This window comes from Mesitornis unicolor, unplaced genomic scaffold (assembly GCF_000695765.1).
Source record: "Mesitornis unicolor isolate BGI_N332 unplaced genomic scaffold, ASM69576v1 scaffold20151, whole genome shotgun sequence".
Lineage (NCBI taxonomy): Eukaryota > Metazoa > Chordata > Aves > Mesitornithiformes > Mesitornithidae > Mesitornis > Mesitornis unicolor.
This window is the reverse complement of record NW_010163426.1, coordinates 8,826-75,567: the sequence shown is the minus strand read 5'-3', so window position 1 is coordinate 75,567 and position 66,742 is coordinate 8,826. Positions and strand designations below refer to the sequence as shown.

The following is a 66,742-nucleotide window of genomic DNA, read 5'->3' as shown; positions in this document are numbered from 1 at the left end:
CTTCCCTTCCCGGCTGGGCGGCAGCGCAGGGGGTTAAACCGGGCCCGGAACCGAGGGGGCACACCTGTCCCCTCAGGATCTCTGTCTCTAGTGAGGTTTTTGTCTTTTTCTGTCCATTCCTTTTTTTTTTTCCTTTTCCCCCTTTCCCCCCCGTTCTCCGCGTGTAAAAAGACCAGTGGAATTATGTAATTGCCGTTAACGGTCGAGAGCGTGCTGCTCGGCGAGCGCCGAACTTGCTGCCGCTTACTTTGCCGGTCGCGAGAACAATGGACAGGCGTTTTTCAAAAGCTGATAACTGTCGGTGTTTTTCACCCCCCCGTCTGATCCAGCACCATCCCCGCCTACGAAAAGGCCCCCGCATCAAACGCTCCTTTTATTTTAAAGACGTGCAGACTAATGAGATTAAATCTGAAATACTTCTCATTTGCAACGTATGAAATTAGAGCACACCTAAATCTTTTTCGTGTTGAGACTTGTTTTTTCTTACTCAAATACACTTCACCTAATAAAAGAAGTTGGATTAGTTAACTTTGGAGAGTAATGCCTTGCTGTTACCTGGATGATACACTCTGGGGAGGATGGGGGGTGTTTAATATTTTGTTGGAAGTTTTGTAAGGAGTGTTTTCATTCTAGGGCATATAAGAACCTAAGGAGCAAGAGCTGACAGCCTCCTGTTTCCTTAGGAATTAAGTCCCCCTCCCCCAGCTTCCAATATTTTGAAAGCTGCTTTTCTGGTTACAATTATTATTATTATCACATAATTAGATGACTCTCGTGTATTTGACACTACACTCAAATGCATTTCAGGTACTTGTAGTTTTGCTAGAATTTCAGAATGAAAAGTATCCTTTTAAAACTTCTTTCTGCTCCCAGAGGGTTTGGTGAATATTTTAAGTGCTCTGACAGGCTTATTTACACTGCAAGGATGTTGTCACTAAGAAAAAGTATGGAAGACCAAATTCCATATTTAACCGAAGTTCATGAATTAAGGGATAAATTTAGACTTGTGTTCACACAGGCGATCCCTAGAAATATCAGTGGGTGGTTAGCTCAGAGGTCAGGGCATAGAATATGGTATTTGGGAAAACTCTGCAGGAAACTGCCGTGCTTGGTTTTTTGTGTATATGGGGTGGGTTTTTTTGGGGGGGTGTTGTTTGTTTTTTAATTATCTTCTGATTTTTTTTTTGGGTAAAATTGGTGCTTTGGATTGAAAAGTTTAGTATTTTTAGATTAATATTAGTTGTTTGTGGCATAATATACTGGAGAACATGGGGTCATCTTTCAGCAAGTTCTGAAGATGCTGAACCTTGTCTGCTGGTTGCAAAGTGTTGCTTCAAATAGCTAATGTCTTCTGAAAACAACATTTCCCATTTCTTTGGCTAAGCAAGAGCAATTAGATTAATAGGGATAGGGAGGGCCAACTTTTTAAAAATTGTATTAGCTGTTTCATGAAAGAAAACCATTGTCTAAATCGGGCTCTTCTCAATCTACTTTTGCCATACCAACTTCATTTTTTGAGGGGAAAATTTTAAAACTGTAGAGTCTGACTAGATCAAGTGGGCTACATAGATACATATGGTAACCTGAATTAATCCCCTTCCTCAACTATACGAATGTTTTTAATTGCTACAAACGATTAAGTTTTAAGTTATTTTCTTTTTTTTTTGGTTGTTGTGGTTTGTGGTTATTTTTTCTTATACAGAACAAACTTAGTGTTGAAAAGCTTCTTTCATGCCCATGGCAGCTTTAGTAGAGATGAATACAGATCATACATTAGTATTACTCTCCTCTGTATAGGAAATCATTATGCAAATTTAGGGAGAATTTGGCAAGACTAGTATTTTGTAAAGTGACTTTACTGTTAAGACTGTATTTCCTTTTTAATCTGAAATAACATCACATAATTTTGTAACCCTTTAAAAGGCAGTGCAGTGAGGTGGCAGTGTTCAATTGTATTTATCAGGAGTAACAGGACCTAAGGGAAGCTGATGTTCCAGAGTCTCTAGAGCCATAGTAGTAGCTGGAAAAGCAAGTACGGGTGTGCATGAGAATCACATTAAACCGGTGGGATGTTACCCACTGCCTGTGAAAGCTAATAGCTGATGGAGATGTGTGGTGAAAGCTGCTATTGAAGTTTGGGAAGTCTTGCTTGTGAAGACAGCCTGAAAAGGAAAATGATGAGTAGTATAGAGATAGTGGTAGCAGTGTTCCTCATTCTAAAACATGCGGGGAAAAGAGCAGTTTTGCATCTTCAAAAGTGACTGAAAGTTCTTCATAGCCTGGCTGTGGAACTCTTGGTTACAGCAAAAAGAGATCTGTTCAAAAGGCTTTTTAAAGCGTCCTTAGTTAAATTGGGTGGATTTTTCTGTTTTGTTGAAGAGAAACTCATAACTTGAAATATATTCCTTAATGCATAATTGACCTGAATAAATGTTGCTTCTTCAGGTTTTTGTTTGTTTCTTTTGTGCATTAGTTTGTAATATTTATTACTGACCTCTTCTAGAGACAAGGCAGAGTACAAGAATGCTTCTGTGATCCAGAATGGCAGAGTTGGTCTTCTGTGATTACCTTCTTACCATAGGCTAAATAGATTGTATGTTAGAGGGTCATAGGGGCTTCAGGATTAAAACCAACAATTATTACAAATTAGCCATTCCATAGGGATTTTTTCCTGCTTTTTGCTCTCTTAAACATCACTTACTTAATGTTACTTTCTCATATTTTACATTCTCTGACATGTCATTCTTCTGTTTAAAAAAATCCTCCAAACAACAAAACACCCCTCCAACTTGTTTTTAAATATATGCTAAGAAAATGAATGGAAGTAAATAGATTGAAACAAAGATGTTCTTGAAACACACCAAAAGTACAGTAGATCTTTGACTCAGTGGAAATACTTGGTTAGTTAAAGCAAAAGGCATCTGTCGTTTCTAGGCTGGATTTTTAGATCCATTGCAAGTGCAGTCAGCACAGAGGTTGCAAGTAATTTATTTCTAGCTTCTGTTCACAAGCTGCCTCCTATCAAATACCTACCACGGAGCAGTATTAAACTACTTCTCAAGAATTTGCTGATAATTTTGCTGCATACCTTACCTTGCATAGAAAAATAACTATAATGTAATTGAAAAAAGACATCCAGCTGAGAAGTCAGCACTAATTACTGCTACAAAGACAACTCAGTTTTTAGCCCCTGCTCCTCAAGCAGTTGAGCTGATGTGGACACCTTCACCAGGGCGCTGCAGGCCTGTTTGGGTCCTCACAGGCAGATGGGACCATGCAAGTGGGGTGTGTGGATGTGTTTTGTGTGAACTTGCTCTTCCACGTTAAGAAGAGTTGTCAAGAGTTACAGAGCTCTTGAACCAGTGAGGAAGCCCCAGTACTGTAATACCCTAGGTAAAGATGTAGGTAAGGCTTCAGATGTGATGTAGCAGCAGATGCAATTGCTGTTGTGAATTTAAACTGAATGTATAATGTGATCAAGTGTGTTAATACACTTGAAGTAAAGAGAAAGGATATCGCTGCTGCTGCTACTGTTCTCTTGGTTCGGTAGCTGTTGTGTTCGCTCTTTGTAAATCTTTTTGTGACTACTGACATGCACCAGAGTCAGGGACAGCAAGAGTACTACAAATAACATCTACTGCTGTATGGTGGGATTTTGTTTTCTCTCAAACCAAGTTAAAGTGAGATCATTAAAGCATTGCAGTAAAAAGCTGCATTAACAGACTAAGCCACAGATGGTTTTTGATGTGCTATAGGTAATGAATAGCTAAAGACAAATAATGCTTTCAAAAGCAAATGTAAATTTTTTTGCACTTTTTTTTTTTCTTCCCTGTAAGTTCATGGGGGAAAAATCCACACGCAAGAAAAGAGGAAATGAGGGAGAATGAAACTAGAGACACAAACTACTCTTGTATGCAAATGGAAAAATATTTTCCTCAAACGTGTTTCAGTTAAAGTAATCTTAGAATTTTAGATTTGTGATCACCATGGATTAAAAATTTTTCAAGAGGTGGGGTTTTTTTTGGTTTTGTGTCCCCCTGTCCTCCCCCCTCCAAGTTCAGTCCTGTTGCTTTAAATAGCACGGCTGCCTGGTGTCCCCTCACGAAGAATAACAGCAGCTCTTAAAGGGACACTGTCAGTGTCAACCTCGGTATCTTCCTCTCTGCTCTCTCTCTCCCTCCTTTTTTTTTTTCCTTTTTACTTTCATAATTATGTTTTGGTACATTTTTAAATAACTCTTAAGGTGGTTTTCTTTTTCCTGGCTAAAGATAATTATCAAAAACCTCTTTGGTGAGATGCAAAAATATATGTAGAGACAGAGCTGCATGAAGCTTTGAGTAGATGTTTCTTTATCCTTTGAAGTCAGTAAGACTACTAAAAATTATTGTGAATCTAATACAGAAGTATTGAGATATAGGGCAAGAGGAGACCTGAAGAGGTGACATCCTCTGTATTCCATCACATTAAAATAAATAAAATATTTTTGTCTAACCTGAGCTTTAAAGCGTTTAAGTAACTATTCTATGCCTTAAAGATACTGCCTTGCTATGGTTCACGGTGAAGAAAGACTATTCTGTCCTATGCACAAAGAATGACTGACAGCCATCCGTTCTTCATAGATTGAAGAATAATCCCTCTCATTCTCTTTCCTTTGTTCTTCTGCCTTTTTTAATTTAGAGTCAGCAAACCCAAATTTTTCCTTTTTGGTTACAAGTGTTAGACCCATGTACTGTCTATTATGTGATATGAAAACCTGAATTTTGTAGGTATTAAATATTACTCAGATAATACATCTCTTCTTATTTTGTCCTCTTCTTCTTCTTGCAGCTGATGTTCTTCCTATAGCATCTTTCTCTCACTCAGAGGAATCCTGTGCTCATACAGAAAGGATTATCTGAGCCAGGACCCTCCATTGTCCTCAATCTGGAATTTCCATTTTAATTTACAAAATGTTATGGTTCATCTGTCCATCTGCAGCAAACATCATCATCTGCACATTTGCCAGCTTGAGTTTGCAGGGACCCTGCAAGAAACACTCAAAGTGAGAACTGTCCAGTTCTCTAACCCCATTACTAGAAATGGTTTGAACAGTTCTGTCCTTTTAAAAATTGGAACGCTGCACAGCATATTTTTTTTTGAAAGGAGTGAAACTTCAATATAAGTATCTGGTGTAGTTGCAGTGTTCTGAAAGTACAGTGTGTCTGTCTTCAAATAGCCATATTAACTGATACAAGGCAAAACAAAACTCAGTTTGCCATTTGTGTTGCATACTTATCAGTACTAGTCCATTAACATTTTTAAAGGAAGGCAAATTAAAATCTTAGTCTGAACTGGGGCATATTGAAAGATTTTTCTTTTTACCATGGTTTTGTGAATAGCTACCTCATCTGCTTCATGTAGAAAGTGTTTTAACAAACTGCTCTTTTTCTGATACCTGTCAAAAATTGACAGATGCTGACTAATGAAAGCTCTTCTCGATTCCAGCATCGTAAACTAGTAAGCAAGCAATAATAACAATATAATTTTAGCATTAATTGGAAGTACAGGGAAGGAGGAGAATCAATATTTGCTAATGGAACAAGGGAGGAGAAGAATCCGTAGGAAAAAAATAGTTTAATGCTTTTTCGAAGAGCAGTGCAAACAGTGAAGGAATAAAAACTATTTAGAGAACTCCTTGACATTAATTTTTTACCTCTCCCATCTTTTCATTTGTGAGCGAGGGCACTCAAAATCTGAAACTTACTCCAGTTTCAACATGTTTCTGTGATCTTAAGGTTAGTTTATGTTTGTATGGTTTCAGACCCTCCTCTTGCAAATATTTGTGGAAATCTGGGGGATGTGAGGAGGATATGAAGTGTATTAAACTCAGTGTGATTATTGTTGTGAATATTTGGGGCATTTTTAAGTCTTGGTGCTGTTACTGTAGTCTGTAGTGAGAGGAGGCTTTGTTTTTACAATAGCGATTAGCCATGCCATGACTAAAAAGTGGTAAATAACCCTTGATTATCTACAACCTGTCCAGGAGTAGAGCTGCATTTGCATTTCAGGCTTGTCAAAGAAAAGTGCTGCTGTGTTAATTGTGAGCAAATGGAAAATGTTAGAACTCAACCGTCTTCTTTCTCTCTCCCCTCTTCTTCTCTTTTCAGTGACTTTTTTGAACGCACCATTCTGTGCAACAGCCTTGTGTGGAGCTGTGCTGTCACGGGTAAACCAGGACTCACGTATCAGGAAGCACTAGAATCGGAGAAGAAAGCCAGACTTAATCTTGAGAGTTTTCCAGAAGCACTCATCATTCCAGTTCTCTACTTGACCACTCTTACCCATCGATCCCGACTTCATGAGACCTGCGATGAAATCTTCGCATATGTCAAGGATCGATATTTTGTTGGTGAAACACTGGAAGTAGTTAGAAATAATGACGCAAAGTAAGTGTGTTTAAAAATAAATATATGTTTATTTTTGTTTTATGTGGGTGGCTTTTGTGTGGGCTTTTTTTAAAGCCAAAAATCAGGATCATAAACTCCATCAAACATGTGGAAGTGTGATGCTTAAGCTAGCAATACTGTTACTGCTTCTCCGTACTTTAATTAAGAGTAGGATTGTATTGCTGGGCTTGCTATCTCTTTCCTGAGTGTAGAAGCAGCTGTGGAGGGCAGGACATCTCTTTCTGGTCTTGACACGGGAGTTTTTTGGTGCATGTGGTGGATTTGCAAAGGAGTGTCAGTCCCCTGGTGTGAGAAAGGTGGGGTGTTTGTAGAATGAGAGATAGTGAGAAACCAGGGGAAGCTATGAATTAAAAATAATATTGATGAATCATCCAGCATGTAAATTCATCCCATGGTATTTTGTGTATGCAGAATGGCTGAACTGTTGAAAGCTCAAAGAATTGATGAAAGTTGGGGTTTTGATTTTTTTTCAGGTAGTGGCGAAAATTGAGACAGCATTCACAGAGAAATTGGGAATTAATTGTAAAGTGTTTTTAATAGGTGATTATCTGCAATTTAGTGTGATAGGTTTGGGGTGTTTTCCCCGCTCAAACTTAATGTTAAGCTTTTCTCTTATGTATATGTTGCCAAGCATGTTTATTGTTGTCTTAGACTGATTAAAAACTTGGAAGAATTTTGAGCTTCATATGCTTGCTTTCTCATATGATGGGTACTTATGCTTTGTAGTATAAATTGTTTTAAATCATGTAGCTAACTTGAGTCTTTCTTTAAAGCAGCTTCTGGGAGTGGACTAGAAAACGTCCGTGTTTTGCCTAAATGAGTTTGCAGTTTCGATCTAACTGTGGTTTAAAATGGGAAGGACTTAACCGTGCTGAACTTGGGAATACCTGCAGAATGTGTGCTGAAACCTTAGTGGGTTCAGCTGTTGGTGGGTTTTTTGTTGTTTGTTTTTGGGGTTGTTTTGCTTTGCTTTTTTTCAGCAAGAATGTGCCAGCTTACACTCAGAGTAAATGGGGCTTCTGTGAACAGGCTGTGGTCTTGGTGTGTAATCTGGTGTACGCTGGGTGATTGGAGTGGGCTGGTTTAAAATGGTCGTTGGAGAATGTAGTTTTTCTGTATGGGTTTTTTTCTAGTGGCTGATCCAGATCTTATGTAAAGCAAATTTTATACTGCACAAGGAAGAGAAATCTGTTGATGCACTGCAGGAGAGAAGTTGTAAGGAAACTTGCATGTGTGTAAGGTCAATGCTTTAATAGCAAAGTTTCCCATCTCCTCTCCGCTCTCTTCCTTCCAACCAGCGAAATCCCAGTCTGCAAAGCCAGGACGGAAACAACTTCAGTAGAGTTGCTGCTTTCTGTACAGAAAACCTGTATCCAAAGTTTGTTGCCAACTTTCTCACTTTTATACTTGTCTAATGACTAGTCTGAGGTTACTGCTAGTATTACAGTCATTTTGCATAGAGAATAGGGTTGGGCTTTTAAAACTAGAAACCTGGATATTCTGAACTGTCAGTGGAGTTCAGGTGTCAGATTCTCAATTGCTCAATGAAATGCCAATGTTTTCAATCTTTGAAAATGCTGTCAGTTTCCAAACTAAGAGCAAAAAGAATGCTTTAGAAGGTCAAACATTTTTTTCCCCAAGAACAACCCTCCTGTCTTTCTATTACTTTTCTAAACTCTTTGCTAAAACAATTGTGTGTGCATAAAAAAAACCAAAACAACTTTAAATAAAAAAGCTTAAATAAAAAGGTAGGCTTGGTTTTTTTTCCTTCTGAAATTCAGAATCCTTTTCACTTTTTTTTTTTTTTTGGACCATCATGAATCAGTTTTTAAGTTGTGTTATAATTCTTTCTCATGAAGATGGTGCTATCATTTTTTACCAGCCTTTAATTCAGTCTTCTTAGTTATTCGAAGTTGTATTGAGATATATATCTAACAATTTTGTGTTCCACTTTCACAGATCAGTATATTAATAGGATACAAGAGAAATTTCTTAAGCTTTTGGGGTTGGCTAGATACCATTCAAAATACCAAATATTCAGATAAAATCTGTTTCCATTGAAAAATAACCAGCTAAAGATTGTATGTTTGAAACTACATAAGTACAGATTTGTGTCTGGTAAAATGAAGCATGAAAAATTTGCCTTAGCTGATTGTATGCCACTGATATTCTAGACAAATGTATGGCAGAAAGCTGGTTCAGACCTTTAATACTAAATCTAGGAAACAGTGCAAATACCATGGTAGTGCAGAGGGATTTTTGTGCTTAGAGATATATAATTAACAGATACAAAGTGGGAGGAGGTGCAGCATAGTTATTCTTCTGCCCAATGAACAGTTGACTTTGACCTATATTTTGAAGTGCTGCATTGGGGATTAAGTACACCAGTTCATGTTAGTTGTAAATAACACAGTTCAACAGAGTGATTGGTGCATGTTTGTTGTGCGCAGCTACGCTTTTGTGATTTTTTTCTAGCAAAAATGAACACAGTCCACCTAGATAGTAATAGCATCCTATGAGACCAACAGAATTTGGCAGATTGTGAAAACCCAGTTGTGTTGGCATGTGTGAACTCTTCCACTGCTTTTCTGTATGAAGTTTTTTGCACTTGTGATGTTTGCAGCATTGTTTGTTATCTGAGCTCCGTGCATCATTTAAAGTGAAGTCTACAACATAATGCACGTGTAACCAGCAGGTTTGGTCAAGCAATTGAAGTACTGAGATTTTATAACTCTTAACTTTGCACATGTACTATTCCTGTAGGATAGTTTGCTTTGATGCAGCTTTCTAGATTTTGAACAAAGTAAATGGGAGGGAATCCAAACACGAGAAGGGTTAGAATTCTGGCTTAATGTGAGTGTATTTATCTTGAGCTTATGAAGTAGTCTGTAGTACTGTAAGCAATGGGCAGGTGATCTGGAAAGAGTAAGAGGACGACTGCTTTGTGCAGAAGATGATGTTTGTTGAGCCCTTGTATCCAGTCTGTGTGTGCTGGTTGGTGCAGAATCTGGTGCCCCGTTGCTGTTTCTGGCTTTATGTCCCTCTCAGGCTCTTCTGGTTTCTAACACTTTGTTGTGCTGCTCAGTTTTGAATTTGGCTGCTTCTGCCTTGTTGCTGAGGTCTGGTAGGAGGAACTCAGAGTTTGGGAGACATCCTGTCTTCCTGTTGTTTTGTTATGTCTGGTGTCTTAACAGCCCGTATCAACCAGAATGAAATGGCAGAGGAAGCCCCTGTCCTATGATGTAGCTTGTTCAGGCAGCCTCTGAAAATGATGCATGCAATTTGGTAATTAGTTGAAGCATCAAGGAGATTATTCTGCTTGCTCTTTAACTCTTTCAGATGATACATAGATTAAACATGGGCAGTTTTTTTGGTTTGTATGCATCCAGCTTTTCTGGCCGCAGTGGGGCTGACTTTTCTCCAAAGTGGCAGCTGTGCTGTGCTTTTAAACATGGGGTACTTGGATTCAGTTAAAGAACTGGAGGAGTTTTTCTAGTACTGCCTTCACAAAATACAAAATTCTTATTTGAAATATCAGTCCAAAACATCACATAATATAGGCAAAAACTTATCCCAAGTTTTAAGTTTGTCTGAATTGACAAGGAATTGAAAACAGCTGACACTCTAAATACTGTTACTTAGAGTGCCAAATTGCTGTTTATGGAAAGTAATTTATTGAAAAAGGCATAGAAATTATTTGAGATTTTGTAGAGGGGAAAAAATTAGAACAATATTTTGTGTTAACCATGCTCAGTTAAGATGTAAAATAAGCATCTAATGTTTTGGCTCACAGTTTACTGAAGCAGAAGGAAAATGTTGACCATATCACTGGAATTGCTTCCTGTATTTGGACTTCAGAACTGAAAGTTTAAGCCCCGTAATGTACTTCTTGGCCTTTTGTTGTCAAAGGAATGGCATCTCTTGCAGTAACCTGTCCATTTGTTGCTGTCTTAGTACTGCATTGTATTTTTGGTTCTTGAAGATCGTGTAATCGATTTTCAACATCTTGGCATCGGAAGTCAGTTACCTGAAGGTGGGACCGGACCTATGTGGTGTGGAAGGCCTACCTGAAATAACCTCAGTGAATACCTCAGACACACCAAATAAAACCTTTAGCAGCCTCACTCACTCACCTGTAGGACCTGTTCTTTCCTGCTTGAGGTCAGCAGTGTGCTTTTTAAAAAAATAAATTAATTTGTTGGATGAAAAACTAGCTTTAAAGCACGTGTGAACAACCAATTGGGATTTATCATCAGTGTTCTGAGTCTGGGTGTTATCACAAGGAAATAATGGCTGTCTTTATTAGGGTATGCAAGTGAGCAGTGCAATAATTAGTTAATTAATCTATAAGCTTGCATTCTGCCTTGAGCAGTGATGAGATCTGAGGTTTTAGGAGAACTGTACAAGCTCTTCAGCTCCCCCTCCCCTGCCCTTAAAAATAGCTGATGTGACGATGCTTTCCCTTCCCGCTGAAGTTGGAGGACAACCAATTGTTGTCTGTCAGTTAGTATGGAACTTAACTAGGAAGTCAAACCACCTGCAGACTGAAATTGTTTACTTAAAGGATGTTTATAAGATGGAAGAAATCATACAGAATGTAGCAGGTATAAAAAATGAATACTTTTTTCAATGTGTTTGACCACTAGATGACACCACTGCAGAATAATATTGTGTAATGTCTGTGAGCAAGCAACACCAGAATGCTTCAAGAGAACGCAGTGTTTTTAAAATGAACCTACTTACAGAAGTAGTAGACCAAGTTCTGTGTTAGGAAGATTGCTGCATCTGTTCATACATAAAATATAGGTTAACATCCTTTCTCTGCTCTGAATGATCAGATGTTGACCATTGCCAAGCTGCAGGAAACGTAGATAATCACAGAGCAACCTTGTCTGTAAGTGAAACTTCTTTTTTTAACTCATCAATCGTTTGGCCACTGTCCCAGTGCTTTAGGGCTGTTCATACTGGATTAACCACTGCATTAGGCCAATTAAAAGATTTGCATACTGTTTTCATCTCTGTAAGTCTTAACTGGGGCACAGGAAGCGTGTTGCTGGTCATGACTGTGCCTGGCTGATATGGAGTTAGGATGGTAGAAGATAATCCTTGCAAGTGATAAGGTTATAGCTAATTTTCCAACTTTTTCATTCAAACTGGCAGCAAGGTGCTACTTGCTTATATATGTAGTTGTCTTTTGAGCACTAGGGTAAGTTAATATGAGACCACTATGTAGTAAAAGGCAAAGTGTCTTCTGTGTTTAGACTTTAATGAGTTACAGTGAATTTAAATTATTCTCCCTGCCTCTCCTCCTTTTCTTATTTTCCCAACAAATTCTCCCTTTTGACGTGTAGGCTTCAAAGCTGACGGATGCAAAGGCACTGGAGCTAACACATACAGAATGAGAAAGTTACAGTGTGTCTTTGTAGTGGTAAGGCTTAAGTAGAAGTTCCTGCATACAAAGGAAGTTTCCTACTTTATTTCAGAAGGTGAATTTGAATTCCAGTACCAACGTCAGTGTGGTGCTTGTGAAACAGCACAGCCGATGGCCCTAGAGAGCAGCTTACCTATTCTTAGAGCAAGTACAGCTTGTGTTCTTCCAGCCGTCTGAGGATCAGTCGACTCTTTCCACTGCCCTCAAGTCCTTTGGGATATAAATATGTTTGTATTTGTTGACTAATAAATATATTTGCATTTGACTAATGGAAGCTATGAGATGATGATATCTGGGAGAGAACCTGCAACTCCTTTCTTACAGATTGTTGAACAGCTGTTACAACTATTTTTGGGTGCTGCCAATCTCTGTTAGCTCCCATTTCTGTGCACACTCACTACCTTTATAACTATAAATTTAAAGATGCAGGTTTTGATTTGTTTGTTTTATGATTACTTTTTATTTAATCAGTGCAATACTATGAACCAAAGTCTTGAGCAGTCAAAACAATGCATGTACTGGTGTTACTGTTAGCGCTGTCCTAATTGCACAGGAGACAGCTGATGCAGCTATGGTGTATGTAGGATTCTCTTGCCCTTAGCAAAAACATGCTCCTGACTAGTTTCTTTGAAGCATGCAATCTTACTTGTAACATGACAGAAAAGATGCTAAAACTCAAACCCAGGAGCTCTTACTGTACTTCAGGAAGCCATTATGTGCATAGCATTTGTCGTCTTGTTGTGTGCTTTTGTTTTGTGTGTGCATTAAACTGTAGCAGTTAGCTTAGCAGAAGATGTCACTTACTCCTTCAGATCTTGTCTTGCTTTTGTCGCTCTAATTACTTTCAAGTGCATGAGAACCGTTAGGACAAGGATATCAGTTACTGTACTTATCTGTCATTTACTTCTTAAAAACTTACTAAAAGCTGGCAAAACAGAATGAGGTTATAGCTTTTTGGTACTTCTTGGTACTTGATACTATAGCTTCTTGTATTACTCTTTTGGGGTTTTCTGTATTCAACTAACTTTACATGCTATTAGAAAAGCTGTGCTCTTTTAAATTTTGGCATTTAAAAACCTTTGCTTTCATTTGTATGTCTTGTTTTAAAAAGTGATTTTCCATTTGCTTCTGACTCACTGATTATTGTTTTCTTGACGTTAAAAGTTGACCTCAAAGTATTGCAATATTCCCTCACCACTCATTTCAAACAGCCTTCTGCATGCAAGGGTTGTTTTTTGTCTGCTTCTTGTAAAGCACACAGAGGCACTTTGATAACTCATCTGGGCCTTAAAGGGATCTTGTTTTTTGGCTTGGAATGAGGACATAGCAAAGTGCCAGACTATTGCTTCTATCACAGTAGTTAATGCCTGCCAGATCAGGTTCAGGACCATCTAAAGAACCTGAAGGTGCACAAGCACAAGTCCATGGGACCCGACGACATCCATCGTAGGTCCTGAGGGAACCAGTGGGTGAAGTTGCCAAACCATTATCCATCCTATTTGAAAGGTCGTGGCAGTCTGGTGAAGTCCTGGCTGACTGGAAAAGGGGAAACATAACCTCCATTTTCAAAAAGGGAAAAAGGAAGATCCCTGGGAATGTCGGCCAGTCAGTCTCACCTCTGTGCCTGGCAAGATCGTGGAGCAGATCCTCCTGAAGGCTCTCCTAAGGCACAGGGAGAGTGAAGATGTGGTGATCGGTGGTAACCAACACGGCTTTGCTGTGGGCAAATCGTGCCTCACCAATGTGGTGACCTTTTATGATGGAGTTACGGCTTCGGTGGAAAAGGGAAGAGCAACTGATGTCATCTGCCTAGACTTGTGCAAACCTTTCGACACTGTCCCGCATGACACACTGGTCACAAAACTGGAGAACTGTGGATTTGATGGATGGACCACCCGCTGCATAAGGAATTGGCTGGATGGTCGCACTCAGAGTTGCAGTCAATGGCTCAATGTCTAAATAGAGACCAGTGACGAGTGGTGTGCCCCAGGGATCAGTACTGGGACCAATGCTGTTCAACATCTTTGTCAATGACATGGACAGTGGGACCAAGTGCACCCTCAGCAAGTTTGCAGATGATACCGATCTGGGTGGTGCAGTTGACACGCTGGAAGGAAGGGATCCATCCAGAGGGACCTGGGCAGGCTGGAGAGGTGGGCCCATGCCAACCTCATGAAGTTCAACAAGGCCAAGTGCAAGGTCCTGCACCTGGGTAGGAGCAATCCCAAGCACAAATACAGAATGGGCAGAGAATGGCTCAGGAGCAGCCCTGAGGAGAAGGACTTGGGGGTGTTGGTCAATGAAAATCTCAACATGAGCTGGCAATGTGCGCTTGCAGCCCAGAAGGCCAACGCATCCTGGGCTGCATCAAAAGAAGTGTGAGCAGCAGGGTGAGGGAGGTGATTCTGCCCCTCTGCTCTGGTGAGACCCCACCTGCAGTATTGTATCCAGTTTTGGAGCCCCCAGTATAAGAAGGACATGGAGCTGTCGGAGTGGGTCCAGAGGAGGCCATGAAGATGAGCAGAGGCTGGAGCACCTCCCCTACGAGGACCGACTGAGACAGTTGGGGCTGTCCAGCCTGGAGAAGAGAAGGCTCTGGGGGGACCTTATTGCGGCCTTCCAGTTGCTGAAGGGGTCCTACAGGAAAGCTGGGGAGGGACTTTTTACAAGGGCAGGTAGCGATAGAATGAGTGGGAATGGTTTTAAACTGGAAGAGGGGAGATTTAGACTAAATACTAGGAGGAAATTCTTTACTGTAAGGGTGGTGAGACACTGGCACAGCTTGCCCAGGGAAGCTGTGGATGCCCCCTCCCTGGCAGTGTTCAAGGCCAGGTTGGACAGGGCTTTGAGCAGCCTGGGCTGGTGGGAGGTGTCCCTGCCCATGGCAGGGGTTGGACTGGATGAGCTTTAAAGTCCCTTCCAACCCAAACCATTCTGTGATCAAAAACTGTTGTACAGAATGCTCAATGATGGGCAACGAGAAGTGATCTCCTCTCACAGGTTGTAACTCCAGCCCTGGTTGGATGTAAAGGCCAAGTCAGCATTTGGGAAGAACTTCTCTGAGTAAGTGAACGTGCTGATAACTGCAGGGCTAAGGTTTCCACTTTACATTCTGTGTTGGCTGGTTTTGGCCCATTACATGGTGGAGTGTAGCTGCTCTTTCTCTTCAAATTGTGGTGTTCCCCTGCTTCAGCAGAGGTACATGGAGATACTTGCTTGTCCTGCAACTTGTAATAGCTTGTGTACGTGCCTTTGAGTTGCTGAGCTGAATAAAGAGAAATTTGGCTAGTAGGTTATGCTTTGGGTTTTCCTGAATCACTCTCATCTTGGACTGCTGGTGAGTTTGAAGCATGTACCATGTCTTGCCCACCTCCTTTTTTAGGTGTGTGGTTTCCCTGGAACAGACTTTCCTTGTATCCCAGTGTTCACTTGCCTAGATGTCAGTTTTCACTTAAGAACGATAAACTCCTGAAGTCACTGAGCTACTCTGAAAGATGCTAAGAAATTATAGTGTCTTGAGCCTTTACATGGGGGTGGTCTTACTACTGCTTCCTCTTCTGCTTCTGTCTGTGGCCAGTATTTGCCTCTTGCACATGCTCTAGTTCCCATCAGATCCTTCTGTGAGACCACTGAAGTAGCTGATATGACACAGACTTACCTGGCTCTTCACACTGGATTAGTTTTGTGTGGTGGTAGGTTTTTTTTTTTTGGTCAGGTAGTTGAAGTCACTGTAATGACAATCCATAACTGATACTGAGTGCTAGAGCTACAAAAAGCAAGCACTGCACTAAATGTATGGCTGGAGGGAGGAATGGCAAAGAAAGATTTACCCCCTTTGGCAGCGTTGAACTGTTCAGTCACCTCTGCATCTTGTGGAGCAGCAGCCTGAGGCTGTTTGCTTTTGTGTACCTTCCTTACCTTTCTTCAAGGAGCAACAAGGTTCAGTCCAACCTTAAAGTTTTCTGCTAGGTGTGTTAAGCAGCTCTTCAAAGCACAGCCCAGGATCATTCTTTTAGAGAGAAACTGTTGGAGTTAAGTTTCTGGATAAACTACGTTCTGTGGCACATTTTCCACTCAATGTCTCTTGCCATTAGATTGCTGGAGCCAGTTATGTTTTTTCACCTGAGCAGCTCACAAACCCTCCCCAAAATTCATGGAAATCAATAGAAGAGCTCAGTTTTTTTCAACTGAGAGAGAGAAGGAGATGTGCACTGGTATTAAAAAGAAAAATGACATTGGTGATATCTCCTGGCTTTGTGTTTAAAACTTTTGGGCTCCTGTGGTGGTGTTTTCTTTCTTCAGAAACGCACCATTTTTAACCATATAGGCCAAGCACTTTTAACCTTTCCTGCAACATAAGAGACCTCAAAGAGCTTGATTTCTGAGTGTAGCAAAAAATAAAGCTATGAGCATAAAGGCCACCTGTGGGACAGGTCAGAGGACCTGTACCCTGTTGTTGATAGCAGCCTGTAGTGCAGAAAGAGGTATAGCAAACGTGTGTAAGCATAGGAAATCCTTCTGCCCTGGCTTGTGGCTGTCGGTGTCTGAGCTGGAGTTGCTGGGACTGTAGTGAAAAGTTCACGATGGCTCTATTCTCAATTTATCTGATCCCTTTCTGAATGCCTGTGGGATTCACTTAGTGTGGCTGTAAGCTTTTTCACAATACTTATTGCTATTTGAAGAAAGTCCTTCCTGACTGAGGGAGGTATTAAGGCACACATTTATTTACTTGAATGCCGCTGTCTTTTTAGGTTGAGATGCCCCCGGTTTTTATGGGAGATAGTGAGTGAGCATAGCTTGACTTTAACATGAGCTCTGTAAAGATCTTAAGGTATCCTTTTCAGAAAGTATTTGAAGTGTAGTGTGCTTCATTTGAGTGTCTTGCTTTGGTTTTCAGCTCTGCTGTTTTATGTGCCTTATGATAAAAAAAAGAGTTGTAATAAGTGAATTCAGGAACAGGTAGGTTATTGAGATGAGCAGACATTCGTTCTCACTAGAAGCAGCGTGTCTTTGCCTCTCTCAGCCCAGGGAACTGACTGCTACTGGCCATGACTTGGCTGTAGGAACGCTAAAAAAAGACTTAATTTGTAGGCTACGATTTCTTTAATGGCAGAAGGGACAGTTGCATCACTTTCTTTAATCTCCTGTCTATTAGAAACCGTTACATTTCATTGGATTAGGCTTTTATTGAGCCAGGTGATGTGTGCTTCACTTGATTGCTTCCCCAAAGATTTCTGGTAATGATTTGAATGAAGGCATGGGGGATGGAGAATCGCTTGCTTTCTGCGATAGCTTATGCCATTAGTCATTCTCCCAGTTTAATAAGAAAATAAAATTCTAAAAAGCAGCTGTATTGGGGCTTTTGCTAGTTAGTAAATTGAGTGTATAGAAAGTATAATTTCAGTTCTTACAGAAGGAGATGTGATATCCTGTAAATTACAGGGCTGTCTGATGGATAAGCAGGTAAATTAAGTGTTTGGTAAAATACTCGGAAAGTAAATATTAGAGTAATTTTGTCCAGGAGGATTGACTCATGTCTGTGTGTTTCAGCGTCTTTGTCCTTTCATGGCATTGGGTAGCATTTCATGTGGTGGTTTTACAGTGACTGCACATTTCGTGTGTGTGTGCTCCCTCCAGTGGTCTTCCCGTAGTGAACAACTTAGAAAAAGTGTCAGTAGCCTTAAACATTGGTGCTTTTGTTTGTTTTCCATTAGTAATACATTTTAAAGTGTTTTTTAAATTGAATTGAACTCTCTAGGAAAGATATTTTATAATCTGAAAAAAAGAAGTGTTTTTTTAGCAGGTGATATTTTTTTGATTTAAAAAAGCAGTATAATAATACGCATTCTGCAATACAGTCAACCCCATCTTATTTAGTATGAAGGGAAAGCTGTGATGTTCCAAGTATTGGACAACCAGGATACTGCAATAATAGACTTTTCTCTTAGGACTCAGCTGGGGTCTGGTGCTGGGCCAGCCCTTAATAAACCTCCTTGGACTCGAACCTACTTTGTGCACACCCACTAGGCTCTGTCTCCATGACATGTTTTGGTGCTCCCAGTTCTTTCCACGGGGTCTATTTAGCTTTGCACAGTTGATGAGCTGGGGCTCCATGCACCAGGAAAAGGCATCTCCCAGTCCCAGGCAGCCAGCTTGGAAACGGGACCGGCTCCATTGAACCGGCAGCGTGCCTGGCCTCAGCGAGTCCAGCGGGCTCGGGCAGCTCTGCTGGCCCCGGGGACAGTTAAACACGGGTCATGTTGTTGTCTTTAGGAATATATACAGATGTTAATAGGTTGGATTGGGGTTTTTATTTATTTATTTTAAATTAACATATCCCATTGGGTATACTGGATCTCTCCTTGGAGAGGGCAGGACAGCTGCAGGCACTGTTCCTGGTCCTAGCTAAGTACACAAGTGAATACAACCTAGGATATTTTAATGTTTTCAGCTTCTCTCCTGCTGTCCTCCCCCATGTGCAGATTTTGGATAGGACTGTCTGCAGAAAAAGATGTTTATGAAATATTTTGACATTGTTTCCTCTTTGCCAGTGTTCAGCTCAGACAGAAAAACACTTAGAATTTGTCTCACAGATTTGTTGTGCGGGTTGGTTTGTTTGTTTGTTTTTAACGTGGGCAGGATGCCAGGCTGATTCAAGCCCTGTGCTGCATGTTTTCTCCGTTTTCTTCACTTCAAGTGACAGTGTTTGGTACCCAGAGAAGAGAGTTATTATGTGTTCTTTCTCCCCCCAGCCTTTGAGCTTTTGGTGGTAGTATGTGACAGCATCCATTGACTGCAATAGTTAATTTTTGTGAAGCAGACAAGGCTTTAGGAGATTAAACTAAAAAAATATGAACCATGGAATTCCAGAAAGGGGTGAAAGTTGGTGGTTAAGAACCAGCTATAATACAGTTACCCAGCATGAAGTGTCAATTAATTACACTTTTAATATGTAGTTAATTCTACCTTTTATAACTAACATTCAGGATGGCAAAGGAATAGACTTGTTTTGTCAATTGTGTGCATGCCAGATGGAGCCTTAATATGTGTCAGCAGATAAATGGGCCATTATTAAGATTAGATGCATAATGATCATTTCAGCCTTGTTTATTTAGGTCATCGACAGCAGTAGAAGATGATCTCTTAGAAGTAAAAATACTTCGGGATCTGAAAGTCTTTGCTTTTCTTAGACTTTTATAAAAATAAACGTAAATGGTTTGCCTAGTTTTAAAGTAGCACAGTAAGTTAACTTCTAGTTTACTTAAGAAAAAAAAAGCCATAAATAATTCTACCAGTGACTTGATTTGTTGTTATTGTTGAGCAGTGAAGCTGATAGCTTTGTAAACAGATGTATGTGTTAGTTTATTAGATGGAGCTAATGAAATTAATGTTTTACCTAGTGTTTCAGTGCAAGGCTCTTAATATTTACTTATTTAGTAGACAATACGATGCTCAGTTATATATGTGTTCTTAAAATAACATCTGCTACAACTGTGGACTCCTTGCACTAGTGAAAGACCTTGATGGTAATGAGTGTCTGTGTTTTATTTCAGGTTGCAATGTAAGATTTTGGAAGTCATAGCGCCAGCCCATCACAATGGAATGGCGAACGGCCACGCCAGCAGCACCGATGGAGACACAATTGTCATCAGCGACAGTGATGAGTCTGAAACACACAGCAGCTCTGCACAAAATGGGTAAATTATACTTTCACAGTATGCAGCATTTGGGCTGGGTGGAAAAGAGACTAAAGCAGCTGTGGCAGGGTCTGACTGAAACAAATTTCTTTCTGTATGGATCGTGAGTATTGAGCCAGCTGAAGGTGACAAGCTGGAGATTCACAGGTGCCAGTTATGCTATGTATAATCCAGAGCTGTGTGTTGTGAGAAATGGAGTCTCCACAAAATAATTGTTGTTAATCTGTTTGGAATGACGGTGTTTTGTTGGGATATGATGGAAGAGCCATATATGCCTATCACTATATCACCAGTCCTCCCTGCTGCAGAACCTGTGCTGTAACTTGGAAAATGCAGTCATGTTCTGCATGTCTACAGTCTGGCACTGTAGCTGATGTAGATGAAACTAGCACGATGTTTTACTTCGTTTCCATCATGGAGCTCAGAGCTGAGGTTACCTTGTAGTAAGAGCGCGTACTCCTACTGGAACTTTCTGAAAAGTCCTTTGAGAATTAGTATGTGTGTTTTGAGAAATATAAAAATGCACAAGGCTTTCTTCGTTGTGCGTGTGTCCATATAAATACATACCATTGTATTTCATGGATTTGATTTTGATTTTTAGTGCAGTGAAACTGTGTGTCTTAAGGAGCTGCCTATAGGCTGGAGTAGCTTAATAACATTGAGTAAGAGAGCTTCTTGGCTATCATTGTGGTGTTTAATTGGGAATATCTCTTTGTAATTGAGCTTATATATACAGCTTATCCTAGCAATATAATGAGAAAAAGTATTTCTGTGCTTCACAGGCACAACGTTGATGAAAGAAGAAGGGTTTTTGAAGTGGGCCTAGATGTTGTATCTAGCAACATACAGGATTTGTGTAAACTGTCATTGGCTTTGAGGTGTCACATAGATGTAGAAGTTATTCTCATTGATTGCTGCATGAGGACTTCCATGTCCTGACATGCCTTGAGTAACTAGGATGGAGCTCCTCACTTGGCTAAGAAAGTAATGTGAGATAAATAACTTTTAAAATTCTCTCTTCTCTCTTGAAGACAGTGTCCAAGTGGTTCATAAAGAGGCCCTGTATCTTTGAGAAAATAAATGCATTTTCTGTGTTCCGCAAGGCATATGGCATTTGAAAGGAGGTTATTCTTGGGATAATGCAGGCATGCACAGAGCTGACTGCGAGATTGATCCCTTTATATTGCTGTCACTTCCATGCAGGTGGAGTTGGTAGCAAGACTGAGTCTTACACTCCCAGTCAGTCCAGCTCATTACTTATTTTGACCATGTAGAGAACAGAGAGAAAATAATTTCTTTCTCTTAGAGAAATTTTCTGAGAATATACAGTTCTTTGAAGCATTTTTCTATGACATACCTAACTAACACGTATGCTACAAGCTTAAATTGCAAACCTCTTACAGCTTTAAAGTGCTTACTGGAAGTTTTAAGTGAATATTTTTATTACAAATGCTAGAGTGTAATAACACTCCAGTTAGTTTTTGGATATGTTCTGGGTATATGCAGACTCAGAAAGGACTATTTGCTATGCCTGTAAAACGCATCTGAAAGTAGAACATTGTCGGTTTTGTACATTGACATCTAAGGTTCTTTACACCCTTTACACCCAACTAGCCTCACTGAATTGACTGACAGCGTTTTGCAGCCCTGATCCTTCAGGGGCTATATGGAGTGTATCGATGTTACTCACCTTGGGACCAGTGTCAAGTTGGTATGTGCAGTACCACAGTTCTGCCTCCGTCTGCACGCAGATCTCCAGGTTTTGAGCCCAGCCTTGGTGCAGGGCTACAGCTCTGTTAAACAATGGTACAGCAGATGCTCAGTGTGCTTGTGAGAGAGGGGGAGGGGAGCACAGCGCAGATTGGTGGGCCATCTGCAAATATTTTTCCTAAAGAATCTGTAAGGCTAGAGAATCCCAACTGAAAATAGATGTCATTAGAGATCCCAACCGTTTTCTGACCCTGCTTCTGTCTGCATGGGGCAGAAATAGCCACGCACTCTGTACAAGTGTTCCTGCTGACCTTTTTCATTGTGCTCCACAGCGAAAGCTGAGGTTGTACAGGGAGAAAGAGGCCAGGATGCTCTAACTCCTGCACTCCCTCAGAAAAACAGGCTGCCTTGTAAGGCCTGGGTTGTGAAGCAAAAAGTAGCAGTCTTCTTGGATCTTAAACTGCTGATGCTGTGTCCTGGGACTCTCTGGTACCATAGGATAGTGGTCACTGTAGAATAGCAGTACTCATACCTTAAACTGCGATATTTAGGAATAAGGTTGAACTCTTCCATTCACTGTAGTACTCAGCAGTGGACTAGAGACTGAGGGACTTGTACCACCAAGTACGTACAGCACTAGCTGCAACTTAATTCGTGGCATTCCTTCTGCTGTGGCTATGGGTAATATGAACCAACAACTACATCAGAAATACTAGAAGAAACATTTGTTCTTGGCTTGCTGGCTGGTTCATGGCAGTAATTTCTGGTGTTTATTCAGATTGAAGTGAAGTATCATCTTTATTTTGGGGAAGGGTTAATTGTTTATGCAAATTTTGAGATGCAAGCAGACATAATAACAAAGTTTTTGGAAATAATGCTAGTGGAACCTTACCATCCAGATTTTTACCACCTTCAACCTAATTTTCTGCCCATATTTGGAGAGGAAATTATGAACAGGGTATTTCAAAAAGGGCAGTCATATCTTGTCATTAAAGCTATACAATGTCTTCAGTAGAACAAATCTTTCCTTATTTTTAATTGTTATCTTTACTCTTTCCTTTATTCCTCTCTTATCTCTCTATCCCCTGAGTCTAAATAATGGTGGTTGGTCTTAGTCCACTTTGTATTGTAAGGAAAGACCAAAGTACTGCATCAAAGGCAGCTTAAAATCTTCATCAATAGCTTCAAAGTCAGGATTTTGTTGCACAGTGGTGGTGTCCTGTCCCTAGAGCAGAATGACCAGCATGATGTTATCAGTCTTCAGGTTGGTGTATTTCCATGTTGAAGTTTTGGTCAGCTTACCAGTATTTTCATGTGCAGTTTTTCTAGCCACAGGATATAGGTAGGTCCAGCAAGACTCAGACCAGGTAATACAGATAGTCATGTCCTGGACAAGGTAACTCAGAAGTACAAGGTCTCGGAAGTTGCTTGGTAAAGCTATGTTAAGACGATGCTGTGTGAATATAATACAGCAGGACTGTAAGCAGTATTTTATATTCGGGACATGTGGTCACCGTGCCACATGTAACTGAAGGGCTGGTGAGATTGTTCTCTCTTATCTCTTCAGAATAACCTCGTTCAAAACCTGCAAGACTCTGCCAAGTGCTAGGCATGTTTATTTGAGTGCAGTAGAGACTCATATAATATGGGTCAGTCAGTTCTGGTTTTCACCTACCCAGTTACCCAATCTTCTGTGTTCTTTTGTCTGAATCTGGTGGTCTGAGAGCTGTCCCATGGAGACCTGCTGTAGGAGACCTCTGCTGCGAAATGGGTCTAACCTTTGCTAACTCTTACGTGCTTTATATAATGCTTTATAAATGAAATATAACAGAAAATAATGTCGTGACTTCTATGCCAAAGTGACGAGATAATCTATATAACTTTATAGCTTTCTACATGTACTGAATGACCTTTGTGCACTAAGCAAAATTTTAAATTTGTATTTATGGAGGAGGATGTCAGGAACATGTTAGCATTTTCAGATAATAATTGGAAACTCAGAAACTAAGTTGAGACAGTTAGTGTGTTTGGAAATTAGTTTGGGACTATTATATATGATCCACTGAAGGTGAAAGAAAGATTTACTCAAACTAAAAAGTAGAGGTTAACGGTGCAGGAGTTAACCATTTGATTATTTGGGCCCTGCTTTCAATTACAGACAGTATCGGAGCTGAAAATCTATTAAAAACATAAATCAGTTAATATACTTTTGGCATAACATTGTCACTTTGAATTTTATTTTGTAGCCGAACATTCTGTTTGGATCCTTTAGCTTATTAGACTAGAGGGCTGGAAACACAGAGGGGTATGGTGAGGGAACAAGTCTGTATTTGGTAGTATCCAGAAATGCCATGTGACAGCCTTCATTACTTCAGCTTTGCTATTCTGAGACTGAAGATGATCATGGAAGAGCGAGTCATGATACAACCAAAGTGTGAAGCCTCTTTTAGCAAAAATGATGAGCAGACACATTGAAATATTTACAGTGGACGTAATGAATTATTTTCTTTATACAGTTTCAGTTTTACTAACGTGACTAGCTGAGTGGGGGGTTTAAGTAGTTTTTCTTAAATTGGAGCTGGTCTGAGTGACTCAACTCAAGGCGTAACTTAGATAGCATCATGCAAGGCAGACAGCGTATATCCTAGTGCTTACCTGTACGTCCAGTAGGCGCGTTGCTGTTTCCAAGTCTAAAACTTTTCTTCATTTGTCCCTTCATTTGTTGTTAACTGTGTTAATAATTTAATCAATCATAAACTACTTTTCTCCAAAAAATTACATATCACGCTATCTGTGGATAAGTGTTGTTTCTATTACACTTCATTTATATGAATTAATGTATTTATTATTAGACATCTTAATGTTGCATTTCTTTAAACTTCTCTTTCACAGAGTTAGTGGGGAAAAATAAGAACAAATTGGAACAGATTTCATATCTGACAACCTTGCAAAGTACAGTTCACTAGATCCTGTGTGTGTTCCTCATAGAGTGTACAGAATATCAAGTGGTTTATTGATTTATTTTGTTTTATCAGACTCCACCTTCAAGCATTTTGTAAATGCCAGAAGGACTGACAGTGATAAGGAAATGCATAGCTGTAAAGTTCTTACTTCATCCACGGCTTCTCCACCTTCCCTTACTGAGGAAGTGGCAGTTGAATTCTTCCAGATAAAGCAATACTAGTTCTGATTACGAATTACTACCTTAGGAGAAGTTAGTTCTGTTGTTTAATAGCAAAATGCAACATTATTTAAAGAAAATGTCAGTAGTTTAACTCTTGATGAAGCCTGTCCATAAATGTACCACACTATTTAAAGTATATTGCCTGTGGTGAAAACCTTCTCTCTGTTTTTTGAAGGAGTGAAGTTTGATTTGATAGCACATCAGACCTGGGTGGTTATTCCTAGGACGAGATGTAAGAGAACAGTTACTGTTATGAAAAATATTTCTTCAGTTTTAACATGAGTAAAAAAATCTCGTTCTCTGTAGCTGATATCTGCACTTGGGGAAGAACACATATAACTCAATCAGCATTTTTTTTTTTTTGAAGTGTAGGTGCATTGTCTTACAATTCCTGGTATTTTCATATATATGTTATTGGTGAGGGTGTTTTTTCTGAAGTGATATTTCAGAAATATATTGTACCTGTTTTTTAATCATTTTGAGATGTCATCTGTAGCTCTATGGGTACTGTTTTTATTATTTTTATTGAACTCTTGTCTTTTGGACTCCTTCCTCATCATTTTTTCTCCTTTTTCCTGCCTTCCTGTTGCCAGCACAGTACTGAGAGTATTAAGGAGATGATTTTCTCAGGGATAGGGATGTATCATTACTTGTCTCCCTCTTTGTTCTTCCTACCCTCCTCATCTCCCATCTCCCTGCTAAGAAAACCAACATCCCCCATCCCTTTTAACACTCCTTGCAGGAACTGGCTTTGATGCAGATCTCAATCTAGTGGCAGAAATGAATAGGTCCTCAGTGGTACCACTGGCAGTTACAGCCTGTATTAAATAAAACTGGGTATTTTCAAGAGGTCTGTTGTGGATGCATATAAATAAATTAAATGTGTACAGTGTAAGATTGATGTTTTGTGATTGTGGTTAACTTTTAATTTTTTTATTTTATTTTTTTTAGGGAGAAGAAAGCCATAACTGATCCTTCCTTATTCAAATACAAAGTTGAACCTATTGAAAAAGACCTGTATGAAACTGTTATTGTTAAAGCATCTCAACTAAGGTAAAAATTAGTATATGAAAGCTAAAATTGTACTTTATAACTATGTGAGTTCTGTAAGTCACTAAGATGTGTTTGATACAAAATTGCATTTAAAAATAATGTTAGAACTATTAATTAAAGACACTGGCACAAAATACTGTTTCACAGGCTTTCTATAGTAAGGGTTCCAAGCTTTACTTGTATTAACGCAGATACCAACTCCTCACATGTCTCTGTGCTCCCACTGGCACGCACACAAGATCTGCTGTTGCTTCTGGTACCTGTGCCTACTGATGGAGTAGATGAAAAAAGTTGGAGAACCCTGTTCTGTAATGCTGATGAACTGTTGGCATTGTGAGCTTGCTCTCGCTGTGTGGTAGCATTGGTTTGAAACGTTGGAGCAGACATTGGCAGTCGGACTGCTTTACTGCTTTCACCTAGAAAGTTGTGAAGAGTTTTTGCTTCTTAAATAATATAATTTTGTCTTGAATGTAGTGAAAATGTTTTGGTGTTTGGTTGGTGGGGTTTTTTGGTGGCTTTTGTTGTTTTTTGGTTCGTTGGTGGGTTTTTTGACTAGATTGTGTATCAGACCTTTATAAACTAATACTTTGGAAAAAACCCCGAAACTTCAGTGGTTTCAAGTCACTTAGTTCCAGCATGGATCGAGACTAGTTTTTTCACTGGCTACTCCTGCGTAGTGGGTTTCCTCCCTCCCAGGAAGCAGTGTGGGTCCTCTGGCATGCCAGGGCACATTCAGAGCACACGCTGTCCTGCAGCGAGGAGAGCCACAGCCTGACCCTGCACTGTGTGAATTCACCCCTCGCGTGTTGGCTTGAGGCTTCTGTGCTCACCTCTCAGTCTGAGAGATGGCAGTGCTGCTTTCCTGCTGTCCTTGATCGCATGCTCATTTTCATCCTCTTCTGAAACAATCAGACTTCAGTTTCATTGGGGATTTTGAAAGCTACTGTGATAGAAATGTTTGGAGGATCTAGCAGGGATGAATGATGGGCTGTAGAGTTTGTATGTGCGTATAAAAGAGGACATACCAGGATCTTCAAAATGAAAATTACAGATGCATATTACTTGGGATTTGTTTTGTTCACAAGGAAATTTTTAATTGAATTGGGGTTGCAAAGGCTGGCTGTTAGTGACAATAGTGAGGGTGTAATTTATAATTAAGAAAATGAGAAAAAGGTCAATCATACGATCTGTTACATGCATTCTTGCACATGTTGTCAGCTGTACTTAAACAACAATTAAAGATATAAGTTCCTAATGCTACCTTTCTTTCCTAATACAGCCGGAGGAAGAATATGTTTTCTCGTGATAGACTTAAACTTTTTCTGAAACAACACTGTGAACCACAGGATGGAGTCATTAAAGCTAAGGTAAATAAGAATATTGATGCTACTCTCTTTTTTTTTGCTCTTCTCTACTAGCTGCTTAGAGCTTCTTTTTTTTAAACTGCATCAAGTTTAGATTTTGTAAGTATAATATACTGAGTTAGCATTTGACTTTTCCAAAATAAAAGGATGAATACTGCAACTTTTTCTGTAAAAACAGGGTTTTGTTAACTTTTGCTCATAATCAAGATGGTAGTTTTTCTGTACACAAAGCAGAATTTAATGGTCTAATTTCATTTTTAGCTACCAGTTTAGAAAAGTCCCCAAAATAAAAATGGAAGCTTTTATGTAGAAAGATGATACTAAAACATGATATATTTTTGCTTAGTCTAACACATGAGTTGTTTTCATTCTTCAAGGTATGCAGCTGGTAGTTCTAAGTAAAATAAAAAATAAACTGTTTCTGTTTTGGTACAATAAGCTAATATTTTTCTGTTGTAATGTTTTTAGCTGGAAAATATTTTATTGTAGATTGAATTCAGTCTCCAGTTCTTCAGTGAAACAGAAGTCCTGAAGAGTTCAGGTGGCTGGAATGGGCTGGGCTGTTGATGAGGCCTTTGATACTGAAGATGTTAGCATATTTTTGTCATCTTATGGGGAGATATATGGTGATATATAGTACAGGTTCAGACTAAAGTTCACGTCTTAGTCTGTGTAGGATAACTCAGAATGTCTGTTTCCTTGTGCTCAGGGAATTGAGCAGTTTTCTCCACACATACCAAGTAGGCATCACTTTGCCTTGCCTTACTTGCTGTGCTGCAGGAGATCCTGGAGTTTTTCACTCCATGAAAATGACAGGACAAGGCAATGAGTGCAAGCTGGAACATAGGAGGTTCAATCTGAACATGAGGAAAAACTTTTTTACTGTAAGGGTGACAGAGCCTTCAGTCCCTCAGAGTCAGCGCTGCTAACAGTGGCTTATACATAAACAGTTAAAGTTAATGTAGAAATTGTTACATCTAAGGGTTACGGAGCACTGGACCAGGCTGCCCAGAGAGGTTGTGAAGTCTCCTTCTCTGGAGACATTAAAAACCTGTCTGGACGCCTTCCTGTGTGACCTGGTCTGGGTGATCCTGCTCTGGCAGGGGGGTTGGACTGGATGAGCTTTCCAGGTCCCTTCGAACTCCTAATATTCTGTGATTCACTGTGTATTGCAGCCTTGACCCTGAAATCTGTCTTATCTTCATCCTGCTTTTAGAATGTAGCATGTTTGTTTATTACATCTTGCATTTTTTGTGTATGTTTAAGAGGAACCCTCATACAGCTGTGTAACTGCTCATTCTGCACAGGAAAGCTCTGAGATGAGAGCATCAGTGAGAGTCTTGCCTCTGAAAGTTGTGGGGAATTACAAAGGCAACTGATTTCTAAATAAGTTTGTAACTTTAAAATCAGTCTCTTTTCAAGAAATGGAAATAGAAGAAAATAGAGCTGAAAAGGATAGACTGCCCCCTTCTTTGGGCCTGTTGGAGATTATGTTGTCCCTGATGTGATGCAGTGTGCTGGGTCCAGTGATCCATTAGTGATGCTTTCTGGTGCCTCAGGAAGATTGCTGTATTCTGTATATGTGTGTATTTGTTGTCTTCTCTCTATTTGTGCTTTGTGGAGTGTCTTCTTGATCTGTTGCTGATCGCCTTGAGTTTCAGCAGTTGTGTGATCGTGCACTATTTGGACTGTCTCCTCATGTGTATCATTGCATAAGGGCAGACTTCCTGAAGTTGCCAGGTTGAGAAAGCTGACTTGAAAAGAAAGTGTGTCAGTTCTGTATGAGAGAAGTCACAAATTTTCTGCTCCTCCAGAAATGTTTTAAGTATGACAGAGAATTATGTGGTCCTTCGCTGAGTTAATTTTCTGTCTTTCTCTGTCAAAAGTAATTCTTGGCACGTTTCAGTAACTTGCTAGGAAGACTGTGTCCACCCGTGTTTGCTAAACAGTATCTAAAGAAATAAAATCTTGCCAGATAGGCCAAACTTATTTTCAGATGTGTGCTGCATTATCCATTTGGTGGCTTAACTTTACAGTTACACTATTTCAGAGCTTTATATCTGATCACAAGATAACTGATTGTGAATCTGTTTACTTTTATTGTCTTTTTTGTGAATTAATGATAATTAATTAGCTTATATTTATGAAAAGGTAAGAATTTCACAATGAATAACTGTTTTCATCTTTCTTACTAAGGCAACTTCAATTGAAAAATATAATCTATCAGAAAAAAATTTCTGCTGCTTCTTTCCTGATGACCCACCCACATTTATCTTCAGTCCTGCAAGCAGACGGCGAGGGAGACCTCCAAAGAGGCCATCTTCTTGTCTTGTAAGTAGTAATGTTTTTAATTCCCCATGAAGACACATCAGCTTAGTCTCCAGGTTCTTCCATTTCCTGTGAACTTTCGGAACAGTTGGAGTGTGAGATTGACGTTGGGCTTTTTTTCTTTGAGGATGAATTGGGATATATTACATAATTGCAATTAAAGTAGACTGTGTTATAGTTAAGCTGGTAAAAGGGGCCTTACTTGATGTGTTACCTTGTTTTTATCTTTCTTGTTTCTGTGATCCCACCAAGAAACTAGCTTTTAGCATGTCGTGAAGGCCCATAGAGTACTTGTCCCTTCTGGGATTGATTAGTAAATAGTTTGCTAAAAAACTTAAATTTGTACTCTTAGATTAAACACAACGAAGCTTAGTGCTCTAAACTACTTTATTTAAAAAGAAAGCTGGAAGAAAAAGTTGAGAAACTCTTGCAGCCTGTTTTTATTCTTGCTTTAGAATCATGTTGAAAAAAATGTGAATATCTGTTGCTGGTCATTTCACTGTAGATACTGTGTTCTTTTTTTTCACTCCCTTTCTGAATTCTCTATCAGGAGGACGAGATTACTGCTAAACAGAATACCCAAGGAAAGAAAAAGAAAGTAGCAAGCGAAAAGACAAGGTTAGAGAACCAAAAAGAAGATACGCAGGCCATGGGTAAGTTGAGGTTTAGTCTTATGACTGGTACAACCAGTTCTTGCAGGTCTGAGAGCAGGCCATAATTAAAGTATTTTTGGGGTTGTGCCTTTCAAAGGCAAAATGTAATAAGAGTGCAGTGCTACAGCACTACCGCAGAGTGCCACTTTCAGTGGTTAGAACAGTTGTTTCCTGATTACTTTCTTTTAATATTTTTTATTTTACTAAACTGGGGAAATGTAGGAAGCTTGCAGTCCAGCGGTGTTGATTTCTCTCAGATAAATAAAGAGCAAAATAAATTTTTGCAGAAGTTTGGATTCTGAAGTCGTGTAAAAGCTGAAGGTATATCAAAACATGAACATCTAACATAAATCAATCTGTTGTATGAGGAAAATCTGTAAATGGAAAAACTACCTCAACATTTAAAAGAACTGCATTGCTTTCAAAACCTGTAATAACCCTTAAGGAAATCTTGAGTCTTTCTGAAATTGTGTGTGCATAGGTATTTAAAGAGCACAAATCACTTACAAGATTTTTCTTTCAGACTGATTGAATTATTTTGGCTTAGGTTTGACCTGTTTTGGGTCTATTTAAACTTGATTTCAGATGAAGTAAGGAGACCCACATACCCTTTGTATGGGTTTAACTCGGTAAACTGGTATGTCTTCTTGAGGAGACAAAGCTCAGACAAGGAGATGTTTCTGGATTGTAAGCATCGATGTCCTTCCTAAGGGAAGGCTTTCATCTGTGGAAAGGAGATTCCTCTTGTTTCCATTATCATAGAATGTTTTAGGATGGCAGGGAAGTCTGGAAATCATCCAGTTCAACATCTGCTTAAGTAACTGCAAAGTTGTCTGAGGCTGCTCAGGGCCTTTTCCTCACAAGAGCTGGAGACACCAGGGTTTACTGGGCTCCATGAAACTTGTGTCCCCACTTCTGTGCACAGCTACCATCTCTGTTTATGTGCTGGGAACGCCAGCACAGAACAAAATAATCGCTGATCAGCATCAAAGCCGCTTCCTTTCTTGTGTGGTGTTAATTGTGGCTTCTAGAATGCTAGATAAAACGCATTCTGGCTTAATTTTATCTTTGTGTTATCCTGTTGCACCCCAAAATACAATGCCCTTGAATCATACAGTTTCACATAATAAAAGAGCAATTACCCTCGAAGTAAGTTGCATGACATGAAGATCCAAATGGATTTTTAATACTTTCTGCAATCTCACTGAAAGGCTGTCACAGTGTGTTGATATTCAGATTTTGTAATTACTGACATCCATAAAGCTGTTATATTACTTTACTAATGATGGGGAAAAGTAGCAAAATGCCAGTACCTTGAAAAATAAACCTTCTCATTATGTAGAAGATTGAGAGATGAGCTTCACTGCTTTTGTTTGCTGCATGAAAGCCATTGCTGCTATGTGTAAAAGCAATCTAGCGCCTTTTCAGAATTTTATAGGAAAATGTCATAAAAGTAATTTTTTTGAGTGCTATCTACTTGGTAATAGAATTAAGGATCTCTTTTCATTTTCTCCACTTGTGGTTCTAATTTTCTTGTTTATTCAATTAAAGCGGTAAGGCCCCTGACCCATTCTTATTTGTTAGTCTGTGTGTGGGTTGACAGACGTCTGTCCACAGAAAGTGGAAATTTGTATCCTGCTGTTCTTCTGCAGACAAGTACAGTAACCTTTATTACCATTTAAAGTTCAGCCTAAACTGTGTAACTGAAGTAAAATTTTCAGGAAAAAACACTGAAAATACTAAGTAGGTTTCAAATGTATTGACTTTTCAGTAATTCAGTAATAATTAAATATTTAAAGATCACTTATTTAAGGGTTTTTACTATCACAAATATTTCATGGTTATATGCCGCACCTAGTTGTGACATGCTTTTATTAAGCAATCATTACTAAATAAATTGCTTTAATTAAATGCAGTTGGAATCAGTTCTCATCTTTATTCATCACTTTATAGAAAACAGTGAACAAGTAATAAACTTCTGTATACTCATAAAAACGTAGAAATTTGACTTCATTGCAGTGATGACTACCTTGTAAAACATATAATGCTTAGGCTTAAAATTCTGATTCTTTCAAGAACTTTTAAGTGATTGTATTTCTGGTTGGCATAGAAACAATTCAGTCTTCATAACAATATATTTTTCATATGGTAATTATGAAGAGATCAGTCTATGTAGCACAGTTAAATAAAATTAACATTTTATACAGGAAGAAATAACTTTGGTTTGGGTTTTTTCTTTATAGCTTTTGAAAAAGCTAAGTTGAAACAAGAGAAGGCAAATGCTATAGAAGCTAAGAAAAAGGAGAAGGAAGACAAGGAAAAAAAGAGGGAAGAATTAAAGAAGATTGTGGAAGAAGAAAGGATGAAGAAGAAAGAAGCGAAAGAGAGACTCAAAATAGAGAAGGAAAAGGTGATGTATTTGCAGTATATATGTTTCATACAGGAACAGTGTATCAGCTTTCTAAGTTAACTTGTTTCTTAGTTGCTATCAGCTTAAGGTAATTTTCCATTAGGGGTTTTCAGTTCATAGAAATACACTTTAGAACAACAGGCAGTTGTAAGATACAACCGTGGATTTGTGTTTCTGGATAACATTCTGTGTATTATAATTTTAGGTCACTTTAGTGAACTTTAGTTCACAAAAAGTTCACTTTGAACTTGTGAAGTAACGTGGTGGGGTTGGGTTTGGGTTTTTTTTGCCAGTAACGCATGACAGTATTTGATTTGATGGTTGTCTTCTGCTTAAGCATACAAGACACTGCACTGCATCAGATTAACAGCATGTTAAGTAATTGTGGGTTTTCTTGTGGGGTTCTTCTTTGGCTGGAAATTGCTAAATAACTTTTTGTCACTTTGGAATAAATAATTTCTTCATATTCACTGTATTTTACCACAGCCACATCCTCTGTCTATTTTGATTGTATATTTTTGTGCGAACTTTCATAAATACTCTTACTTTTAAATAATTTTTCCTCAGCCACTTCCATTTAAAAAAAAAACCAAACCAAAACAACAACAAAAACCCCCAACAAAAGAAAAAGACCCTCAACAAAACCCCATGTCTAATCCTACAAAGTATCACCACAGTTTACTTGTGGACATTTTTTACAATATCTTCTTATACAAAATAAAAATGGTTTGATTATTTCATTCTAATTAATTATGTTTTAGTTTTATTTTTCAGTGTGATTGAAATAGGAACTGGTGCAATTCTAGAAAATATATTTTATATACAATTGTGACTCTCTTGCAGGAAAGAGAGAAGCTGCGTGAAGAAAAAAGAAAGTATGTGGCATACCTGAAACAGTGGAGTAAGCCTAGAGAAGATATGGAATGTGATGATCTTAAGGTATGATTGAATTTGGAATAGCTCAAGCTTGTACTTTACAGCATCCCCGAGCTAGATTCCCTAATTCAGAGGCAGATCTAGGTCTGATCTGAATGCTAGGGGTTGTGAATCATCTGCAGTCACGTAATATTTTCCTGTGGTGATGCTAATAGGATCATCTGCATTTTCACCTTCCAGAAAACCTTTTAAGTTGTTCTCAGCCTTAATGTGGACCAGATGTATTTTTGAAGAGCTTATCTTACTGAGTGGAGGGTATTGAGTATGCCTGACTTTTCTGTTAAATATACAACATAAGCTTACCTGGAATAAACTGAGTTACTTTAAAGATCTGAGTAATGAGGAAACCAAATTTTTGACTGCAGAAGGTAGAAAGGACATTAACTTGTTACTCCCTTTGGCATTCTTTTGGTTTTAACTCTAGCTGTATCCTTGCTTAACGAGCATCTTCCTGAATGATCCTGGAAACCTATAGAAAGTAACAAGTGTTTACATCCCAAACAACTTTATATTCTAAACAAGAATGCAGTGTGTCTGTACATAACAGAATATTGTCTAGTGTTATACATTTAGGCACACCTCACTATGATTAATTTTGGCAGGGGATAGCAAAAGGGGGCAAAATTATCAGAGACACAAGAAGGGGGGTTAATTTGAGATACACAGGGAAACGTGACAGAAGTGCAAAGAGCACAAGTGAGCATAGAGGAGAGTGTTAAATGAATTGAAGTGATAGCACTAGTTGGAAGGAACGTCAGAATTGAATATAATTGCAAGGAGAGCTGTACAGGCTGTTGAAGATGAGTGAAATCTCTTAGCTGTGTATAGAAAGGAGGGAAGAAGCTGAAGAAAGGGAAAAGAATTGTCAAAATGAGAGGAAGCTGTGCAAAATAGTGCTGCTGTGTTTCAACTGGAAAAGAAAAAGTAGTGGGAAAGTAGTATGATCACTGCAGTGAAAATTGACAAAATATGGATAAAGATGAGTTTACATGAGGAAGCAAGAAGAAAGATCCACCCATAGTGTGCTTTTCAAAAAGAGATGTATGAAATACCTTACTGAGTTCTTCTGAAACCATAGTATTTGGCATTCTTTGTTTGTGAACTACCACTGTTGTGGAAAGGAGCTGTCCTTCTGGAAATTGGCTCACTGTCTGCTGAGAAGCATTAAGCAAAAACAAATCTCGAGTTACATCAGGATATTAGTTTGAAAGTCAAATTCAGTGTTAGGCAATGGCATCTGTGATACAGAGATGGTGTCCTTGTTAAGTGGTCTTATTACAAGGCTTCTTCAGCGATCATAACTGTCCTACCAACGCAAACACCCAACCACCAGAACACTCACTCATTAGACATGATCTTGCATATCCTAGTAATAGATGAACCTGGTTTTATGTGTATGTGTTGGGCTTTTGTTTGCTTGTCTTTGCAAGCAATAATGAGTAACTTTTTAAGAATGTTAATTTTTGCTTCTGCTCTGTTCCCGCAAACTTAAATTCAAAACTCTTGTGAAATAATACAGGTTTAAAGGAAAAATCTTGACAGCCAGTGTTCTTAACTTGTAGTGGATTTAAGTTCCTTTAAAACAATCATTCCACTTCATGGACATAAATAAACTTTTATCTCAAAAGATTGACATCCACCTTGTATCCTCTTTGGTCTTTAAAGTTTGTACTGCCACAGATGTTACCATGATAATTGATCATGTGTCTTGCAGAACTGTTTTTCAGTAAAATGTAAAGAAACCCAACAGATACACTTCTTACAATTGTAGACTGACTGGTTTGAATCACCTGTGTACTCTGCAGAAACCAAATACAATGTTAAGTTGTCCCATTTTGATTGCAGGAACTTCCTGTTCCAATGCCGGTGAAGACAAGACTTCCTCCTGAGATCTTTGGTGATGCTCTGATGGTTTTGGAGTTTTTATATGCTTTTGGGGAACTTTTTGATCTTCAAGATGAATTTCCTGAAGGAGTGACTTTAGGCAAGTTGTCATTTATGTGGCCAGGTGCCTCAATTTTGTGGTGTCCCTTTTACCAGACATTTCAAGTGCTCCCAGTTGCCAGTGCTACAAAACTTTATGTGCAGCTTTAATATATCAGTGCTTACATGTGCAAACCAATCCAGTTTTCCCTTCACAGTCAACTTCTGCAGTGTTTGTAAAATCAAAACTAATTTCAACGTAGAAGCTGTTAATCTACTTATTAATGTCTACTTTTACTTCACTCTTGCAGTTTATATATAAAGAAAATAATGTTTTATCAGCACTCTGACAGCATCAACTTACGAATGTTTGCACTAAATTATGGGAAAGTAACTTGATTATCATACCTGAAGGAAAAAAGCAGTGTTTTAATTCTTCAGTACATAATTGTTTTCCAACTTTGCGGCAAAAGTGACACTTCTTAAACTTTATTCACAGAAGTTTTAGAGGAAGCTCTTGTAGGAAATGACACTGAAGGCCCACTATGTGAATTGCTGTTTTTCTTCCTGACTGCCATCTTTCAGGCAATGGCCGAAGAAGAAGAGGAAGTGGCCAAAGATCAAATAGCTGATGCTGAGACCAAAGGTCAGATCCTTAATTTTACTGCTGAAAAACTGAAATTCCACTGGATTTAACTTTAAGCTGCATGATTTATGGCATTCCTTTGTTTAATCTTGTCTTATTATTCATGGACATAGTATGTAAATGGACTTGTTTTTTCTATTTTATCTGACATTAGGCCTTTAAACTGGGCATGGAGGGTGGGATCTGGGGGAACAGAGAAAAAGCAAGCTCATTTTTAATATGATTGTACCCAGCAATGCATAATAAGCTTTTAACAGCGCTGCTTGTGTTGCGGAAAACTTGTCTTCACCTTGCTCCTCTTCCTTCAGCACTGTTAGATGTTTCTCCTGAGGATCACGAAAAAAAGGCATTTTCCTAAATAAAAACAAAACAAAACAAAACGTTTCCCTACATCTTCTCAAAGGTCTTTATCTGTAGCTATTAAAAAAAAATCTGAACTACATTAAAAACTACAACTCCTCAGCACAACTGTACTCAGGAATTTCAGTAGTCATTGTTCTTCAAGACTTAGAAATATGCATCCACAACTGCTAGATACTACTGTGTCCCTCTTTTTCCAGTCACTAACAGTCACTCTGCCTTCTTCACTCCAAGGCTGAAGTTGCCTGCATTTTCAGAGGCATTTGTTATATGCTAACCACTGATCAGAAGGAGTGCAGGCTTTGTTCCAAATTTATGTGATCAGGGCCGTTACATATGTGTCCTCATCCTTAGCAGATTGTTTCTGTTCTGTGTTCAGACAGCTCAGCGTTTCGGTCCCTGGTTCATGAATTGCTCTAAGCCTCATTCTGCAGAGCACTCTACCTGTAAGATCTTACAGATGCTACACAGAGCACTTTGCAATGGGTTTGTCAGTAACAAAATATTCTCTGTTTCCCTTTTGCACAGTTTTGGTTTTTAATGCTCTTGCAAGGTGCTTCTCCCATATTTTTTTTCGGCTGAGCTATTTATGAGGCCTTGCTGTGGATCAGGGAACTGATCTTACTACTTTGTCAGTGCTCACCAAGTATCTAGTGATGATCCCAACCATGTGTTGGTGTATCTGAGGAGGTAGAAAGTGTCAGAAAGAAGTGTCAGACTGGGAGCCTTGAAAATACTTTAAGATGTTATTGTTGCGTGTACCTTCTGTGGTTTGAATCTGAGGTCTAAGACTTCTCCCTAAGGCTTCTGCAGTGCTTGGCAGAAAGGTAAGGCAACCGTTGCCATGCTGCTGTTGTCCACTATGTCCCCTGTTTATGGGCTGCCAAATTTGCTGACGAGTTAAAGGAGAAGCTTTGACCGTTCTGCTAGTCTTTACTTCATTAGAGGTAGATAGGGACAGAAGACCTGTTTTAAGTCAAGTGAAACCCATGGTTCCCCCATGCACGAGGTACAAGAAGGTTCCTTTAATTCCACCCTTGAAGACTATGCATATTCTTATGCTTAAGATACATGCCCAATCTATAAAATGTCTTTATATAAAACATAGGGACTATCTTCAGCAATAGAGGCTGCTGTTGTTAATTGAATGAAGTTATAGATTTGATACACTGATAACATATTTAGACTCTATTTTAATTACTGTTGAATTTAGCACTTAAACTGTATCTTTTAACTACTAAGAGCATTGCTTGGACAATGTAAGCAAGGATTCCATTATCAGGTAATCATAGAATAGTTGATTAGATATTTTGTTATTCATAGGAGTGATCAGAAAAAATGGGATGTAACTTTCATATTTTCACTTGACTACATGGGGCTGGTAACTGTAAAAAATCTCCTGTTTCACTTCAGTTTAGCGGAGCTGTGGACAGGACACTTTATCTGTTATCTTTTACTTGCCTTGGAATTTTCATTTCTTGTCACTCTTGTTTAGACATCTCCTTTCCTGTGAAAGCATTACATGTTCTTGGCTTTTTAATTCTGACTAACCGAACTAGTAGTAGTCAGCACGTTTGCTCACTTAAATTCTGTACAGGCAGTGTTTCTGCAAGAGAAAACACCATGAATTGTGGGGGTTTGTGTTTCCCAAACCCTCTTAAACAGATACAGTGAGAGGGGAGGTGCAGAGGTTAATTTTGCAATGTCTGAGTGACAGTTTTCAAGCAACATCGGTCATCATACAAGACTCTGTTGTGGATTTGCTTTTTCTGTTGTCTTAGTTTGGATTTGTGTCTCTTTATTGATTTGATGACCTTGTAACTGCTTAATGGTTTGAACTTGAATAAAGTGAAATTGTTGAAACAGTTTATGATGCTGAAAAAATTCTGCCAACCCTCTGGAGAAATGCCTGTAGTGCTAAGGAAACTTTTGTCTGAGAACCAGGAATTTAGCTGTTTCTCCCTTTCACTGCCCTGCTTTCCTGGTCAGTTTGCTAATGTGTGATGCTCCTTAAGTGCAACTGCTTGTTTTGGTGAAATACAGTTTCTTTGTAATGCCTTAGTAATTGTATTTGTGCAAAACAGCAAGGCTATGTCTAAGTTACAGATTAAAAGTATACAGTGAATGGTGACCATCAGTATCAAAATCTCAAGTTTGGATGATCTTTCCTAAAAATGATGACAGGAATTAATAGAGGGAATGAAATACAGGTGTTCTTGTGTTGTTACTTGGTTTTGCTTTCAAGTGTGTTTTTTGAATTTGGTTTTGCTGCCTTTTATGTTGGCGTTGTGCATGTTTTGTGCATTGTGGTTGCTTTAACGGCTTATGTATATAGGGAGAACAGCATATAGCAGTGTTGTGTGTCCTTAGCTTTTAGTCGGGTTTTTAGTTGAATTTAAAGATACGTAAACTTTAATTTGGATGTTGAATTGAGTTTTGAATACGTTGATGCTTTTGTAAATATCGGCCCTCTTTTTGCTTTCTCTGCATCTTTTCAAAAATGGCTTGCTTTCCCCCCCTCCACAGTACACATCTTAATTTGCACTAGAATAAAGTCTTTATTTCCTTAAAGATTTAACAGAGGCTTTGGATGAAGATACAGACCCCACAAAATCTGCACTCTCTGCAGTTGCAACTTTGGCAGCTGCATGGCCCCAGTTACATCAGGGTATGTGTGGGTTTCACTTCTTGTTTTGTTACTCTTATTTTGCTCGGTATTTTAAAGCACAATTTTAACATTTCTGTACATTTGAATGTCTATATAAAATAACTGTTTATTCTTCTCAACTGTAGGCTGCAATTTGAAAAACTTGGATCTTGATAGCTGCACTCTTTCTGAGATTCTCAGACTTCACATTCTAGCGTCAGGTGCTGATGTGACATCAGCCAACGCGAAATACCGTTACCAGAAACGAGGAGGCTTTGATGCTACTGATGATGCCTGCATGGAGCTGAGATTAAGCAATCCCAGCCTCCTGAAGAAACTTTCAAGTACCTCAGTGTATGATTTGCTGCCAGGTAATAAAGGACAATAAATATTAGAGACTATTAGGTTGCTCATAAAGTGATTGGTTTTGTAACTGCTTCAGATCGATAATGGTCAAAACTTAAAGTATCATAGAATAGTTTAGATTGGAAAGGACCTGTGGAGGTCACTCCGACCAAGACCCACTCCCTGTGCTTTGGCCCCCACAAGCAGGTCCCACCAGATCAGAGGTTGCGGAGCTGGGCAGTCTCGTTACTTCTGAGTAGCATTTTTAAATCCCACAAAATCAATCCTAGTCTTACTTGCAGAAGGGGATCTCTTTGGAGAAGTGTCTGAGTGTTTGATCACCCTCTGCTTTTTATTGCTGTTCTGGCTTCAGTCTTTTGTTTGCTATTTGGAAATGGAGGAAAAAATACTTACCTACTGTTCCTTTATCTGCATTTTTGAAGATAATATTGTATTTTAGTTCTTTTGGTGCTAAAAGTTAATAAAAATAAAGGCTTGCATCTCTGAGCAAAGCAGATATTTCAGGAAATACCTCTTTGCAATTGCAGTTGGTGCACTACAAACGTTTGTTCACTTTTTCTCGAGTGAGAACCAAGCTTCAGTCTGGAGTGTGTAAGAGTAAGGCTTATTTATCAGTTGTATAATGAAATACAAATGTTGGTCTGCATTTTATTAGGAGAAAAGATGAAGATCCTTCATGCCCTCTGCGGGAAACTTCTGACCCTCGTCTCCACTCGAGATTTCATCGAGGACTCTGTTGATGTGTTACGACAGGCAAAACAGGAGTTCAGAGAATTAAAGGCAGAACAGCATCGCAAAGAACGAGAGGCGGCAGCAGCAAGGTAAAATTAGGATATGGAAAGCTAAATTTTGTTACTACAAATAAGACTCACTCCTTGATTGCAAAAGGCATCTGAGAAGCAACAGAAGTGCTTGTGTTTTTTGCTGGCTTCTTGAGAACCCTAGAGAGGAGTTAAACTTTGCTGTGCTAAGCATAGTGCTTTCCCATGTTACTGTTATTTTTAGATTATACTGTAGTATAAAAGAAACAAGATGGGGCCAATTCAGACACTAGATTAATTGCAACTGGTTTTCTGTGTTCTTCTTACAATTAGGATGCGTAAGAGGAAAGAAGAAAGGTTAAGAGAACAAGAGCTAAAAATGAAAGAGAAACAAGAAAAGCTGAAGGAAGAAGAGCAAAGAAATCCTGCTGTGGAAGTATCTGTGGGGTATGATATATAGCATTACTATGATACATATGATACAGCACTTTTCAGTTATGTGGCCAGACCTTACCTGTGTAGTGTTCATTGACTTGATCATACAAAAAGATACATTTTAATTTAAATACATAGCCCTTAATGTTGATTTTATTTTTCTTCGTAGTGTTCTAGAATTGCTTTATGAAACTGATTTTATTTTTATAATCAACTTTTATTATACTCATAATTCTGTGGAAAGCTTGACAGTTTTATTTACTGACAAGTGAAACTTGTCTTCATAATATAGATATCTTTATAATAGACCGTTCTAGTTTGTTTTCTAATTCTAGGAATTGGTCCGATCTGAGCTAGATGATACTGACCTCACTTAAGTTTGAATAAAATTTAATACATTCTTAAAGAAATGCTGGGCTATCCCAGATTTCCATAAAACCAAGTGGTTTTTTATTCCATTAATAAAACTGTATGGTTTCAGGTGGTAAGATTCATGCATATGCAGCCGTATATGATTCCAGAAAATAAAGCAAAGTGTATATACAACACTAGATCTTTACCTGCTTGAGGAAGGGAGTTAGTTAAATAGATCTGCTTGCAAAAGGTGAGCATGAGCCCAAGGCAGATTTGTACTATATTTTTGAAACTATAATTGAGAAAATATAATCAAATAAATGTTATCCTCTAACGGTTGCATGTAGTTCTGTAGGTTTTTAATTATATTTGCTAGATGAGGGGAAACGTGCAATAAGCATTTTATAAAACAGTATACATTTTGATGAGGAAATATGGAAAAAATAATTCAAGTCAGTAGAACTGCACTAAGATGTCTCCAAAAGGGATCTGACTATAATAGTGGTCTTGAAATGAAAGGGTGAATACCAAAGAGCAGGCTTTAGTCTTTAATATGGAACTTTACAGTTCAGTGAGGTCTTTTACTATATTAATTACTTCTGAGAGGAAAATACTGTTTATGTTGAAGATGCCATATTGTATATATTTTTTTTTTCATTCCATTTAGCTTTTAAAACATGGTTGGTCAGTTAATCACTTTTTGTTTATTTTATCGTGTCAGGGAGGAGGAGCGGGAAGAGCTTGATACTAGTACAGAGAGTAAAGAAGTTGAACGCAAAGAACAGGACATGGACACAGTGACAGACGATGAAGAGGAGCTGGGACCAAACAAAAAACGAGGAAGAGGTAGCACTCTAATGTACTTGTTCGTTTGTGTACATGTATGTGTGCACATAAGCACGCATGCACCCAGGAAATCCTTGGGTTTTCTAGTAAATTTTTATAACATCTCAATCTTTCATGTAAATTTTTAAAGGAAAAGGAAAAAAAACCAACCAAAACAACACCAGAAGATGACCATAATGGGCTATTAAGTGCATTGAGCTGGCCTGATGCAGTTCTAGTGGTCAGCTGTATGTTCTTTCACGCTTCTGTTTCTTGTCTTCTGTATTTGCTGTGTGGAGTCCTCTTTTGTCTAAAAAAACCGAGGCTGTTACCTGATAAACCATTACAGTTATGAGTGGTGCACTCAGAGAGAGACAGACAGACTTGTAGGAGTCTCACCTACTCCTGTGCTGTGATTTTCATTCTTTTTATTAGGAAGCTGCAAAAGCAACAGGTATTTTAAAAGAAAATGTTACATTGAGTGATTGGGTTCCTTGAAGAGTGCCCAGCCTTCCTGGACTCCTTTTCCTTTCAGAACTGCCTCCATGAAACTGCTAGAATTTTACTTTATCATATTACAATACTCTTATAACATGCTTCTAAGTTCTTAAAATTTTAGTTATTTTTTAAAAAATTACAATGTCAGTAAATGAGACTTGGTCTAGTTTTGCAAAGTGAAATTATACTAAAGATGGCTTCCTCCTTATCGAAGGAAGGGACTTAATCACTTGAATTTTTCTTTAATAAAACCAGTATTGTTTTTTGACTGAGCTGATGTTTCTTGACAGTATATGTTTAGACAATCAGAAAGGGCCAGATATTAAACCCGTCCTTTACTTGAGTTTCTGGTTAAAGAAAGAACTTGCAAGCATGTTACTGTCATTATTCTTCCCTTAACTTTTAGGAAAGAAAGGGCAAAATGGATATAAAGAATTTACAAAACAAGAGGAGACCACTTGTGTGAAGAGTGAGCCTCTGACTGCCGAAGACGAAGAAGCTTTAAAACAGGAGCAGCAAAGGAAAGAGAAGGAACTGTTAGAAAAGATTCAGAATGCAACAGCCTGCACAAACATCACCCCGCTGGGTCGTGACCGTCTGTACCGACGCTACTGGATTTTCCCATCTGTCCCTGGATTGTTTATAGAAGAGGACTATTCTGGTCTCACAGAAGACATGTTGTTGCCTCGAACCTCGTCCTTTCAGAACAGTGTACAGTCTTGCACAAATGAACCTCAGGTATTCAGTGAAACTGGAGAGTCTTTGAAATCCTCTGAATCTACCTCCAATGTTGACCAAGATTCACACACCAGTGTTGTCATAGAGGTGCCAAGGCCAGTATATAAACCAAACCGTTGGTGCTTTTACAATTCTCGGGAACAACTGGACCAACTCCTAGAGGCTCTCAATTCCCGAGGACACAGGGAGAGTGCCTTAAAAGAAACTATTTTACAAGAGAAAAGTAGAATATATGATCAACTAAGCAGTTTTTCTATGGAAAAATTCCATATTCCAGGTACGTGAAAGGTTCCTGATCTTAATTTGCTTCCATAGCTTTAATTTCTATATAATATTCTAGAAACTGCTCGTTCTCATTCCATTTCTTGCTAAGAAATAAGAATTATTCTTAAGCATTGTTTCACTCTATGGAAAGCAGGTTTGGTTTTTTCCTTTCTTTTTTTTTTTCTGATGGATCTTTGTGGTGTTTTTCTGTTATGCTAAAAAAAAGCAATAATTTTTCCTGTTATCTCACTACTTAGTAAAAGGAGATTTGCTTTTAAACAAACAGCTTTAGGAAGTAATTCGAACTTTGGGAAAATATTAACTGGGGAATAAAGATCAGTATCTGCAAAGGCAAATCATAATCTTGATCATCCAATGTCCTCATTTCCAGTATGGTGAAAGGAGGCACAAGATACGACACTGGAGACAGAAATGGAGCAAAGGGAGGCAATTACTGTTACCTTGATTTGTTGAGTAGAACATGTTTGTTCATAACATTATAATGCATGAAATTATTGAAAAGCCTTTGCTGGCGTATTGTGAAGAAGAGAGTGATGGTGTATTGCAGGGTCAGACTGGAACCTTTGGGCAGAAAAGCGTAGTGTAGCTGTGTTGGTTATGTGGCTTAATGTGAGTGCAGTGGATTCTCTGATACTACTTTTTTTCTTCTTCTTTTTGGCAGACACTTGTTACAGGGGAAGGAGACTTCTTCAGAGCAGTATTGTTTTGATGGGTTTCAAAGTGTAGGAGTGTACTTAAAACCATCCTAGACCTAGGATTTAGGGCTTTTTCCCTGTTCTCCCAGCCAAGTATTTTACCATTTATTGGCAAGGCATTAGCTCAGTCACTGATAAAATCCCGCATACGCGGGCTTACAGCTGGCTTTTCTGTAGTGTGTTGGTGGGTAGGGGATGTTACCAGAATGAAACTCCCTAGGATAATGTTCAAGAAATTGCTCCTATGTTTGTCGTTTATTTTAAATTGGTGTATCTGCATTGGAATAAGGGAGAATTACTCGGAGCAGAGCTGGGTTCTGTTTTACTGGAGTGTGTATGCCAGGACATGCCATGATAACGTGAGATACCACTAAACCCATAACTGATCCAGCATTTCTTTTGGTGGAAACTAGCACAAGACAGAGTTTCTGCATAGTAATTAATTTATTTGAGGCCTTGTGGCTATGTTTGTGTTTTTTGGTGAGAAAATACCTGTAATTTTCTGATACATTTGTGTTTGTGTGTGTGGTTCCTTATTTTCCTAGTTGTTGCACCGTTAGCTGTATTTTGTGTGTTGCTCTCTGCCCTGAAGCAACTTGATTTCCGTAATCATAGATTTATTTTTTCCCTCTTTTCCTATGTTAGAATTGTAGAGTAACATTGATTTAAAAAAAAAAAATAATTTAAAAACTGCCCAGTACCAGTGCAGCCTTCTCTGTGTGCTGAGCAGTGCTAAGTGGCCACATGGAGCTGTAGTTTGAAGGGAGCTTTGCTGCAGTGGGTTCCAGCTGCTGCCCCATTGCCTTCACTGCAATGACTTGCAGGACTGGCAGGAACTACTCTGTGATACTCGTGTGCTGTGCACTGCCCTTCTCAGTTCCTGCTCAAAAGGTCATGAAAATAAAACTGATACATGCTATTACTTGATTTTATTTCAGTATCTGCTAACTTTTCCCCATCCAAGCCAATTGCTGCTGTTTCAGTTCTGCTCAAGAAAAAACATTTCATTTCTTCCTTTTCTTAGAAACCAAAAAGAATGTTTCCCACATCCAGATGTCAGTGTGTGCTATTACACACTTTGAGAGTACTTGTGTAGTTACTTTCAGTTACAGGGATTGTTTCTGCAATTGAGACTGAGAAAGTGCACTGAGAAATCTGCTCCTTAACAACAGCTTTATGGTATTTTTTACTAAATATCTCTAAGTTCTTGCATATACCTCCTCATCACTGCACTCATAGGATTTAAGGCAAATCCTATGAACAGAAACCTTTGCCACCAATGCAGATTTGCAAGCAGTAATTTAGGATCTGGGCATACTCTCAGCTCTTTCCTGTGGCTTTTGAGCTCTTGCAAGAATTTTCAGTTCTCTTATGAAGAGGTTTTTGCTTGACAGCCTATCATCAGCGCTTCCCTTCTCTTTCATAAGTTATCTTGCTGTCCTGTTCCTTTTCCCCCCACTCCCTTTAATTAGAGCACATAGTCAGTCTAGTCTGTGCCTGCGTCATCTTACCTTTATCTGTTTGCTTCGTTAGGTTTTTAAAAGTTGTTATATCATATTCTGTTAGTTTTTGCAGTTGTCAGTTGCTCAGGCTTGTTGCAAATGTTGCCATGATAAAGATCCACACGGGAAAGGAGACTGAGGAGTTCTCCTGTAAAATAAGGGCCATCAAATACGAAAAATATTAGAAAAGTTACTTTATTCTTTTCTTAATGTGGGGGTTTTTTTGCCTCCTTGTGATTGTAGCAGAGAGTTGTTGATTTTCTACTACTTTAGAATGGATTTCAAGACAAAACAGTGGCTTTTCAATTGATAAGAATTTCCGATCCCGTGTGCTGGGGTGAGCGGATGCTAATCTATAGGTCTTCTCTATAAGTATACTCTGCTTAGTTGGATCGCATGCCTTAGTTGGCATGGAAATGTTGGTATTGACAAGTGTCACTACAGAAAGGGAGTTGAACCTGTGTGCTTAGTTTGCTCTGCCCTGCACTACCTCTGTCTTCCCTCCACCAGTGGCTGCTTTAAGGAGCAAAGTCCTCTAACACGAAGTTACTTGGTCTTCTTGCAGACAAACCTCAAAGTGACCCCAGACCTCCTTTAGGACGGGGAAGAATGCAGAATGCTCACGATGGGTCTCACGTGTCTGCAGAGAAGCAGCTTGAGCTGAGACTGCGAGACTTTCTTTTGGACATTGAAGACCGGATCTACCAAGGGACACTGGGAGCTATTAAGGTAGGTGTGAGTTGTTCAGTGCCTAGGAGCACAGTGGTGCCGTTGAGTCTGTAACTTAAATGAGAACTCTGGCATGCTATGGGTTTTACTGAAAGCATAATTAAATTAAGCGTAGACAGTAATTGGTACTAAACATTTGTGGCCTTTGATTCTTCAGAAACTTCAAGTTTGTATGTTTGCTTCAGGTTACAGACAGACAGTCTTGGAGAGCAGCCTTAGAACATGGGCGGTATGAGTTTCTCAGTGATGAAAACAAAGAAAATGGTATAATTAAAACTGTGAATGAAGAAACTGAAGAAATGGAAACTGATGATCAAGACAAGTTTATTGTGAAAGACAGGTAAGAGCTATGGTTTAAATAATGGCTCTTCCCTGTGAGTTTTATAGCAGCACTCTGGTTTTTTTAACCTTCAAATTATTTTTACCCTCAAATTCTTTGGAATGGTATTTTTTAAGACTCGAGTTGTAAAATGTGACACTGTCTAAATGGCACTGTTCTACCACCATGTAAGACTAAACCACCAATTCGTACAACTTCAGATATTACACTGATCAGAATGAACATTCATTATCAAATAAGGACTACATGAAGTCATTTAAAAATAATCTAAAATGCAGAGAAAAAATAATCCAGCAATTTCTGTTTCCTGAAAAAAGAAAAGAAAATAAAAAACCCAAACCCCAAACACTTTGTCAACAGAGTAGGAGTGTTTAAAAGGGAAAATGGTAATAGTGACAAACTGCTGGGTGAACTGGCCAGTGTCGCTCTTCAGGAGTTGCAGCAGGAGCCATCAGGCCATGGTCTGGATTAACCTTTAGCACTGCAGCAGAAGAGAGATACAGTCTTCTAACTTTATGAATGAAATGCCTTCTGTAGAGCAAGCTGCGACTCAGTAAGAGAGGAAACCTCAAATCACGCAGTGTTGCAGCTCTAAAAGGGTTTTGTTGGCTTTTGTTTGTTTTTCAAACAAATGTTTGAGACAGATGAGACTCATTGGTGTTGGTTGTTAATCAGACTATAGAAACTGTGAAGATTTCTAAATATTTAATTCTTAGAAGTTACATACTTTTCCGAAAAATATCTACCTCAATTTACTTAATACATATAAAATATATATAAAATTGTATGTCTTGATAGGATATGAATGTTGAAATATTGCAGGAAAAAATGCTCATTGGAGGTGATCATTGTACTAACACACTGTTTGCTCGTGTATTCTGTGAGGTTTTCTGCAGCTAGGCTTATTTTATGAAAGCTGTATTTCTAACTGTGTTAGATGTAGGAATTTAAAGTTCTTTAAGGTTTTTTTTTCTCCTTTTTATTTCAGTTTGCTGAGTTAGTATTTTCATATAAGACTGCCCTTTGGATCAGAGTTCTCTAGTTATGTGCAAAATGGTTAGGGTCATCCTTCTTTATGTGAATGACAATTTACAGACACTTGCTTCCTGAAAGCCACAACATAGAAATATTCCACTGTTTTAATTAAGAAGCCAAATTTAATCTGTCTCCAGTTACCTTGGGCACTTGCTCCATTGCCAACTCTCAATTCATGTGCAGAAGCTTGTTGCTTCATTTTTTTTTTTTTCCCATTTGATACTGACTCCATCAGAGTTTCTGCATAAAGTCTACTCTAAAAAAGTCTTGCATGTTAGAGCAGACTATGGGATTCTGAAATCACGTGGCAGATGGCTTTTGATGCTGGGCTTTTTATCCACCTCAGAACGAGTGACATCTCATTAAGACCTCGGAGTTTGACTAGTGAAATGTAAATAACTGTGCAGCTTTTTTTCTGTTTGCTTTCAGGCTCTCAAAATGTGTGTGACTGCAAAATAGAATGAACAGCTTTTAAGTGTGGAAAAAAGGAACAGGGGCAACCAAAACCATTATTCATTCACCAGAGTAAAGCAGAATCCAGACAGTCTTAATCAGTTACTTTTTTTTTATAAACCCCAAGTAGAAATTGAATTTTATTTTAATTAGTGTAAGTTGCTCTCCTACACTGTAGTTAATGTTTGTGGTTCAGGAAGATTAACTGCACTTTGGAATGACTACTTAGTCTTTGGTCAAAGAAGGCTGTTTTATTGGAAGCCTACCTTTTTTCTTTTTTATTTTACATGAAGAGTTAGTGTTTTAGAAAATTTTTCTAAGGAGAGCATATATATTAACAATTCTTGATTGGATATTCCAAAATTACTTTTTGTTTTGTTTTCCAAACATCTCTTTATTGTGGAGACACATGTAGTTCACCTTCTGCAGATGGAAGTATTCTAAAAGGCTGCACCTCACCTCTGGCAGTGTTTTCACTGAAGAGTTACTGAAACACTGCTCTTCACAGGAATTTTGCATAAATTTAGCTGATGGATATTGGAATCTTTTGGAAATCTTAATAACTGTACTGAAATTTGTGATCCACATATCTTGAAGCTTAGATGACTTTGTTACCTGAAGATGATTTATCTAGATTAACGAGACTAATTAAGCAAACTTGAGAACTGGGATAACTAATCACACTGTGCAGTATCTGTTTGTGTCCAGAGTCCATGCATGTAAATGAAGTGAAGGTAAAAATCTACTGTGGATACAGACCTGTACAAGTATCTATGGTGTTAAATTCAAAGTCTGTTAAAAGAAAAAAGGATAATTTAATACGTTTCTATTTTAGACTTGTTGGGTTAAAAACTGAAGCTCCGAGTGCAGCATCAACAAGTACAAGTACTCCTCAGCCAGTTAATAACGTGGTCCACTCTCTGGCGTCTGCACTGCTTCAGATAGAACAAGGAATCGAGCGCAGGTTTCTCAAAGCACCTCTTGGTAAGCTTTCACAGCTGGAACTGTATGTCTCTGATTTTGTGTAACAGTTGGTAACGAGGAACCCAAAAAACCTCACCCCACACCCATTTGCTTCTTTTGTAAGTCTGGATGTTCTCTAGGGACCTGTTAGGGAAAAGAACAAATAACTAACCTGCTGCTATGTGCCACTGTAGAACTAGAAAAATGTTAGATTGTCAGTTTTCAAGGCCATAGATCATAAGGAAATATTAATATTTTTCTTACTACTCTGCATGTCCTGAATTACATGTGTTAATTAACAGCATATTTTACACTTAAATGCATGCCTACTTAACTTGAATCGTTTTGGTGATCTTGTTTACATGGCCCTGCAATTATATTGGTGCACTGGGAGACAAATTCTACCTTTAGGCAGACATAATTGAGCTTTATGGGGAATACTCTGTAATTCAGCGTCATAGTTGAGGCCAATGTATCATGCAACAACTATACCATGAGTTTCTTCTGTGTGGGGTTTTTTTTAGGTTGTTAAAATGTGTGTTCCTTTTTATACTGTTTCTGTGAAAGCCAGATAGGCCTTGCTTAGCAATAACAGAATATTTACAGTAAAGTGTAGTAAAGATTTACACTGCAAACTTTCAGGTCTTCAGATTTTGCTTTTATGCTGTAAAAATTGGAATTAAAAGGTTGCAAGAAAAATTTAAGCCAAAGCACACTTACGGCTTGACTTTAGCACGTATTTCTTCCTTGAATTCCTCTGATGTACTCTAGGGATGAGAGAGGGTATCCAAAGTACATAGTTACTTTGTTTTTTGGTGATCCCTTAGGTTTGGATTCCTTGGGTTCCTTTTGCAGTTCAGAACTGGTGTTTTGTCTTGGAGAATAAAGTGTATAAATGTGGTCCATCCCTCCCAAGCCAGCTGTCTCAGCCAGGCTTCCCTTCCTGATGCTGCGCTGAGGACAAGCTGTGCTTTGTGCTTGGCTTCACTCCTCACCCGCAGAAGCGCAGTGTGATTCACCAGCGCAGCGCATACCAGGGGTCCTCCAGAGCATGAGCTGCTACGTATCCTATTAAATTGGAACTCTCCTCTGATACTGACTGCATACAAAATCCCCAGGCTCTGGCAGACTTTGCTGCAGTAGGTTAAGATGAAAATGCAGATTTTGGGCTATTAACGCTAGACTTAGTGCCTCATGGTACAGTTGACCTAAAGCTGTTCCTGCATCTCAGAAGCTCCTGCGTGAAGGCTGGTGTCTGGATATCAGCTGCTGCTGAAGATGAGTTTGAGCTAGATTTGTGCCAGGAACTCTGACACGCGGACATGGGTTCCCTTCCACAAGCTTTTGTTTTCAGTGTGATGACCTCTAGCAGAGGGAGATGCAGCAAACGATTGAGATGAAAGGGAAGAGCATAAGAGTAGTTTAAACCGCAGCTATTTAAAAGCTTTACTTGGCAAAGCGTTTGGTCAGCTCAAGTACGTCTGCCCTTTCCAAGCCAGGCATGGTACAGTTTATTTCCTGCTGTACAACTAGATTTACATCATGTGTATGGGACAGGTAACTGACGGGACATGTAGTGTTTGTCATATTTACTCTGCATGTGCAGGTTGTGAATACGTGGTGCAGTATATGACTTCATTTCAAAACCCTCTGAGAGTATTTTGGCAACAGCATCTTGCTGACAGCTGTAAGTTTACCACAGTGTGTCATATAAAGGAAAACCATGGCTGTTAGTAGGTTATGGCCATAGATCAGGCATCCTCAGGTAGAAGAAAAGGCCTAAGATGAGGAAAGTGTCCATGAAGTACTGGAGAGAGAGTTTTTTAGCAATCCTTCTGCATCTTTTTTTGCCATGATCCCAACTCTGCCATAATCTAGTGAGGGTTCATATTTTTGCCTGACCTTTTGGTGATGGTGAGGATTCTGGTTTGTTTTTTACTTAGGGATCCTTCTTTCCTTTAGATGCTTTATACTGTATGACAAGGAAAGCATATAGGGAAAGCAATCTTATGTGCTTTGTGTGTCTTAAATCTGATGTTTGTTTACCATCCTGTGCCCATGCATCTCTTTTGCTCTGAAAAATGGTACCACTGTAAGATTACTGTAATGTATAGAATAACCTACATGGCTGAGGGAGCAGGAGGGATCTCAGGTCTCCTCTTCTCTGGATTACTGCCCTGACAAGTGTCACGTTCCCTCTTCCTTGCTTTACTTTTGGTGCCAAGTGTCTCATGTTTTCGGTTGCATAATGGGCTGCTTTTAGCAGGACATGAGTCTGAATGAAGGCAAGACTTTAGTTTTGTCCCTAGAGAGCTCTTGGAGGAACTGCAGGTTTGGGTGGCTCTGTAGTAAAGCAAGCTTAAAATACACACCTATTCACTGATGCATTTCTGATGGCTAGGCAGTGGGTTATATGAAAGGGGCTCTGACTTGGGGACTTCTGGACATGACCAGGAGGCGCAACTGCAAAGTGTCAAGGAAATCTGTGAGTTTGAGAGGCATCTGGCAAACTTAGGCACTTGAGAGGTCAAGCGGCACTTCTGGATGCAGCCCTTTCTGGGTATAACTCTGCAGTGTTTCAGACAAAAACAAGAGTGTAAAATTTGCACAGTCTTATGTTCAGGTTAAGCTCCATAGTTGGAAACAGTGGGTTTGCGTGCTACCACAGCAAGTTCTGTTTCATAGTCCGCAGCTTGCATATGTATAACAGGCAAAGATCTCTACTTTCTTTGACAAGGAGGTGTTTGTAGTGTCATTAAACCTTTTATTAAGAAGTGGACACTGCTGCTTGCTTAGGGCCTGCCTTCTGCTCAGAACTGCAGTGCCCTCTTTCATTGACTCCTCTAGAAAGTGGCCAGTGGTACTCTGACGACAGAAGTTAGCTTTGAGCTTGTTTTGGGCTTTGCCTACTTTTGTATAGCTCTTACAGGAGTGCTGTTTTGGTAGCAATACAGGGTAATACTTTTGGTAAAAGGTATATATATTGCATTTCTACTTTAAACCAAACTGAACGGACTTTGTAATTATTTCAGTTGTTGCCTCCACCGTGGAGTTTCTTTTCTCTCTCCCCCACTGCACTTCACTGTGCTCTGTTCCTACTGGGGAATAGAGCCATACATAACAATTTTTAGTTTTCCCTCTACTGCAGCTTGTGGGGCTGAAGACAGCGGCGCAGCGAAATCCAGGGCAGCCGCTGGCGAGTTTATCCCGGTGGCCTCCAGGGCACAGAGCAGACAAAGGGACCCAGCGCAGCAATGAAAGGACCAGCTGCTCCTCTGGCTCCCTTTTTGTTCCGAGGCTCTGTCGGGCTGCCAAGAGCCTCCTGGTGATTCTGATAAGTTCAGAGTTGAGGTGCATACCAAATATTCAAGTGGAAGAGCAAGAAAAGACTGACACGGAAGATAGCAATGCAAAAGGAGATCTGGAAAGCCCAGAAACAGCACCCTCTGCCTTGCAGAGCTGCTAGATAGGTGCTAATCTTCTGTTGTCTGGTGATTACATTTACCAGGACTTGAACTGTATGCATTTCTTAATGATAAATTGGGTTTTAGAAATCCTAATTAGCTATGAAAATTTTGCTTTTCTTCCTTCGGTCCAGCCCAAAGCAATGTCTGGGGACAATCACAAAACAGGGGGTGCAGCTTGCAGTACATGTTCTTCCTGTAAAAATTCTGAGTTGTTTTTGTTTTGTTTGTTTTTAAAACTGTTTTGAGTTGTGTGATGGAAACTCTGAAGTACTACTTTTCAGACAAAAAATATGTTCAAGGGGGAAGAAATACAAGTGATTTTTGCCTTTCTGGCATAAATTACTTTTCCTTACACTTCAAAATACTTTGCAGTGGAGAAATAGGTCTCATCGTTCCTAATGCATAGATGTGAAAATTGAGGTATAAAATGACGATGTGGTTTGGTTGCTCAGGAGTTTGGTGAGGCAGCCACAAAAAACCCCTGCATTCTGCACTAGTGCAGGATTTTGGCCATTAAGCATCCTCCAAGTACAATCATATATAATACAGATTTCCATACGAAAGGTTGGATTCTAATTCATTGAAGCACCTTTGTGACCGATTTTGGGAACCATTTACCTCCTTTTTAACTTGTGCCTTGCACTTCTGGGGGAACAAAAAATGTAGCCTTTTCACTCCTTTTTGCTTGTGTTTATTCCATTCCTTTCTTTCTAGATTTTGATTATTTTTGTTTCCTTTACTCCCAAAGTTATTTCCTTTTCCATTTATAATTGGCCTCCTCATAATAGCATCAGGCATCTTCCAGCAGTGAACTGAGATAGGATTAGTATAAATGGATGCTTTGTTGTCATGCTTTTATCACCTCCCTATGGATTTTCATAAGCAGAGGCAAGCAGAGGTGGAAGTGAGCTTCTTTTTCAGATGAGGAGTTTTTGTTTACTGTTCAGAGAAGGCAGACAAAGAAGGTACCTTGCATTTGCAGCAGATGAGGTTTACTATGGTGCTTGTTTCCTGAGAGAGTAATTTAATTGTTTTAATATCCAAGAACAGTTCTGCACAAAAATACCTTAAGTGTGTCATTTCACATGGACAGACCAGCTGGTTCTCCTGGGCCTTGAGGAGGGCTGTGCCATGAACTTGACTGTATGTTTGAGATGTTAGGAGGTTTGTAGTAGCATAGACTGGACAAGACTGCTGCAGCTGCTCCTGTAGCCATGCAGAGGTGGACAGAAAGGTAAGGGAGGGTCGGTTTGAGAGCTTTCAGTTTAAGCCTTCTGTTTGTAGTGGGAGTCAAGGTAAATCCTGGGATCTGCAGTTCCTCCATGCACGTTATTCTCTTACCCCTCCCTGCCTACCTCTTTGTGTGCACATGTTGGGAACCACAGTTCTGGTTACATTTTTAGACTACACAAGTATGGATTACAAAAATTAATTAAAAACAATCCGCTGTGCTTCAAGAAGGTATTTGAAATAACTCTATGAATTTAATATTAGGTAATGCAGAAGATGGTGAAAGGAACCACTGGGGGGCTAAAAAGAGGAAGAGAGTGGAACACAAGACTAGTCAGAGAGATGGTAAATTTTAAATGTTATTTGTATTGCTAAGAACTAGAAAGTACTGAATATTTTATCAGATTTTACTATGTTTTGTTACTCTTTAATAATTTTGCAGACAGTTCCTTACACTGAAGGAATTGTGGTATCGAAGCCAAAGGTTTAAACACGGGAGTGAAACAAATACGGCTCAAAGATTATTTTTTTTAATTATTTTTTTAATTACTTTTCTGCAACTAGAGATAAAGAACTCTAATTTCTAATTATCATTTTGACAGAAATCTGCATGTTCACATAATCCTCCCCCCCTCGCCTTTCCTTTTAATGTCCCCAGGTTGTTGGGTTGTTTTGGGGGAGGGGGGAGGTTTTTGGTTTTGTTAAACAAAAACCAAAACACCAAAAACCCCACAAAACCAAACTTCTTAGCATTGTGCAACTGCATAACCTTTCTAGATACACCAAGATGGAAAACCCTTCCCTGAACTCAATTAGCGATTGATAGATGAGTGCACAGATCTGTCAAACAACTTCATTTGCATTGTAGCAAGGCTTGGAGGGCTTAGCTGACAGAGGGGTATCCCACTGCGCAGTGTAGAGCTGCTCAGACACAAAGGAAGAGGCCATTTCTCCCTCCAAGTTAACAATGTAAATGAGCAAGATGACGGATGGAAGAAAAAAGTTTTATTCTTATTTTACAAATTGGGTTCTGAAACAGTGAATGTCGTGTGGTGTGTTTCTTTCAGCAGCAGGACGTGCTGAAGCAGGTCATGGTCAGTAATTTCTGTCTCCACAGAAAGTACAAATACTTGTTGTGTTGTGTGATGAACCGTATTGGTGAATCAATCCAGGGTAGAAGCAGCCACCAAAAAAAGTAATAATGCTCAAGCTGCCATTGTTGGCAAAAGAAATGCTTGCCAAATTATATATACACTTAAGATAAAGCGTCTTTGCCAGAGTTGCAGTAGAAATCTGCAGCAGAACCGAGAACTGAAGTGGGTCTCACGTTAGAGTTCAGTGTCCTGACAAGCAGTTTTAATTTTCTTCTCTCTGAATTCTAAAAAATACATTGAGAGATACTGCAGTGCTGTGAAAGGAGCTTGTCCACTGTCCTTAGTGAGACTGAACTTGAGACAGGAAACCTAAGGATGAAGTAATAGGAAACTTGGGAAATCCGGATTTGTATTTGCATTTCAGCAGTGGCTGTATTTTATTTATGAGGCTGAGTTGCCCGTTTATCTTTTGCCTTCTGCCATCACTCCTCTTGTGCTGCTTGCTGCTAATGCAAATGTATGCAAGATTAGGCAAATCCTGGCAGCCAGTTGATGAGGAGGCAGAAAGGCCTTTCCAGGAGAGCAATTAATCTCTTTTTTGTTCGTTCATTTTATTTGTTATTAGATATTTTCTTTCTATTCCTGAGGAGAAATAATTTGGCAGACAGGTGGATTATGGGCCATTCCTGTGCCCCCTGTGACAAGTGCAGCAGGCAGGGTGGCATTCTGTACTGGAGTGCACCATTGATCAGCTGGAGATCACACAGTAATAACTGGACTGTCCCTTTTCGAAGGGAAATCCGTGAACATGTCTGTGATCAAAAGTACTGCTACATTGTTTCTTCTTCTCCTCAAACCTTCTTGCTTTAAGATGCAAGAAATAGCTTTCAAAAAAAGTCCCTTTCTGCTTAGCAGCAGCAGAGCAGGTTGTCATTTATAGCTTTGCATCTCCCTAGCACCTCTAACAGCCCATTTGCTTCTGCAATTCCCAGCTGCTCCTTCCCATTTGGTACTGCCCCCCTCGCTATTCTGCATGTGTATGTGTGGCCTTTTTGGTGGCCTGGATTGCAAACCACATCTCTTTGAAAATACAATATAATTTCTCACCCCTGCCCACCCCACAGTTATTTCTAACTTAATTAGCATCCCAGGTCTTACTTGGTTTGCCACTGGGTGTGTACCACAGAGTCATGTGTGCTACATTGCTTATAAGAGATCAAGAAAAGAGTTATATTTCAATCAGACCAGTTGCCCAATCTGGTTAACCACACAGAGGTGCAGGTTCTTGGGAAGATGGAGTGCAGGGCAGGAATAAAGGCATTGAGTGTGGGGAGAAGGCTGGAAGATGGTCTGCTGGACCATAGCGGGGCAGGGGCTAGTGCAGGTGAGAAGAGCCCTTAAGCTGTTTTTTGCCAGTGAAGTGTCTGTGTAATGCCAGGTACTTTCTTTAAATGTTAATATTTTGGTATTTCAAAATGTACGTACAAGGGGAAGTAGACTGGGATTTTTTTTTTTAATCTTAAGTAATCTTCATTTATACTTTATAAATGGAAAGAAATTGTTAGGTTTCCAGGTTAACATCAGAGTAAGACTTTTATGTCTTACTCATGTCCTACATATGTGCAAGTTCTAAGTTGAATTGGTATTGAAGAGTAAAATTTTATGACTTTAGCAGCTTGGAAACAAGAGAGGAAGTTATTCAAGTATTGAAAAGATAAGACAAAGGTTATACTAAGTCAAAGCCTTACCTCATAGCCTAGAATAGCCTGGATGTTTGAAAAAGAAGTTGGATCATCCTGCTTACTTTTTTTTTTTCCCCTCTCCTTTTTATCCCTCCCATTTCTAATGGAAGATGCCAGTGATGGTGGACGATCCTATAAAACCGTTTTGGATCGCTGGAGGGAGTCACTTCTTTCCTCTACCAGCTTGTCCCAAGTCTTCCTTCATCTGTCTACGCTGGATCGAAGTGTCATCTGGTCCAAGTCCATCCTCAATGCTCGCTGCAAAGTGTGTCGGAAGAAGGGCGATGCAGAAAGCATGGTGCTGTGCGATGACTGTGACCGAGGCTATCACATTTACTGTATCAGGCCCAAGCTCAAGGTATCTGAGGAAAAAGAAGTGCTCGCTTTTTGCACAGAACTTGAGTAGTTCTTACAGCAGATTGCATCTTGCTAATGCTTTCTTTTTTTCCTTTGCTTCTGTTTCTAGGTCGTCCCTGAAGGAGACTGGTTTTGTCCAGAGTGCCGACCAAAACAGCGCTCTAGGCGCCTCTCCTCTAGACAGAGACCTTCTGTGGAAAGTGATGAGGAGACTGCTGAAGAACTGGAAGAAGAGGAGGAAGAGGCAAACTACAATGAAATGGGACAAAGTGAGGAAGAGTGCTATGAAGAAGAGCAAGATGAGGAGGATGAATCTCAAGAGGAAGAGGAGATGAGGTAAACAGACATCTGTTAAAGTGCTGAAGTACTATCGTGATTGTTAGGTGGTGTAATTGTTTGCGTAAGCACGTATCTTGAAAATCCAGTCTGAAAAATATGTTTATTTAAAAAAAAACCCAAAATACAACAACAGCAACGACAAAAAGCCAACAACAAAAAAACCACAGCAAAACAAACATCAAAACAGCAGGTTGTCATGAATTTGGCTCTTACTGATGAGTTTAATATTAAGAAAATTTAGGTCCACTGAACTTAGACTCATTTCTCAGGATGAAAATTCCAGCCTTGGATGTGTGGGTGAGGGATGGCCATCGGAGTTGGTGTTCTGTACAATTACTGTTTGAATATAAAATAGAGAGTTTCAAACAGTAAAGATGTTTTGGAGAAAACCTGGAGTTGTTTTTGTCCAGTTTTGAGTTTTGGGGGACTAGATGCGTACAGTAAGTATTGGAACATTAGGGAAGACACAGTCATCTGTCGGAGGCTGTGTGACATTAGGAGGACTTGAGGTCTTCTGCATCAGCTATTTACAAACAAACAAACATGCCCCACAAACCACCAAAACCAAACCCCACACAAAATGAACTCTCACCAAACCCAAACAAACAAAAATCACCCCAAGCAACTAAATAATCCAGTGTGGTAATTTTAATGAAGCGACTGATTAGGTGCACGTGTCAGGAGCATAAAAGTTGAAGGAACCTTTCCTGATGTCAGAGTATTTTTCTTCTTTTTGACACAGTCTTCTGAATTGACTGAAGCAAGAGTATTTGTGGCTCTGACATTTGGAATTCAGTAGCTGGAGAGAACTTGTGCCTCCTGGAGAAGGAAATTTGTCTCTGGGATCTTTCTTCTCTCCTGTAATGGAAGGAGAATCATGAGTATTAGTTATAAACCCTGACTGGAGCATAACTTTTATACTCAGTGTTTTAGAACTACAGTTTATTTATGCAGCTGATAATATTGTTCAAAAAATCCTGGTAGTTACAGTTGCTGTGAGAATAACTGATATAAAGAAACCGATAGCTGGTGCTCCACTTAATGCATTCCCATTGTACAAGCTGCACGGGTGATCAGAATACTGAGAGTTTCTTTAAAAGTATGTGCTCCACGTGATATTTAATTAAAAGTCTTCAGAGCGGTATTTAAGATAACGGTAATTGTATGGTTGCATCAGCTTGAAAGCCACTGCTTACTGGGCCAACCTTGAATGGTTGGGGCTTTTTAAATGCTGAATTAGAAAACTGAGGGAAAAGAAAGGAATGGAATTTTGGGATAAATAAACATAATTGTTTGCTTTTTGTAGCCCATCAAAGCATGGACGACCTCAGGTCAAGTTGCCACTGAAAATGAGAGCAGCCAAACTCAACAATCCGTTCTCAAGTCGGAGCAGCCAGCGTCAGGCAAGATACGCTTCTCAGAGCCAGCAAAACATGCCTAACCCAACAGAACCTTCATCTAAAATTACCAAGAGGGGCTTAAGAAAGATAAAATCAGCTCCTCCATCAGTGACAAAGCCTTCTTTAAGACTTAATAGCCGGACCACTCGTCAGAGCCAAAGTTCATTACAAGCAGGTGTATTCATGGAATTACTCAGTCCTCGAAGACGACGAAGAGGAATGAAGAGTGGTGATAACACACTGGAGAACAGCCCTTCCAAGTCGCTCAGATTTAGAATTGTTGATACTGCAGACTCAAACAAACGGCTTAGGAAGTATCCAGCCTCTGCTTCAAAGCTTTCTCTTCCAGTTACTGAACCCAAGAGAAGAGGCAGGAAACAACAATCCACAGGTTAGAGAAATGTTTGTCCAGAGCAAAAATCACATTCTGTTTCTTGCTAAAATATTTGTGTGGTAGAGCAAGGGGACTAGAAGCGATGGCTAAAGGCATTTTTATCGCTTCCAGCAAGACATTTCCCTTCTTCTGCAGTGACAGAAGTGAACCTTAAAAAAAATTCAGTCATCTAAAGAACAAATACTCAATTTGCCAAGATTTATCGTATCCGTATTTGAGATTTCCTATTTGCACGCAAAATGGAGCAATTTTCAATAAGTGGATAGAAAATGTGAAAGTGCTATTTATGCCTTAACCTATTCAAATGCAAATGTTTACTTATAGCTTTTAAAATTTTGTTTTATTAAAGAGCTAAACAGCGAAGAACACAGATGTAGGCAAGGTAGTGAAACTGGGAATATACATGCACAACAAGAAGCTGCTGCCAGAAGAAAAATGTCATCTATCTGTAGTAGATTATATAGGGCTAACAGTGTCCTTGCTTGTTAAGCTAATACCGAGTATTTGATGGCAGGGAAATACTTGGAAGGCTACAATAACCTTTTAAGAACAAAAAAGACCCAGTGTGAGATTGAGGAGTGTGAAAGAGCTCACACTCCAGCGTGGCAGCCTTGTATTCTGCACCACTGCTGTCCTTCACCATTGGGAGTTTCTGAGCTTATTCTCTGACCACCCTGCTGACTACTCTTGAAAGCAGATAAAACCACTCTGAATAGAGGTTTTGTGAAAGTAAAAGTTATGAGCATGCAGCTTATTCTAGTTTTGTCTAATAGGGCTTTTCTTTAAGTGTTTAACAAATTGTTTTAAAATTGAAATCGGTGAAAAAGTCCTTTCCAAACTTAATGCGGTGAAGGAGAATGGAGGAGGAAACCAGCTAAGTCCTGGTACTTAGCGTTTTGTACAGCAAGAGAGATGTGCAGTGGTCAATAACAAGGCTGTAGTTCAGTTAATACCTGAAGCCAAACTACAAGAATTGTGCCCTGAAACCACAGTTTTAGTATCCAGGAATAATGGTGGTTTGCTGTTTTCCTTTTTTTTATTATTACTTATCTTATTTTACTTGTCAGTTTTTAATTTTTATCTGGGGGGATATTCTTTATATTTTTTCCAGAATTATCTCCTCAGACCTCATTGAACAGGAGAAGTTCAGGACGCCAAGGAGGAGTCCATGAACTCTCAGCTTTTGAACAACTCATAGTGGAACTGGTACGACATGATGACAGCTGGCCTTTCATGAAACTGGTTTCCAAAATCCAGGTAACCGATAGAAATGCTGAAGGAGTGATAATGGTTGAGAATCCTGTTTGCTGCAAGTCAGACTTGGGATTTTATAGCATTGCCCATGCAGGGGGACACAGCTAAGCAATGGCATTCAGGAGAACCCTCGCTTTTCAGCTCAAATATTTGATGCCAGAAATAACTCTTCCAGTTGATGTGTTACTATGAAAATTTTAGATACGCTTGACATCAAGCGTATGAAAACGTGAAATGCTTGGATTTGAGAAAAAAAAATCCAAACCAAATGGAGCACAGGACTGCTAAAGATAAGCTTATGGTTATTGGTTAATTAGCTGAATTAATCTTCAATTTATGCAAGGGTATTTTGAAAACAGACCTTCAATAAAATAACAAGGTAGGAACAACATCACTCTGAAGTTAACTATAATGTGTTAAAAAGGTGGTTTCTTAGCTTAGCTCTTAATTTAATTTCGCTCTTGTTTAGATCTTAAAATACTTGATGGTAAAGCAGGTACCCAAAGCAAGCCCTGCTGTTGAGGCTCGTAGGACAACACAAGTTCCAAAAGCACGTTGTCTGCGTCTCTGCCCGCTGCACTGGCTTCAGCTGTAGGTGCTGCTGGGACTGCCATGCCCTGGCAAAGTGCCCGTCCTCTCCAGGCCCTCTGGAGCAGCTGCACAGGGGCTCTTGCAGGATCTAGAGCCCTGTGTTTAAGTGCTCTATTAAAATCAACAGCAGTAGCTGTTAAATGAAGGCTTGAGACTCTAAGGAGCCAAAATAGCTGGAAGGATTAATGTATTGGGACAAAGAATGATGTACGAATGCAAATGAAATGTAAGCACAGAAGTGGAAGAGGAGAGGAATATTGAATAAAACAGGCTGGTGTCTGCCTGCTAGAGTACAGGAATGACACTGGAAAGTGCAAGAATCTGGTGAATGGGATGAAGCTCCTTTGGGAAGGATGGAGAATTCAACTTAATTTGATTTGACAAGAAACCGCTAGAATTCAGTGTGTTGTGGTTTCTCTGAATCAGTCATTAAGGGATAGTCTGTGTATAGCTCGGAAAGTAAGATCCATACCTGAGTGAGCCAAATGTTCTTCATCATGATAGAAATTTTGGTTTAAACTTTTTGCTGCCTTGAAGACAATGTAAAGAATACACTGAATGATCAGTGCACAGCAAGCAAAAAGTACCTTTGTTTTTAGTACTTATGTAAACAGCCCTCCTAAAGGGAAAGGCACAAAAAATTTGTCAGTCTAATTCCATTTCTCTACCAGTTCTTTCTGTAGGTTCATTTGCAGGTTGCATTTAATATAGTAAAGTTACAGGGCATAACCAAGAACCTGATTTCAAAGCACACATGATGGTGTATGTGGGTATCTTCTCTTGATTTAAAAAAAAAAAAAAAAAAAAAAAAAAAAAAAAAAAGAAAAGAAAGGAGTCACATTTGGATCAGATCCCCTTTTTCTTTTACCCCCTGCCCTGCTCTGTGAGTGAGACACAGTCACCCTAAGCTTGGTGCTTGCCTGGAATTCAGAATCCATGCTCCAAATGATCGGCGTCCTCAAGGGTCAGGCAGTCCTTTCTCTCTCCACACCTTTACCACAAAGCACTGTTCTGAGTGGCTCTTTATCCTGGTACCTGCACACTGTGCCCTGCTTGAAGGAAGCTTCACCGCTGCCTTCTCTTCACCCCAACTAAATGGAACCTCAGGATTTTATTTCTCTTGCAAGATTGCAAGACAGGGAATCGTAGCAGAGTAAAAATGGCCATTACTCGTGATTAAGGAGCTTTTAATATTGTAACATGGTGCAGGAAAATGAAAAATTTAAAAATCTTGCAAATAATTTTGTGCTCGACAGATGGGAATGGCTGGAACATTGTAATGCTTCTCTGCTCATGCAATTTTCCTACAGTTGTTCACAGGGTATTTAGGATTAGATGTATTCATTGAATTGCTGGCTATAGTGTTTGTTGTGGTCTGCTGCTTTAATGATACAAAAAATGGAAAAGCAATACCTGAAAACTAATATTCAGTTCAGGAAATGGGATTTGTTGCTTGGGACTCTTGCTTGTTTAAAAACAAAACCAGAATGCTTTCTGCTCTAAAATGCTTTCTGCTAATGCACGATTTGCTTAATTTTTTTTACACAGGTAGAATTTTAAGCTTCCATTTGTCTATGAATAATTCTTTTTTTTTTTTTTAAAGGTACCAGACTACTATGATATAATCAAAAAACCTATTGCCTTAAACATTATCCGTGAAAAAGTGAATAAATGTGAATACAAGTTAGCATGTAAGTATTACTTACTTACTTAAAGAGGTAACAAACCCTCAAAATAAATTCTTGTTGTAAAATAGAGGGTGTCAGGGGATTAGAAAGCTGAAATTGTGTTTGGTTTGGGGTTTTGTGGGTTTTTTGTTTTGCTCTTTTTAAAGAGCATTTACTGCTATTTTTTAAAATAAGCTTCATTAAACATCGTTCTTTTACTAGCAAAATACCTGATGTGCAGATAGATAAGAAACGAGCAGCTGAGAAGCTGCTGGTAATTTCCCAAGCCTTTGATGTCAGTGAGTGACACTGATGAAGTATTTAGAAAAGATGCTGTTGTTACTGCTTGATTTGTATTTCCATTATCGACGGTCAGAGACATTTAGGAATGTTTACATGGCACTTCACTGATGTAACGATAGAAACTTGACACGTATGTAAAGACATTTTTGTGTAGGACGGCTGTTCCAATTCCGTGGGGTCACGCTGCTTTATCGTGCTGCCCTGATGACTTGAGACGCGCTAAATTAATTTATTTGTTGTTCTTTACTAGCGGAATTCATTGACGACATTGAGCTGATGTTTTCGAACTGCTTTGAATACAACCCTCGTAACACAAGTGAAGCAAAAGCTGGAACTAGACTTCAGGCTTTCTTCCACATTCAGGCTCAAAAGCTTGGACTTCCAGTCCCATCTGGTAATGTGGACCACGCCGCTCCCCCGGCCAAGAAGTCACGAATCTAAACCTCTGCCTTCCAAAGGATTTTCTGAGGGAACCTGTTGTTATTTTCAATAAAATGAAATGTTAAATCACACAGTCGTCATACTTGTATAAAGCAATAACAACTGTTTAACCACCTTGAAGTGTGGCCTGCACTATATTCTCAATGTAATATTAAGCACTCAGGAGAATGTAGGAAAGATTACCTTTGCTACAGTTTTATTCAGTGTCTAATAATTTTGATAGATGTACTGGATACAGTACTGGTTTACAGAGGTTTTGTACATTTTTAATACATTCATGTGTCCAAATATCTTCCAGAAGTACATTTTTACCTGCACCAAATGACCTTGTTTCATCCTCTAGATTTTATAAGAGCTGTGGTATCGAGGGCTTTATCAACTCAGATAAAATCTTCTGCTGTAGCACAGTTGAAGCAACTGTGTATGTTTAGAACTTGTTTGAGCTTATCTTCTCAACACTACACATGAATGAGTACAACTGCATATCTTTTAAGTACTGTACCAGTGCTGGCTGGAGGTATTCAGTCTGAGTTTATTAAGTAGATATTTATTTAGCAAAGTAATTTGTGAATTTGTTTTGTATTTATAAAATTTGTACCTGGGGATTAAAAACAAAAAAAAAAAAGAGTTCCATAACTTCTAAAAACTTTTTCTGGGTTTTTTGTTTGTTTATTCCCCTCTAACTTGATGATCAATCAATAAATACCTTCCCGTGTCCCTGGCAGTTCTTCTAGCAATGAGTAAACTTACAGGACTGTGCTATAAGTTTCTACGTACAACTTTGGAAGTGTACAAATAAAATGACACGTTTTTCGAAGTATTCTGAACTTTTGGCATTTCCTTTTGAGTTTAGCTGCTACCCCATCATCCCCATTGACTTCCCAGGACAAGATGCTGGAGAGAGCACAGCAGAATTTGGTTTCAGAGTAATGAACCCCAACCAGCATTTTCAGCAGCCGCAGCCTGGGTGATGCCTGGTCTGAGTGATGCAAATGTCCATCAGCATGTAAGGAGCAGTGTAGAGAATTACGTGTATAAGTTGTATGGTTCTTTAATTAGGATCTTTATTCTAAGGTGTAAACCCTCATAGCTTTGTTTAGCCGACCAGCAGCAGCCTTAAACTATCCATACTATCCTTGGTAGTTTTACTTTCAGTATTTATTAAGTTAAATTTATTAAACTCAGTTTGAGTCAATAGCTTAAAAACCCTTTCAAAACCAGTTTTCTCCAGCTGGAGGTGTGCATGCACACTCTGCATGGAGCAGAAATTTGGGAGTAGGAGTGAAGAAGTAGGAAGAACTGAAACACGGTTTGCTGCTGCAGCAGCATTTCTCCCTGTGTCTGTGCTCGCTGATGTTGGAGCACTGAGACCTGTATGTGCTGCAGATCTGCTTTGTGGTTGGGGGTTTTTTTTGCTGCCTTAGAGGTGGCAAGAGTGGGCATTCCCTTGAGCCTAGGGAAGGGATGATGATAGATGGGAGACTGATCAGTTTGAAGAGTTGGATTAAAAAAACCCAAAGAGGCCTAAGATGAGCACGGTGGCAGATCTTGTTTAGAATGGCTGTTAATACTTGAGTTTCTGTGCACGCTTTTCCTTGTTCAGAGCTGACATCTCCGTCCTGTCCAGATCAAAGGCACGTTTCTTGTTCCCACCACCAAAGCATGCTCAACACTCAACACAGCGGGAGCAGCAGCAGACTTCATTGCAGGGTGTAGGTTGTACTTGATATCCCTGCAACTGTCAGCTCCCAAGAGGATGTGAACAACCTGACGAGCAGGTTGCACAGACAGTTGTGCAAGTTCCTGTTCACATGAATAGTCCCCATTGACTTAAATGTGAATACGCTGTGGGGGCAGGTGGAGTGAGCTGGATGAGTCCATCTGTGGCAGATGCAGTTTAAATTGTTACTGTCCCCAGCCTACTCCCAGCTGTTCATTCCTGTCGCTCTTTCTCCAAAGTTGTTTCCTTCAGCACCTTCCCCTCAGCAACACAACGATCCTTTTGGGTTTGGGTAGAGCAGGTGGGAATGGTTTAACCCAAATCTCTGCTTTTGGTGGTGTTTGTATGCTTGTGAGTTGAGTTATCCATTTGCCATCAAGTTTGCAAGCCCCAGTTAAACACGCTGAAAGTGAAATACAGAAAAGTGTCCGCTTTGACCAGCTGTGCTTAAAATACTCACGTGTGCTGCATGTGCAATGTGGATCTGCCTGTCCTTGGCTTTAGTGGTGCTCACAGGGCACGCTTACCTTCTGCCATGTTACTGCTGCTTGTGTGCTGTGGCACAGAGCATGAACCAAGCCCTCCACCTCTAGCAGTGGGCTCCTGAGCTGCTACTTCTGTTGCAGCATTTTCAAGCTTGAGCTATGCTTTTTCTGAGTTATGTCAAGTTTTTTTATGTTGTTTTTTTTTCCCCTTACATGCACCCCTTTGGAAAAAGGGCAATTGTTTCATGTCTCTCTTCCTGTCTTTTAAGGGCTGGGATATTCGTGCTTCTTGTCCGCCTTTCCCCCAAAACACACCCTGTCTTACTGAGAGCAGCCATCCCACACGCTCTCACCACCATGGTAAGGGATGTGCAGTATCTGCAGGTGGCTCAGAGCCAGAGCTCCACAAAGGTGCAGAAATGGATAGGGTCAACGGCTTCCCCTCGGATTCAGAGGCCCTGGCTAATCAGGCATCACCAGACCCCTCAGGAGAACAGGCAGAAGGCTTCAGTGGGCTCCCTGTCCAGCGCCTCTCCTCCACGCAGCACTTTGACAAGGTCCAATAGTGAAAGTCTCTCCCTTCTTGGTAGCTCAGATGTATCTTAGCCTCAGCAGGTATCCAAAGCTGTGCTTCCTGCCGTGCAACTTCTGCCTCTCTTTTCCCCAACCCTTTCATTCATGAGAGCACTAAGAATTGCTGACAAACCAACCACCCTAGGTGATTTCTTCTGATGCTTTTTGTACAAGACTCTTTCATAACTGTGGGGCCAGTTCCTTTGGAGGAATTGGGCTCCAAACCAAAGGACTCTTGCAGGAAGTCTCGGTGCCAGACCCTGGACAGCCCAACTTGATGCAGTCACTGGCTGCTGTAAGTCACCGACTATTACAATAATGGTTATCATTCCCGAATGTTGTTGTTCTGTGTCTTTAAAAGGTGCATCTGCAGTACCTGGGAGAGTAAAACTGGGATTTACTCAGACCATGGGCGGTGCTGGGCACAAAGCCTGGCCTCCTCCTGCTCCCAGCAGCATCCACCAGTCTGAGCTTCAGTGAAATGTGCAGCTGGGTCTGTGTTTAAGGTTGGGTTTGCTTTTGAAGTAACCAAACAAATGTGATCTGCTGTGAGTGAAACACTCCACCCCTGGCCACGCACCTGCAGCTGCATTCTGGCAAACAGATACACTTCTCCAAACCAATGCTCTTTAGTATTTGGAGTGCATCAAAACGCTAAACATCAATACAAACTACACCTGAAATGTTTTCAGTGGCAGATGGCCCCAGGCTGCATGTTTTCCAAAAAGTGCATTGAGGCCAGCTTTGGGTTTGCTTCTCTACCATAATATATCAATTTCCTGGGTTTGTAGCGCTGCTTTTACTGAAAATTGCTGAAACTAATTTTAATTTGTTTTTTATAGGTGCCACTCCATCTTTAAAACTTTTTAGGTAAGAAAGAAGGAGTAAAAACAAAAAATATTTTCTGGGCACACAGGA

General features: G+C 39.5%; 1 protein-coding gene across 1 annotated transcript; it reads left to right on the top strand.

Annotated features, from left to right (window-relative positions):
- Positions 1–6,146: 6,146 nt before the first annotated feature.
- On the top strand, positions 6,147–63,866 carry BAZ1A (bromodomain adjacent to zinc finger domain, 1A; the record flags this gene model as incomplete). Its single annotated transcript, XM_010193975.1, has 25 exons — positions 6,147–6,425; positions 19,431–19,574; positions 25,420–25,521; positions 26,801–26,888; positions 29,082–29,216; positions 29,764–29,866; positions 32,110–32,276; positions 33,120–33,215; positions 35,058–35,196; positions 35,635–35,781; positions 38,714–38,809; positions 38,935–39,159; positions 39,810–39,975; positions 40,249–40,362; positions 41,426–41,550; positions 42,434–43,042; positions 45,813–45,976; positions 46,162–46,316; positions 48,640–48,788; positions 56,411–56,658; positions 56,767–56,993; positions 58,303–58,787; positions 59,902–60,047; positions 62,239–62,326; positions 62,856–63,866. Coding segments are annotated over 25 exons (4,588 nt in total), but the record flags the coding sequence as incomplete, so codon positions are not given.
- Between the last annotated feature and the right edge of the window lie 2,876 nt (positions 63,867–66,742).